Source organism: Osmerus eperlanus, chromosome 1 (genome assembly GCF_963692335.1).
Source record: "Osmerus eperlanus chromosome 1, fOsmEpe2.1, whole genome shotgun sequence".
NCBI lineage: Eukaryota > Metazoa > Chordata > Actinopteri > Osmeriformes > Osmeridae > Osmerus > Osmerus eperlanus.
This window is the reverse complement of record NC_085018.1, coordinates 16146984-16219072: the sequence shown is the minus strand read 5'-3', so window position 1 is coordinate 16219072 and position 72089 is coordinate 16146984. Positions and strand designations below refer to the sequence as shown.

The following is a 72089-nucleotide window of genomic DNA, read 5'->3' as shown; positions in this document are numbered from 1 at the left end:
TATCAACAAAGAGAAAACATCTGTTTGCCATCCTTCATTCTGCCTAAAGTGTGATGGGCCTAGAGGAAAGGCTGTTGTCACAGCAGGTCAGCAAAGGGGACAGATTTAGATAAAGGGTTTGATCTGTTCCAACCTGATTGATGATCATTTTCACCTTCCTGCTTGTAAAAAATGAAACCCTTTGGACATAATGTATCACAGACAATGTTTGAAAAATGATGCTTGACAACCTGGGAGAAATTGAGGAGGAGGAGCAGAATTCCTCAACAAAAAATAATATTGTGATATTGTCTGTCATACATTAATACTTTAAGTTCAATGTTGAATTTTATTTGGTGAGTTAACCACCCAACCATCCATTGTAAATAACACAATAAATTATTAAAGCATATGTAACCTATAGATCTAAAATTGGCTAGAAACTGTACATGTGTACCCCTAGTAAGTGATGTGGATGTGGATTAAAACAAATACCATGATTGACTCGCTTGTGCTCAGTCTGGCATTTTAGAAATGAACAATGTTGTTCAAGAGGTTAAACACGAGTATTGAAGTGTTCTGAATGAAAATTGCTCATGAGATAGCTCATGAGAACTTGTCTCATCCAATAAAAACTATTTGGCTTTGTTGTGTTCGGATTGCTCAAAAGACCTAGCTATTGTTTGTATGATGAAATTATTGCTCAAGTGGGACAATAACCCAGCTGAGACTTTCATCCCATTAGTATTGGTACCTACAAGACAATAATTTACATGTTTTACTCTGCATGTTGTCGCACTCCACTTGAAATAATGTTTGCAAGGTGTGAAGAATGTACAGTACTTTGCATGAGTTAGGACATCTACCTAGTCTCCCCACATGCATTATTTAGAGGGATTATTGCTAAACGATGTCACTTTACACTATATCAGCTACTGCAACGTACAGTATACACAGCATAAACTACTGTACTGCAATGTACAGTATACTTCAATGGATCATGTGTAGTGGGGCAATAATTACTTTAACACTCATGTGTATTTCTACATTAGTCTATAAAAAATCCTGGAGGCCTTCACTTGTAATCCTAAACAATTTCCAACGAACCGACTAGATAATATGATTAGGGAGACATTAACAGCAGGACACTAAGGTGTTGTTGAATGGTGCTCACCCATCACTTTACAAGAGTAAATTAATAACTGCTTACTGTTAATCATTCACTACTTATACACCTAATTTCACAAGACCAGTAGCTAAAGGTACATTACTGTAAACATTTCAGGGAAAAATAAAAAAAATCAAATCTAAAAACTGCCCGTAGAGGGGACTCTAATGAGTAAAAAAATGGAAATAAATTATCCCAGCATCAAATGATTCTTACTGTACAATGAGGAGACTGGTATGAGTAAACCAGACCAAGTTTGGTGCATGTGGGACCCTCCTAGTCAGAGTTATGGGTGAACAAAGGTAGACAAAAAAATTGAAAGAAATTATCCCAGCATCCCATCAAATGATTCTGACTGTACGTTGTGGGGACTTGTGTCTATTGTGACGTTGACGTGACAACTCATGAGAAAAGACTGAGGTGTACGGGGTCAAGTGGTACATCATCAAGGTTCATATTTGTTGCCGGAAGTACACAAAAAAATCAAAGATGGCCTTAAGTAGCTCAAAACGAGACGAAAGACAGACGCTTGTCGGATGTTTTGGATGCATATTTGTGAATGTATATCTATTGGCCCTTTCGTTTTTTGTTTTGCGTTGTGGCAACCTTTTGACTTTTGTTAATACACCCTTCAACACTGCTCACTATCATGAGTCACTCCCACACATGTACACCACTGATTTGCATACTTCACTTTTGGTTACATACTTACATACTTCACTTTTGGTTATCTTAAATTATTATTCTTCATCAAGTATCAGCAACTCCATGTATGCATGGATTTAGCATGTGTCCATCTCCTTCCAACTACTGTATTCCCATGCACTTGTCTCCTCTCCATTTATGACATTATCTTTGAGCTTCTGAATTAGTGTACTCTTCCTCATCAGTGCTTTCTTCTTTGTAGTCTGGATCACATTCAACAAAATCCTCTATTTCAGACACTTCCTCCTCCTTTTCACATTCACATTCACAATGCACCGCCCCTGGGCCCCTGGTCCCCTGCCCCCCTGGCCCCCTGGGCCCCTGGGCCCCCTGGCCCCCTGGGCCCCTGGGCCCCCTGGCCCCCTGGCCCCCTGGGCCCCTGGGGCCCTGGCCAATATGCATCCAAAACATCTGACAAGCGTTTGTCTTTCGTCTCGTTTTGAGCAACTTGAGGCCATCTTTGATTTTTTTGTGTACTTCCGGCAACAAATGTGACCCTTGATGATGTACCACTTGACCCCGTACACCTCAGTATTTTCTCATGAGAAGAGTAGTTTATCTCGTTGAACCCACTTTCAAATGCGTTTTGAAACGTTGAGATGAATCCTAACTTTGTCAATATAGTTTTACTTATGTTTTGTACATTCTTTACACTCCACGCAGTATGTCTATTTAGAAAATGTGATGATACTCATCCTTCCCATCTGAGGTGAAACATTTTCAATTTCTGTACACTGTATGTAGGGGATGCATTGAGAACTCAATTGTGCTGGATCAGTATTTTGTTAGCTCGAAATATCCTGTCCAGGTCTGTTTCAAATCAGTGAGCCTGGTAATTGCTTCTTCTACTACCTGTTGTCAAATATTCTTTTTGAGCACTATACTGTGAGGAGTCTTATTTTGCTGAGATTGATTACCAGTAGCTTAACACTTTGTCATGCGTCCACATTGGTAACAAAATTCCTATTCAGGCTATAACAAAATGTCTTGAGCTTTCAAGAGAAATCCAATGAGATCTATGTTATTCTCTATTGACTTGGTACCAGTGGTGATGACAAAAGTATTATAGTAATGTTCAATTGTCGCCTGATCCCTACATCACACTCTCTGTTGTTACTGACTTGTTTCTCAAAAGATGCCTCAGTTTTTTTTAAACTTTATTTCTAGACCTAACTATAGACCTCTCATTTATATGCATTTGTGCCATTTCTTATGACAATTCAGAACACTGATTGAGTAATTAAAAATGTTTTTACAGTATAACAAATCTAACACCCTGGAAACTGCTATTTTAGTCTTTAACTGTTGATTGCTGCTCGTCTACAGGCCATGGCTCCGAGATGTAACGTCTTTTTGTGAAGCAAGTATTTGCTGGTGTAAATTACTGGTGGTGGATTTTATGGGCAATAACATCAAGTGAAACAAACCAGCCAAGAAGATAGTCATATTGTGTTCTGGTGAAATGTAACCTGTTTTCAAGTTCAGATGAGTGAAACACACCTTCAAGTTTTTCTGATCTGATTACAATAAAACACATTTGTATTTTTATTTCTTTTCTTTTATATTCTTTTTTTAAATTAATATTTTTCTTTTTATTAATATCTCACAGTGCATTGAGAATGTGAAAAGGAGGAGGAAGTGAAATTGAACTGAAATAGAGGATTTTGTTGAATGTGATCCAGACTACAAAGAAGAAAGCACTGATGAGGAAGAGGACACTAATTCAGAAGCTCAAAACTTTTTTTCAGTACTTGTTATTAATTCAAACACTGGTCAAATTTGACCTATGAACACTACGGTTGTAAACTCTTTTCCAACACAATAGGATGGTTAAGATCTTATTCTCTTCAGCTCTGTTTTGTATTGTGTCAGCATTTGATAAATACTTGGAGTTGAATACTGTTAACTACAATTTGAACTTTCATAAAATTATGTTGTATAAGTTCTATGAATGATGCTGAGTCAGTGAAATGTTAAATGTTAAGGGTGCAGCAACATGTGCAATATTATTGTCTATAATCTCCATCGACTGATTACTAATTTCGCTATTGTTAGAATCACTTTATGCATAATAATCCTCATTTAGAAATAACTGTCAAATTGACTCAAATTACATCATTCTGGTTCCAGGTTTACAATTAGTTTTGTGCCGGTCTGACTTCTACATTTTATTAAACAAGTTATTCCGTTGACTTACTGTATAGGCTACAGTTTTGGTATGCTTCTGGAGCCAGATAAAGTGAGTAATCCCCCATGGTGGTTTGATATACTGTACCAACAATAACAGTAAAGAAAAGATAATGGCTCTCACAAAAAGTTCCGAAAATGTTTTAATGAATTAAAGTAGTCATTTAATTCAACTGTATAATTCATTCATAAAGCATTTATTAATCATTTGTAAGTGCCAACCATGTATCACCTCCCATGGCTTCTCCTACCACTGCTATGCTGACGACACGCAGCTGTACCTGTCGTTCCCCTCGACTGATCCGGGGATCTCAGCTAGGATCGAGGCCTGCCTCACAGGCATCTCCGCCTGGATGACCGAGCACAACCTCCAGCTGAACCTCGCCAAAACAGAACTCCTCATCATCCCGGCCGAACCCTCCATCTCCCACGATCTCTCAATCAACCTGGGATCGGCGACGGTGACCCCTTCATCCTCTGCCAGAAACCTCGGGGTGACCATGGATGACGAGCTCTCCCTCACAGCCCACATTGCTGCGGTCTCCCGGTCGTGTAGATTCACCCTCTACAACATCTGGAAGATCAGGAGATACCTGTCTGAGCACTCCACCCAGCTGCTAGTCCAAGCACTTGTCTTCTCAAAGTTGGACTACTGCAACTTGCTGCTCGCCGGTCTCCCAGCATGCGCAACCCGCCCTCTCCAGAGGATTCAGAACGCGGCGGCCCGTCTGGTCTTCAATCTACCCAGACGCTCCCATGTTACCCCGCTCCTCATCTCCCTCCACTGGCTTCCCATCACGGCCCGTATCAGATTCAAGACTCTGGTACTGACCTTCCGAGCGGTGAACGGGACTGCACCCGACTACATCAAGTCTCTCCTCCAGACTTACACCCCCCCCCCCCCCCCGCCACCTACGGTCTTCTTCTGACAACCGTCTGGTGGTCCCACCGCTCAAGAGCGCCCGGTCCCAACACAAGCTCTTCTCCTGTCTGGCCCCCCAATGGTGGAATCAACTCCCCACCTCCATCAGGGACACTGACTGTCTCCCCACCTTCAAGAAAAGGCTCAAGACGCACTTGTTCCGGGAGTACAACGGCACTTAGGAATGCTTGGCTGGACCTGATGTTAGTTTCCTCCAGGATCACAATGACTCGTATTGAGAGACTTGTTGCTCTTGTTGGTTAGTTGTAACGGTTTCAAATTCTTGTACTCGCTGTGAAATATTTTTACTGTTGATTGTTTTTTCTACAGGTACACTCTTGCACTCTTGTGGGGAGTTTCATGTTGTTCAATTGTAACTTGTTTAACTGCATGCTCTTATGGTTCTTCCCTTTGGCACTTATTTGGTTTTCCACAATGTATGCTTCATGTTTTGGCTGCTCGCAATGTATGGGGGTCTCATTGTTATGATCAGTGACCTATGCTCTTTTGTAAAGCTCTCTCTTGGAAGTCGCTTTGGATAAAAGCGTCTGCTAAATGCATAAATGTAAATGTAAATGTATTGATTAACAATACTGCTTCTTTCATCTCTTTGGTCAATTTGTCTTTTTGACTCCCCAGGTAGGACTCTAGTGTAGTACATGATCCAGCAGATGCTGAAAATATGTGAAAACACTAAAGCTTGAATTGCAACTGAACTGTATGCTACTTCATCATGTGAATATGTGAAAAAGAAAACAGCTCTTGGTCTGTGATTGGTCTATGAATGTGTTCTTCTCTGAAATAGAACAAAATTGTTGGAGGAGAGAAACACATTTGACCTTTAGAGACAGATACAGTGGAACCAGAGATACACTATTTGAACTAAGCCAAATTAGATCAGGAAAGGAAATGACTAATTGCAAGAGAGAACTTCAATTCCCGTTTCTCATTATTTATGGCTGCCCTGACAACGAGTGAACTACGCATGTGTAAACAGAAAAATATTGAGTAAAGTGTAATTAGCAGAGTTGCCACAAAACAGTGAGTTATGAGGACACGCGTAAAGAACTGTAAAACGTTTTTTTTTCTATTGTTCATTTAGCATTAAACTATTTATAAAAATATCTGGAGAAAAATGTACAAATCAGAATACCTACGCTACCTTTTCTGCCTTTATGCAGCTTAAAGTGCTGTCAATTCTCAGGGGTTATACTTTTTTAATGAGATCTTTGGGTTACAGACCCACTTTATGCTTTTAAAAGCATAGAGAACAAAGTCTATGAGTGCAAATTGCTTTTGTTTTCCAAAATATGTTTTTATTTTTTGCAGTGTTTGCTGACTACTTAAGACCATTCGTAACAGTGAGAGGGATTCAAGTTTAACCTTTTAAATTCCTTACACAACACAATTGAAATACTTTTGAGAGACTTTTGATGAAATTACTAATTAAACTAAGTAGACGTTTAGCCCAATTTCACCATTATAACTTACTCTGCTTGCTCTACAATAAAGTAAGATGGTGGGGCTACAACGGAGAGACTGGTAGAATTTTAGTAGTTTCTATGGATCAAAAGTATTCAAGTTCATGTGAACATTTCTCTGTCACCCTGTTTTTGATCATGTTCTCCTGACAGAATTTTAGCACACTGTACTGTACACCTTGAGCTATGTGCTCAAGCCTTTCTAAGTTGCTATCCTTTTTAGAATGGACCAGTTGTCTCTGTTTCTCCTCCCACTGTAAGTACAGTATATGAGCATAGATCCAACGCCTGTCTGTCCACAGCCTTACAGACTGAGGCTGCTGTCCAACCCCACTGATCCTTTCCAACCTCACTCAGGGCTGGATGGGGTTTTCAGCATGGAAAGAATAACGAGCAGACCCCTGGCTGGTGCTATGGGCATGCCAGAGGCAAATCTGCTTTCCATGTGGTACTCCAAGCATGACACTGTGGAAGAAGAGGGCCCCAAAACCATACCAACTGCACAGAATGACCAATCTGAGTTAACTTGATTAAACACTAATCTAATGTGCTTTGTAATGTGTTCAAAGAAAGACCTTGCATAGTCTCACGGTACCATACAGAGGATAGCTGGATGCTGTCTAAATCGTTGGAACGAAGAATTAGGACAAGACAGCTCTCATGTTGGGTTCAAAGACAAAATGAATACTTATGAAATTGTTAGCAAACAATCAACCACTGTAGGGTTTATTTTCTTCCCTTAAAATGGTCTAAAATTAAATTGTTTGGTTTATCTATTGGACTTCAATCAGAAAATCATCTGTTCATTGTTAAGATGGTTTCACTTCTGGTCTCTCTAATGAACTTGTAGAATACAATACTGATACATTTAACATACAAGGTGGAAGGTAAGATTAACAAATTGATGCAGCTACTAACATCAACAACATGGACAAACATTACCTTCGAACATTCTAATTATGATCAATTAATCATTAGACACTCCTTGATGTGTTGATATTAAAAGGGATGTGTCCCATCCCCCAAAATTGGAACCCACTGCTAACATGTGGAGATATAATGATGGACCTGTGAACATGTGAATGTGGGAATGCATTTTGAATGCACTGCTGGGGTTGTGTGACGTGCGTGAGGAGTGATTGATTGTGTTGTTATTGCTAAGGACTCTCTTCCGGCAGCCTCCGGGACCCTTTTCGATCCATCCACTGTCTGTTTGTACTGCTGCTCATAAATTTTACAGCACTGGGACCTGCTGGGAGCTTAAACAATTGCTTTATTGATGAATTCCCTCATACAAGGAAGAGCACCACAGCTGGATGGAGAACTTGCTGCCACAAAGCATCTATTATTTGAGTAAAATTGCACTACAATGAGATTTTAGTATTTCTGAAATTCTTCTTAGCAGCGGGTTGAAACTGGTCCTTGAAAGTTAGCTAGGTTACAGGCCACTTTTGAAGTGATGTGTGTACATAAAAGCACTGGACTATATGAACTGTAAGTATACAAGCAAATACATCTGAAATAGGGATCTTGGAATGGAATGTGATGCTATGTATTAAGATGTTCTGTATATGTGAGCTGCTGCAGTACAGTTGGAAAAATGGTAAAGAAGTGAACGTGTTAAATTTTGAATTGCTAACTTGAGCCGAGAGAGAGAAAACGAAAGCAAAAGCGAGAGCAAAAGAGTGTATAAGAGAAAAGAGAGGGGATACCCTCTGTCATTGCATCCATCTCAGCGTTCAGGATGGACAGTATCAAGCACAGTCGCCTCTTGAAAGCAACAATCCTTCAAGGCACTTACTGTTTTATAGAATCAATATTGCAAGGAAAACAAGTTTAATTCTTGCAAGGATCAGCTTGAGGCGCATTTCAAGTCATATGGGGGCTGCTGAAATGGAATGCTGAAATATTTATCACAGCATTGCATATTCAACTGAGGGTCCTTTGTGAGTGCTTGTGTGATCTTCTGCAACACGTTGACAAATTAAATATTTATCACATTTAAATAAATAGGCAAGTGCGGGGTCCCGGGCGGCTAGAGGAGATGCATAGGTGAATAAAGAGGGCTACAAGTGGTGTACTATGAGGGATGATTGGGGTGGTGTCCCTGGAGGAAGGACTGTGTTGAACCTGGCTGTCACTGTACAGACATGAGACCCCCTGCAACATGTTTTCATTACAATGTGGTATCAGATTGGCTCAACTAACATACTGGTATCAGAGGATCTGAGCCATTGTCCTCTGCCTAGAAAAGAAATTCAGTGTCAAAAATGGGTTTGATCTGGATAGAAGTGATACACAACATATTCTGAGCTCACTTGAGAGACAGTGCAATGTATAGACTGTCAGTAAAAAAAAAAAAAAACCTTACCTTAACATTTCTACCATATTTAATGTTTTATTCACTCTTGAAAGTGATGTTTTGTCTTTATTCAATAGAGAATTTAACAGAAATAATTTGATCTTGATCCGATTCTACTTTTGGAATCAAATCTGCCTAATATTTATGAGAAGCATTTTGTGGTTCAGTGTTCAAATCAATAGTCTGTTATGCCGGAGGCAAAAGTTTCAAAATATTGCTTTCTACAAATACACAGTAAAGGTCAATGTGTAGATAAACTTGTGAACATAATCTACAGCAACATCACTGCAAGGTTAGATTCGAACACATCCCAGAGACACACAAATATCCGACGAGGCAAAATCCCAGAAAATTTGGAATCCCTGCCGGACGCATTTTTTAGGTCTCGAAAAAAGGACATGTCCGGGTAAAAGAGGACGTATGGTCACCCTAGCCAACCCACTGAGAGGAGGACATCTAAAACGAGTCAAACATAATCAGCAATTAAAATAGTCAGCATGTGGGAGTGTTTCACGTGAGAGAAGACCCAATACTGTGACTAACTCCACTTTCAAAATAGGCAGCTACCTATGTGACATGATGCCATGATGAGCAGATTGCACCATTTAAGGAGTCACTGGGATTTTAAGAGGAGATTACAGTAAATAACTCATTTTAATATACCTTAATTTTCAAAACCTATTGGACATCCATAGACAGAATGAGACCATCATGGGCACTGCATCACGGGCACAGTGCCCTATCCATTATTCCAGGAATCTGTGTGTGTATCACCTACTTCATCAAGGGCACTGTGGACTATCAATCTATAGTTCCAGGAATATGTGTGTCTCACCGACATCACCAACTACATCCTGAGCACTGTGCGCTAGTATCTTGAAAACAGTTTTGAGTTCAAGTCAAATCTGAGAATAATATATGAAAGAAATACACACTGACTTACATTTACATTTAGCAGACGCACTTATCCAGAGCGACTTACAGTAAGTACAGGGACATTCCCCCCGAGGCAAGCAGGGTGAAGTGCCTTGCCCAAGGACACAACGTCATTTGGCAGAGCCGGGGATCAAACCAGCAACCTTCTGATTACTAGCCCGCTTCCCTAACCGCTCAGCCACCTGACTCTCACTTACAGAAGGGTTGAAGTATGTACTGGAGACACTCAAAACAGTTACCCTTCACCAACCACATTATTTCTGTAACATTGTACTGCCTCCAAAAACCTCAGAGAGGGCATCTAGTTGTGCAATTAATTGGAGAGGAAGTGTGTGGCAGGTCAGGGATGTGTCTCTTTTTAATTAATACCAGTGGGCCTCCGAACCCTCTGAATGAGAAGTCATGAAAGACAAATGCTCAGTCAACCATATCCTTCCAACTATATCCATATATCTTCCAACTTCCAACTCCACATAGAAAAGCCCAGGAGATGCCTTTCTAAACAGTGTCCCATGTGGGAATTAACACAAACATTTATCAAACATTTAGTAACACTGCAATTATAGTACAATTACAATGTATGTACCAATCATAAATGTATGACATAGATAACTAAAATGTGCCTTTAGGCTGTGTGACTCCAAAATCACTCTTCAAAACATTTACATTGGGTCTTAAAGCTGTGGGGAATGATTGAGGACCTGGTAAATGTTGTGTGTAATGCATTTCAGTTTCAGCACTAAATCTGTTCCCTAGTCTCACTGACAGTATGTTCATGCCAGGAGGCCTTCAAGAACAATAGATGCTTTCCTGCCTTCTCTTTCCTTGAACCAGATTGACTGGGGCTTGACACTGTTTCCCTGGCACTGGGTTGTAGGGTGGCATGTTGCCAGGGAATTGAGTCTCTGGCTTGAATATACCATGTGATTTAACACCAAGGATATCTTCATCACCTGGCATTTCTTTCAAAGTTGTAAAGGGGTATGCAACAAAAAGAGACAAAACAAATCAAAGTTTGAGTACTTCACAACTGTGTGAAAACAAAGCAGAGAGGGGTGGTCAGAACCAAAGTGAGTTTGATTGCTTCATGTTTACATTTTGTAAATACAGTGGATGTGCACAGTTGTTTTGTGTTGGTGTGTGATAATGATAACCTAATTATTTATTAATTATTTTATTTTTATTTTCCAACTCAACAAAGGGTTTGATCAATGAAAATGTTTTTGATTGATATGAGAGTTTATATTTTCAATCCTGAATTATATTTAATTATGAGAGGATGTTATTGGTAGTCTCAATCAAGCCGTCATCTACAAAGCTGGAAACTAGAATCTCAGAGTTAAGAGTTTTCTGCCTGCAGGGAATTAGTTTGTTTACCAATTCTGGAGTTGCTGAAGGGTTAGCATTTACAAGACACTGTGCTGTTTTTTTTCTGTTTTCTTTTCATGCATCCTCTTTGTAAGAAGAGACATCTGTTCAGCATTTTGATTGCTGTACGTCATGATTAATCATAATGAAATAAACAGTATACAATATGCCTGAGTTCAAGAGTACTGTAGGAATAGGTTGATTAGAATTAGTTTTACTGTTAAGTTCACAAAATACGTAATCAGATTTAACTAATGGAGCAAAATAATTCATGCACCACACTATCTTTCAAGTAAAAGTCTCCTTTCCATATGAAAGTTCCAGCGTGTATTCTGTGTAAACATGCCTGCAAGCAGGGTGAGAACTCAGAGTTCCTCGAGGCAGAAGTTAAGAAGTTACAGAATGCATGTTAAAATTGCATGACTACCTTTTAACACTTACGTTATATCAAATACAGTTGAGTGGAGACTCAATAATGTTGCCTGACAAATACTGTGGAAGTGGGCCACAGTATAAAATACTTTCTTAGACTTCAATAATGGCCTGTATCCAATCTTTTTTTTTTTTTGCAGAATCAAAAAGTAGGAGGCAACAAATAATGTGGTCATACAGATACTTGCAGGGAGGATATCAAACTTATAATGTAGATTGCTTAACACAATAATAATAGGATGCATGTTCAGTGTTAAACAAAGCTGATGGTTTATCTGTCTATAATGGTAAAACATGTGGTTCTTCTACACCTGCCTGCCTTTGAAGTGATAAATCCCTGTGGGTAATCCAGCAAATGAGAGATCATATTCTGTTTGATGTTATCTCCTTCTGCATGCAAAGTTAAAACAATGGACTTTAAGGTTTCTGCGGTGGGCCATTCGGTAGCAGACTTCCCTGCCAAAATAGTTATCTCCATCTCGTTTACCTTTTCCATTTTTACCATTACACTTGAATTAACACATCAGGTAGGCTTATTCAGTTTTATATCGGTAAAAGGAGGTATATACTAATATTAAAGGGGGTTAATTTGTGATATTTCTTTTTAGCAGTTGTATAAAATTGTTTCTATGGATTTTACGATTTAGAGATATTTTTTTGTTGTTGACCTAAAATGTAATGGATGTTACAACAGCATATACAGTTTAGAAGACAGCCAAATATACCATCTTCTTGTCACTCTGGTTTGTTACAACCCAAGGCTCTCTTTTGTGCATCAGTCATGTAGACCCTGATGTTAAGATAAAGACAAGGCGTCTGCAATTTATTGTGGCTTTGATCTGATAAATACACGATGGTGTCCCTAAACCACATTTTGCTAAATGTGGTCTATGGATTCCCTCCTAAAAACAATACAAAAAGGTATAACATCTACAATACATAGTTTATGTATCAAACCATGTGACAACGATATTAATCTGTAAACTTTAGGCTATACTTTGAAGTACAAGTACGTATAGAACTTGATCATGCTACCATGCATTGGCATTTCTTGAACTAACAATCAAATTCAATAAGAATGGCACTTTCATGTGCCTGTGTTTTTTCATGCAACACACTCAGTCACACCCGACGATAGGGAGTGCTGTTTTGTCAGTCCGGTGGCCCGCATTTCAACTTGTTAATGATATTCTATCCAATAGCTGAGAAAATATTGGCCAGAAAGTGTGTACAGACTAGTATATGATATTATTGGTACAGGCCTACATGTTTATTGATACCGTATAGGTTCTTATTTAAATTGACAGCTTTGAAATAAAATCAATCATGACAGTCCGAAAGCGCATTCTTCAGCAAAACTGTAGACTCCTCGTCTATTTCCTTTGCTGAAAGGAATCAGTGGTCTATAATAAATTAGGCCTACTTTCAATTTGACTGGAAACCACACATTTCATGAGCAATGCACAGAAATGAACGGAACACAAAAATACAGATTAAAAAACGATTAATTCTGATTGGTCTACTGTACACGCCTGATTTGTGTAGCTTGAGAACCGTGGCGCAATTCATGCGCTTGGTTGTTTCCACGTGCCACTACTTGGTTCTTCCACAACGGTTGTAACCCGGGGATGCGCAGAACAAGCTCAGTTCAGAAGTCACTCTGTGTTCTTTTGGCTGCGTTTCTGGAGTGTCTTTCAATGGTCTGGTACTTGGGAGACACTTCGCTTTAGGTATCCGGGGCGAACTTTATCGCCTGAGCAAATTCACTGATCGGCTGGTTCGAAAATCCAGCCGAGAGCATCTCCTAGTTTTAAACGTAGTTGCGGGGCTCGTCCCAGAACTGGGGTACGTACCGACTGAGAACATTTGGATTTGCGATTTTAACATCTCCGTCTGACTGAGGACTACAGATGACAGCCTACATGAAAATGGTTTATTTTCAGTAAACAATTTGCTTCAGATGATTGATAAAATTGGTTCTGTCAGTACTTCTCATATGGATTCTATTGAAAAGAAACGTACGCTTTCTGCCAATCACACTGAGGAAAAATACAAAAACTGGTATGTATTGAAATTTACTCGGCATAGGCAATTGCATTTGAATCAGTCACATGACTACTGTTGTTTTTTTAACCGTTTTTCCATCCTTTCAACATTGGCATATTTTTTCTATGGATTAACTAAACATTTTATTGGAGCTTATCTTGCAGTTTTCGCATAGGTTATTTTAGACTAAACTGTGCGTTCAAGCTCTGCGCTTCTGAATCGTTTTGATTTCATATCAGTCATTGGTCTCATGAACAGGCATTTTATTAATTCAATCAGATTGCGTCTTAACTGATGTTTTAGCAGTAACTGCGAGGAAAATCGGTTGTCTGAGCCCACTGGGATTTCTCGCGTACAGGCTCATTTCTCTCATCTAGGGCACAGGACCAAATGGAGCTGCTTTGTGCCGAGCGGTCCGAGAATCATCCCTGACTACACCAGATTTTGCTGAGGCTACAGAGAGGCAGTGAAATGTTGGCAATTGGCGGTGCTGCACGGAGTTTCTGCCGTGACCTAATAGTCATCCAAAGTACTATTCAGTAATACATTTTTGCAAGTGTGCACCATTTTTTAATCATTGTTTTATAAACTAACTGCTGACCAACCGATCGGCTGCATCCTAGACACTTCCAGGCAGATGTCTCCAATATTCTTTTTTAGGCTAAACACTATTGACATAAATGCCCATCCCTGGTTCCTGTATAACTTTGTGGTTTAGCAGTTTGGACTTCAACATGTTCTGGATCTCAAAATAATTTTGTAAAACAATATATACTGTAGATAGGAAAATAAACAAAGAAATACACATGTTCAGCCTAAACACATTATCTGTGCTTTTATCAAGGGACTGTAATTGTCTCTCTGTTCCTGTTTATATATTATTTTTATGCTTTTTTCCTCATGTCGTTGCTAACAAGTGCAACCAAATGAGAGGTGAACATATTACATTTACATTTAGCAGACGTTCTTATCTAGAGTGACTTACAGTAAGTACAGACATTCCCCCGAGGCAAGTAGGGTGAAGTGCCTTGCCCAAGGACACAACGCCAGTTGGCATGACCGGGAATCGAACTGGCAACCTTCGGATTACTAGCCCGATTCCCTCACCGCTCAGCCACCTGACTCCTGAACGGATCAGTGCCCCCTGTCTCGCTGTCTTTTAAGTGCACTTACTCTCTTGGCCCTATGCTTGGCAGCAGCTGAGGGATTCACCCATGCATTGGCCCCATGGTTAATATGCTAAGGAAGCACTGGAGCATCTTTGTCTTCCAGGAATCCCATTCTATTGTTCATGTCATATGGCATTGGTTGGTTGAATGTATAAAATAATGCACATGGTATACTAAACAGTAAACACATGGCCTGTAAGAGCAAGGTATTGCTATAGATTCATGAAAATGTGATATGGACATAATGTGTCAGATTATGGGCTGCATATGTACCAGCCTAGCTGCAAGATGACATTTCAAAATTTCAGTTCATCTTGGTTTGGTCACATTTTTGTATTTGAAAATGTAATGTCTGATAACCGTCATTATTAAAATTAGTTTTTTTAAATCCCACATAAGTCATTTATTTCAGTGGCAGGACTGATGGACTTTGAGCGCTGACGATGCAGCATGATTTTATTCTATTCTTCATGTCCTCATGTGCTATGTTATGTATGGATGTGGCTAAAGTATACTGTAGTAACATGTAATGTAGTTACAGCAGTTAATGTTTCTTATCCACAGAGGCTGTTCTTTAAACAGGGAGAGTGACATCTTATGATGAAAGCACACAGTATAAAGGAAAAGATTTGAAAACAATTCCTTAAATTAAATTGCTTAAGGATGTGGCTAAGCTATATGATTTGGTTAAATGAAGGTTTATGTATTTCGTTAAAAATGATCCTAATGTGTGTTGACAAGCCTCAGTCAGTTACAACTGTGCAATCAATAGCATAGGATTCTCCCTTTGACCTTGTCATTTAATGCATACCTTAAAGACAAGCTAGATATATGTAAAATGTAAAATAGAAAAATACATTTAGTTGAGCTACAGTAAAAATGGTTAGGCACAAACAGACTATTGAATCCTTCAATAGTGGATCCTACCCCTGAAGACTGTCCAACTGAGAGCCATCATAATGATTGTTCAGCAGCAGACAATCATATCCAAAGACAATGCTCCACAGAATGTTCCACATTGTGAAATGCCCATGGTGTGTCCTGTCTTTAATAAAATTGCATGTCCACCTTGGGTTCCTTAGCTGAGTTATTCAAGTGATCTGAGCAGTGCACACCCCCATGTTGTGATGGAACCTCTCTCCTTTACTCCCCTCCTTATTAGATCATTTGCAATATACTGTCCCTCAGGGGCAAATGGATGCCTTTAACCACCTCTCCTATCAATTATGCACCAAACAACAGCCCCTCAAACCAAGAAGTCATCTCATTTACCCAGGAATACGTTTAGCCAATGACTTTCATTAGGCTTAGCTATTCTGGAGGTGAAACTATGATGGCTCATTACATTTGGGAGAGCAATCTTGTGTTCATCATTTCACTCGACCAAGTCCATGGATAATGATACCGTACCCACACCATCACATGGCCAACTAGGAGACAGCTTGTTATTATCATGCACATTTTGTGCATGTGTGAATTTGTGTGCCTCATTGTTGTTAAATTTGAAGGAGAAATTCTGGCTGTCATATTTCCTGGCAAGCTTGAGGGGATGTATTTTAGGGTAGAATTCTCTCAGGAATAGGAGTAGTGTGGGATGTACAGGATAGGATGACAAGGATGGAACCAACTGACAAGAGGATGGCTGCACAGATGTCTGCTCACAAAATGAGGAAAGTGGTGCATATTTCTCCAGTCAAATCTCAAGGCATGTAATCCAATGTGACGAGATTTAGAGTGACAAAATGCCTCCTAAAACTTGAAAGACACCAGGAAATCTGTCTTAGACACAGTGTGCCTGCAATTACAACAGATGAGGAACAATTACTAGCATCATGACTATGGTGGTAAGCTAGGACTAACCTGCTGATTATGTTATCTATAAGCAAATGAGGTCCCCCCTTGCAAAGAGACTACTCCATGGGAGCATAAGGCAGCTTCAGAAGACTGTGGCTTTAGGATTAGTACATCACATCAGCCATGGACTGACAGCTTTGGCTGTCCTCTAAGTGTCATAAAAATTACATACTATAAATGGCAATGGTACTGTAAATTTGTTACTGTGAAACAATTTACTTGTATATCTAAAGATCTATGTGGTTAATCCAGAACAGGGTCATGGTCTATAAAGTTTCAAAAGGCTTAGATTTCTAAATCCTTTGAGTCATATCACTTACAGTAACTGTGATCTAGGTCAAAGCTTTAACAGAGCTCCTGCAGTTCCACAGAATGATGCAACGCCATCCCCAAGCTTTAAATCATTAGACCATCTTTTAGAATCAAACTACTTTGTGATGCATCTTCTGTTGTGAATTCTTCGATATTTCTCAATCAAGATGCAATAACAGTACCATAAAACGAACTATTCCAGCATCACAATAGTAGATTATTCAAACGTTAAAATGTTTAATGTGACCAAGAAACTATGTTTAGTCTACCTAAAGAGGAGTCTATCTCCCTCCACTTGGGACACATTACCTTCTTGGTTGACCACTCTCATGGTGCCTATGATGTATCAATATTGAATGTTTTTTTAATGTTTTTAATAATAGGCAAAAAGTAGCATTTGAGGCCAATCAATTCCAAACTCCACTTCTCACTGATGTTGCAGAAGTCTGTGTGCTGCACAGGTTGGGAGAAGAGAAAACTATTTACCATCAATCATAATTTCCGAGTTTCATCGCAGTCATGAAAGTGAATCATTGTTCCAAGGGGCTAATCATGTAATGCATTGCATTTTTATGCTGGCAAGTTTTTCAGTGATGGACATGCAGTTGTCATCATTGTAAAATAAATGCTACTGAGAATCACTTTTAATCTACTATGCATAAAAATTGTTCAGGGCTTTGTGTCTTGAATAGGAAATGTGTCTGGTCACAACATTTGAATGAAGAACAAGATAACTATTGCCATTGCTATTATTATAATATATTGTATTAATGATGTTTCTTGATTTTCAATGCATGTCATAGTTTTCTTAAAATGCCTTATTTGGATAATTTTCATAATTACTTTCTCTTCAGATTCTCATATAAGAGGGGGAGCATTCCATTCACAAGCAATTTGATGAGAGACTTGTTTGCCCTTGGCAACTAAAGATGATGTTACTATGGAAACGACTTGTGCTGCTATCAATCATCGGTTGCCTTGCAGGTAGGATATTTAAGCACACATTTTATTCTAGAAAAACATAATATGTCATTACACAGCACAAGGTTTTATTTCATTTCCCATGCAATGCAGTACTATCAAAAACAATACAATCTAGATTTATAACACAAACATCTAGTTAACTACATTTTGCATAGTGTGACATACTCTACCAATAATGACTTGCCTTAAACACATACATATATGCCTGTTTAGAAAAATAGATCTTTAAATGTGTAGATTTGGTTTATAATCACGGTTAGAAGGAGCTTATAATGCCTCAAATTAGACAAAAATGTCACTGTATTTTGTGGTCTTTGAAGAAATCCAAACCCTAGCCAATTCTATTTCATACTGACAAGGTTAAATTGATTAAGATGCCGTTTTACAATATTCTTTCCCTGGTGTCCTTCAGCCACCCCCTGAGCAGCCTGCTGCATTTGCACTGCCTGGGACATATGGGATTCTATTCCTATGTGTGATATGTCAGAGATCATTATCAGGATCCTTGGAATGGAACTGGCCCAGCATTTTAGCACAAACCACTTTCCACAGTACCTCATCTGCCCTTGTGGTCACCTGGGATTGGGCTAGAGTCACAGACTCTCCTCAGTGAGAGACAACCACTGTGCAGGGGAGGTGAAATGTCAATCACATGTGCAAATTACATTTCAAATACAAAATAATGTTTTTCAGATTGCTTATGCATAGTGATCGGTTATTCACATGAATTTCTCAAAAGATGGAGCGTTAGGCTAAATCAGAATAGATAATACAGTACACAAAACGTAAAGGACCACTAAAATGTCTTCAACATTTGGCTTGCTTTGTCAATTGTCTAGAGTCTAGAGCTCCAATACTTGATCCAAACCCCCCCAAAAAAATCTACCAACATTTCAGGTTTAAAATTCCGAAATATAAATGCATAGTAAACACAGTTGTAAAACAATTATATTGAGATATGTAGATGCAAAAACATATCACCCTATTGGGATTTTGGGGGATTTTTAATACGTTTAAATTGAGAGGTATTTGATCCCCATCAATTCCACCACCGAAGTATGACTAAAAGTGCTTACAAGCTGCAATATCTGAAAAAAAATGGTTTGAGCAATCTCTTGGATGATTCAGATAATTGGTCCAGATGAGTAAATGCCAAATGTATATCCTGGAGTTCATTAAGGCAGGTCTACTGGCATCCGTCCTGTATTTAAAATAGCTTAATACCGTAGATTACTTCAATTTCTTTCTCACTGTTATGTGTTCGATTAGTGAAAAGTATTACACACTGTAAAGAAGGTATAATATAGAAAAGCACTATTTGTCAACTTAGCACCAATTTTTATAGGGCTTTTTAGCTGATTGAATACATTTCAGGCGTGACGTAATTGTTTCATGCTTTACTATCATGTTTGATAGGGTTAGGGCTACCCCTAACCATAATGGAAAAACACAGTACCATTATACTATTTAAAGGTTATCACGTTTGCACTTTTTTTCTTTTTACATTGGGAGAACTTGTATTGTTAATCAGCATCAAATATTAAAGTGTTTTATGTGTTTTTGTTTCCAGAAGAAGAGCTCATATTTCGAGGACCAAGATGGAGAACAGAGCCTAGTGACCTCATTTTACCCATCAACTCTCCAGACCAGGAGGCTACTATCAGATGTGACGCAGATGGGAGCCCCACCCCACAGTACAGGTATTCTGCCACAGCTACCCAATTACAACAAAGCTGCAAACATCCCAGTGAATTCCTCTGGGAATCATGCAGGGAACCACGCAGGATAACGATTACATTGATTAACATTGCTTTGAGGGAGGACCCCATTTTACCCATAATGCTGAGGATATATTATACTGAAGATGTAGGCACAGAAACTACATGCATGTCAACATTAAAAAGCGGAAAATAAAGGTACAATTTAGAGGATGACTGAAAGCAAAAGGTTGTTCTATGATTGAAGTGGCATGTCATGTTTTATAATGTCTGTCACAGTAGAGTTCTGTGACTAATTTGTACTCTAGATCCTCATCAATGTCCCTGTACTCGTTCTGAAACAAAGCGTCTGCCTGAAAATGCCAGGCTGCGCTGCTTTTGTGGTGGATAGTGTTTCCTGGCTTGGTCAGCATCATGTAAATGCACAGCAAGCAGTTGAGAGAGGCAATAACCTTGTGAGTGACATTCTGTTAAATGCTAACATTTCCTCTAATGCTTTAGTGCTGAAAACATGGTCTTAGAGTAGCAGCAGGGGGTATCCTTATACTTGTTGTGCAGGCTGAGATTTCCAAGGATGAGCTTAACCATTACACTTGCATACTTGTGTAAGAAGTAGAGTAGATGTGTTCCCACCAGCAAACTAAACCATCTTGACATTTACAGTTGTGCTTTGCTTCAAGAGTGTATTTTCACAGACATTCATAGATTGATTAAAATGACATGATGTTAACTTAATGCTTCTCAGTCCTTAAGTTATGCGGTGTAAAAAATATCAACCATATTTAGAAATAGAATTGATGTTTGAAATTCCTGCAATGTAAAGATGCTATGTCTTACAAGATCAAATGCTGTTTTAAAAACGTTATTAAAACTGTTAATGTTGGTTAGTCAGACTAGCTAACTCATATCTGATGAACAATTTCAAATTGTTTGTTAAAATCCAGATAAATGATCATGCATTAATAACTGTAAACTTTAAACTGACTTACGCCTATCGTATACTAATAGATGAGTAAATTCCAAAGTTTACTTAGCATTGCTTTATAAAAATTGAAGCAAATTATTTTAACGATCAAACTTTCATGACAGGGGACTGACATTTGCAGCAATGTTGTTAAATACGGGTTTAGTCCTCAAATTTAGTCTCAGCGAGGGAGCCAATGGTGGCTTTATTTGGTTGCATCAGAGTCGAGGTTTGACACTGAGTGAAGTTGACTTGTTTTCCCCTGGGCAAGGATAGGACATTTGTTCCAATGATGTAAAGTGAAACATAAATGTTGAGCAATAGATTTCCCTAACTCAAGATTCAGGTCCTCAACTGCTCTGAATGAACTGCCCTGCCTGTCTTTCAGAACTACAAATGAATATTGGCTGACATCCTAGCGTTTATGCGTTTCTCAGTGAAACATACAGTACTATGCTTAGTAACTAAGGAATAGTTGCTTGATCATTGACCAAAGTTTAATAGTATGGAATGTGTTAGTTTACTCTAATCCAAAGTCACTGTCCTTCAATGTTATTTATCAGTTTAAATCATTGTCATTTGTATTGACCTTACCACAGACTGAAGGGCGCTATGGCCATGGGACAGCTGAGGATCTTGTGGATGTTCCCTATAATTAAATATGACCTCAGGGAGAAAATGTCTCTGTGTCTTTGTTTAGGGGTTGTACTGAGGTAAATCGCACTCCAAGGATACATTAAGCAATGTTAGTTTCTCATTTACTTTAAGAAGACAGCAATCATGCAGTCAGAGAACATAAATAGCATGAAAACCCATGCTATGATTATCTTTATAACCTTAGTTAAAAGGAAAAATACTTAGCTGAGTTTTTGGATGAAAACAAAATAGCCACTGTCTGTCTCCTAGTCAGCAGGAGGTTGATAAATTAGCCACAATAGTGTGTATGTTTGTGTGTGCGCGTGTGTGTGGGCGGGGGGGTTGGTCTCAGGGGACACTAGCTAAGGCTAGTGTGTGGAGACATGCTGCAGCGCCATTTCTTGCCTCTATTTGATGAACAGACCTCATGAAAAATGTATGTGAACTTCAAGGTTGGCCAGAGTTCATACAGACCCTAGCCGGAACAATGTCGTTATATAGGAACTGTTATGTAGTTACACTTCCACACGGTTACATTTCAATACTGTTTATCTTAATCTTTTTTAAGATATTACAAAAGTGAAACTTGGTATGGGGAAGGCTGTGCCTGGGCTTTTTGCCCAACTACATTGTTGTTACTATTGCCATGTGCTTACATAGTATTCAATGTACCTTTAATGTAAAGTTTAATACATAGCCATTCTGCAATTTTGAGTTTAGTTGGGAGTAGTAAATGAGGAAATAGCCTTCTGTTTAGATGGCTGAACATGTGCTATAGTCAACTGTCTTTATTTTGGTTTTATAAGAACTTCACAGATGGTTATAAATATTAGTGCTTCTTAGTAATGAAAAGAAATGGACAACTGCATAATACTATTGTACAACAATGTTTCTGGAATACCATAAAAGGTATCCCCTTTGAACATTTTGACTGCGTAGATGTTCAACATAGCCCATGCCCTAAGAAGTAGGAGTAATTACACCATTACTTAAGGCATAATCATACAAGGCTTTCCCTCTGTTGATCTTTCCCTCCCACCTCAAACAGGTCATCATTTTCAATTCCCTGGTTTGCGCCAGTGTTATTCCTATTTAACGATGGGCAGGCAGAAGGTGTTTCTGTCAGGTTGTCTCGTGTTCTAACAGAGCAGTGGCTTGTTGTTTGAGGTGTAGCTAGCTACGTCTGTGGAGGATAGACACCCTGATACTAGGTCGAGCCAGGCCATCTGCTGCAAGGGTGTCTGATCTACCCAGGCTGCCTACCGTCTTCTCCAATTAACTTCAGCCATGCTGGGGTGGTTGCAAACATAGCTAGTGATCAGCCAGCCCAACCCCCACCTCTTTGCCACAACCTTCACCTCTCAATGTTTATAACATGGAAGTTGGGGCAAGTCTTGCGAGGCATGTTATCTTTCATGTGAGATAGTGAGTGATCTGGATAGGGTTGCAAAATTCCGGGAATATTCAATGTTGGAAACTTTCCACAGGAATTAACGGGAATATACGGGAATTAACGGGAATTAACGGGAATTAACAGGAATAAACTGGAAATTTTGGGGTAATTTAACTGTATTTACCTTGGAATAAGCAGACATGCATGCAAACATTTATAATACAACTTTTGTGTGGACATACATACATCCTACTCTCACTTCTGTAAAAAGTTAGTCTACTGTATACAAACTTGGTATTAAAATGAACATGGCTTCAATATGCTAGGTAATGATAAACAGTGGTGGGAAAGTTCACTTTCTACATGAACTAGTTCAGTTCATAGTTCATAATTCAAAATTTTTAACTAAGTTCACAGCTCCAAAAATGTTGCGAGCAATAATTTAAATCTCGATCTGTCTGCAATACCGCTATTGGCCTCTACGCAATTCGGCGCTCTCACACTTGCCAGGTATAGGGCTGAAACGTTCAGACACAACACTGATGACAAAGACGTTCAAAAACAACAGAACGTTTTACGTTTAGGTTTGTTTCTGGCAGACAATGTTCCCAACCAGCTGCATTCAGGGTCCACCTGAGCTAGGCGTGCATAGACTTGTTGTCAACTACATTGAAATTCCCTGTTATATGCTTTTGCAAAAAAACCTTGGCACATTTTTTTTTTCAAAATTCCCCAAATTCCCGACCCCAAATTCCCGTGGAAACTTTCCGGAAATTTACCGGAAACTGTCCGCCCCTATGCAACCCTAGATCTGGATGTCCTTTACTTAAGAAGCATCTCATGTTTTCCAATGAAAATTTTCTGTTTTTCATTCCTGAAATCAGTCTCATCATTCAGAAGTAAGAAAATGCCCTGTAATAGATAAATAATGAAAGCAACAACATGAAAGAGAACCCTGTCTTTTGTAGTCAGTTAGATGTGAGCCTGGGGGGGGGGGGGGGGTTATGACATGTTTTAAGACACTGTGGGGTCCCTTTCTTTCAGCTCGTTAGTTTGCAGAAAAGGAAAAATAATATAGATTTTTGGGATTGTCATTAAACGATGTTTTAGTGGCAGTGCTCAAGGAGACTTAGAATTGCATTCTAATTGTGCATTCATCATGCATTAGTTTCCGTTCTAAAGAGGAGGGTAATCTACATGAAAATCTTCAGACATGGACTTTTTCTATCTTTTTCAACTTTAGCAAAACAAATAAATGTCCTTTGTAGCCAACGCTTAAAGCTGAAAGAATTGTCACACAATGTAATTGTTACCGCAAAACAAATAGTGGTATTTAAAGAGTTTTAAAACATTTAAAAGTTTTTCTTCATGATCATAATGTAAGTGTTTGAGCTACATAGCAGTTCTTTTTAGAGAACCAATAACTGAAATATCTCTTTGATATCTTAATATTTACTCCTTGTCCATGACAAGTACCTTGTAGGATGTTACTTTCATTTGGTTCAATATTACCTTCCATCAGGATGTTTTCAGTCTAACGTAGGTGGACCACTCACATCGATCCCTGTGATAAATGTTTGCCAGTGTACGTCTCCCGAGGCCAGGCTGCTGATTGTGTTTGCGTCTTTCCAGATGGTCGCTAAACGGAACGCTCATTGATCTGGGGAGTGACTACCGGCGTCACATGTCTGGGGGCAGCCTGATCATTAGCAGTCTGGACAAGGACCAAGACACAGGGATATACCAGTGCACTGCCTTCAACACAGTGGGGACCATCCTCAGTCGCAGAGCCAGCCTGCAATTTGCATGTAAGTGATCACACTAACCCTAGCATTTGATATGTCCCACCTAACCCATCATGCTGTGTGTGTATTGTGACTAGTCTGTGTGTGTGGCATTTTTTTTGTTAGCACTAAATCTGCTAGTAATGGCAGGAATAGATTTTGGAAAGGGAAATGTTAATCAAGTGAAATGTCAAAAGCAGCAACCACAGTGGGTGTGGCAGATTGTGACTGCCCCTGAACTCCATTGATTCTCGTGTGTTGTGTGTGGTTCCAGCTTTCAAGTCAAGTCAGTTTATTTATAGAGCACATTTAAAAACAGCCAATGCCGACCAAGGTGCTGTACAAAATCATCAGATAAGGCAAAACAACAATAAGTTGTAGAATAAGAAAAAAACACAAAAACAACACAATTAAAATAAGCACGAGTGACCCTAAACTGACTTGAAAGCCAAAGAATAAAAATGTTTTAAGACGAGACAAATGTCTCAGTGATGGGGGATGACCTGATAAAGCAGTTTAAACCTGAGCAGTTTATTCCACAGACTAGGGGCCACAACTGAAAAGGCACAATCACCTTTTGTTTTCATCCGAGTCTGTGGAATGGCTAAAAGGAACTGGGTTGATGATCTAAGGGGCCTGGAAGTGTGATACAACATAAGGAGATCTGAAATATACAATGGAGCCAATCCATGTATAGCTTTAAAAACAAGTAACAACACCTTAAAATCAATTCTATATATGACTGGCAACCAGTGAAGAGAGGCCAATATCGGGGAGATATGGTCCCTCTGCCAGTGTCTGTGCAAAGTTCTGAACCAAACTCTAGATTTAGTCCTGAAAGCACACCAATGCTGATAAAGCATTATACTGTCACGATGTGAGGTGGGGTAGGCCCCAAACGTGGGAATGTAGGCAGACATGGCGTCAAAAAAGGGTTTATTCATGAAATAGGAACAGACAGGGTACTCACGGTGACAAGGATAAGGACAAGACAAAGACTGGACACAAAACAGGAACCTAAATACACAGAACCAAACAAGACAGAGGTGGACACAATGAGACTAAAGAGAACTGAAACCACTGAATGAGACACAGGTGAAGACAATGACAGACAGGGAAACACTAGGGCAAGGCAAAACCAAAAACAGGGGGGCACGGCTGTGGCCGTGACATATACGTTTGAAACTTTGTTAAATAGGCTCAGATATGTTATGTTTGAATGTGAATCCCTTTACTGTAGACAGACAAGACAATGATACTTTGCCTATCTGCTATTAGAGAGAGAACTATGGCAAGGGGATTGTACCTTAGTGGGCCGTTAGTGCAGAGACACCTCTCTACTCTCCTGACCGGGCTGCCTAGCTATTGATCATGTCCCCGGGATGGAGAGCCTTTCACTTCCTCTTAGGATATGGACTGCCATTATCTTTATAGGCTGATAATGAATCTCACTTGTGTGGGCTGGCTGAAGAGCAGTGCTGCTTGACATTTATAGTGTAGCTGGATTCAGAGGGGAGGTATTGGAGACAGGGATGGCTGCATACTCTGCATGTTTTCTCCTTTAATGAGACCCTGGCACAAGACAAGGATGTCAAGCATCTTTTCTCTCCTGGCACCACAATTCAATCTCAGTTGGGTCACCTCATGCTGGTACAGTACACTATGTTTTTGGGGAGCAATCCTTCTTGGTATCAACTAATAAAACACAAACTGTAAGGATCATACAATAATACAAGCACCACCACTTAATTCATGACAAGAGAAACTAAACAAATAATAATAATGAGCATTCATATTCCTTTGTGCTGTTGTTTAACATTTGTTGAATTCCATTAATATTGCTGCTTGTGTTTTGTATTTTATATTTTTCTGTTCCCACTCACAATGAACTGTCTCTCAGAGCTTTAGTGTGTTGTGAGCAGGCATTGTGACAGCTCTCATTCTGCACAGGATGCAGCCAGCAGTAGAATGCCGCAGTATTAGCCCTAACCCCTGCAGAGGCTCTTCCCTAAACTGAGATTCTCTGTGTTATGGCTGTCCACTGTTTCCCAAATGACTTATCAGAATAAGAGCCCAACAGATTTAATGGTTGAAGATATTATTGGCAGTCTTACTCACTGGTGTCAGCTGTTTTTCGTCTCCCCTAAATTAGCATACTTAATTTGTTGATTTTTAATTTGACATTTGTTTATTCTCGTGTCTTCTTAATGATTTGAGCTAAAATCTCTTAAGTTGTATAAATAATGTAAAGATACAATTGTATTTTTCACATGCGTTTCATTTCTCTTATGGACAACAGAAAAAATGTTCAGTAGCAGCAGCATGATTAAGTATTGCTTTTCCAAAGATGTCTCCAACGCAGTTGGCTCTACTATCAGAATCGGATAAAAAAAAAACATGTTGGTCCGACATAATCAGTTTGCTAATGTCTTCTTGCTTTAAACCCAGGGCCTGTTCCTCTTCCCTATAATGCACTCAAGACTCCAGGAGGGAGGTGCATCAGAATTGTGTCTGGCAGTGTTCTATGACTCCATATTGAGCACATGACTCCTCCTGTGTCCTGCCATGACTTGGCTATGTTGAATTTCCTTGCGGTCATCTGAGAATTGCTCATTAATCTTCCCCTCAGTAATCCTACCCCTCTTCTAATTTCTCTTATCGGTCACACTGACTTCCTTTTGTTTGTGTTTGGAGCCTGACTCCCAGCTTTTAGCTGGGGGCTGCAGACAGACTGAGCGCAGGGCTAGTGCTGTCTTCCGATCAGTCACAAAGCCACTGAGTGGTTATCAACCCCAGGTACAAGCTCTCTGTCTGCCTGCGCTCCCCCTTTCATCTGTGGGATGAATTACACTGAGAGTATTGATGGGGATGCTGATGCTTTTAAATGTGAGATTATGTAGCATCTAATAATGATGCTGGTTATTGCTCCAGGCACTAAAAACTGTTATTTGTCATGCACTCTATGTTTGCGCAGTCTTTCAAATTTGTTTTTCTTCCCCTCATTTTATCGTATTGTAGGTAATCTCCTGCTATCACAGCAATTTGGGTTTCAAGGGATCCATCATGTAGTGAAGACCTTCAATTACATGCAATGCTCCAGGTGCCTTTGAAACCACTGGAGAGTTGTGTGGATATTACCTAAGGCAATCAGTGACATACTGGCGCAGTTATAGGGCTAAACAAGCATTCTAATTTGCCTTGCTGCAGAACGGTTTTGGTTGTACACTCTACAACTACATACTAGTTGTATAGTAGTATGCAATTGCAAAGAAAAAACTGTGCCCTGTATCTGAATTGGTAAGTTACAGTAACATTACCCCTTTGTTTTCTGTTTTCTCAGACCTAGATAACTTCAAGGCCCAAACAAGGAATGCTGTCAACGTTCGTGAGGGCCAGGGAGTGGTTCTGTTATGTGGACCGCCAATGCATTCTGGAGGTACGTTCGAATGTGTGTGTTTCCTTAGATGATAATTTGTGGGCTGATAGCCGGAATTTTGGTTGAATCCGAGTTAATAATAATATACACCAAACTTGAAAGTTCTTCAGAGTTATCACAATATTTGCCAGAGATGAGCACTTTCTCAATTAGATCTTATATTTTTTTTTACATTGGAAACTTCCTAATCTGCCTTCTTCTGGACTTCTTAGAACCTGATTAGTTTTGAAAATTTCTAAGTCTTTGTAAATATTGATCTCAGCAATCCTTCTCTAACTCAGATCATACAGATGGCAACAACCAAAGCTTTACCTGGTGTACCCCCATTAGTTTTTCTTCATAACAATTAGAACTTATTTTGATGGAAAATGGAAACATGTTCTTTAAATTGAAGTATTAACGGGATCTTTAGGCAATACATTTCTAATTAAGCACTTTTAAAACGTAGATTAGGGAATCAATATCAATTTATCCAGACAATTAGAAGGCAGAATTGTGAGGAATTTGGAACTCATTTAATTTCTGCCTCAGAGTTTAAGACCAAGTGATAAAACTTTTCAGTGCTACTTGTTTATTTTCCTGCAATGACTGCAGGTGACATGAACCAGCCCACATGCCACATTTTTCAGATACTGTCCAGATACTGGAAACTTGGATGCTGTTGCAAAGCCAATCACTAAGGAAACCTATGTATTGGAAAAACCCTGTTTTAATCAGGGGAGGTTTATGGCCTTCATTTGAATTTCCTTACTTTTAAGGCTTTTCCCAAGCACCATACATAATAATATCTAGTAGGCCTATTTTAATATGCAGTATTTGACCCATTGGATAGCTTACTTTTTGTAGTGTATATAGTTCAACTTCAAAATGTGCTTGTGTTCCAGAATACCCAGTGTAAAGCACAAGCATATTATAGCTGTCATTCTGAGTTTATTGTTACAGCAATTACAGTTTTTATCTTTTTTTCATCTCCTGTTTTAACAAGTTTAACAAGATTAATTTGTATTGCATTCAGAGGCATACATGTCATTTGTCATACACTGTATAGAGGAACCTTGAAAATGAGTAGCTTGTCATTATGTACTGCCTATAAGGCTTTCCTGCATGCTTCTATTGTGCCTCAAGGGTCCTTAACAAATGCCGGAAGATGTGGTCTCCAGTGGCATACTGTATATCCTGCAATAGACAGGGCCACAAATGAAATATAGTTGTTGACTGAAGTGATTGCATTTCTGTATCCCATCATAAATATTTGTTTATTCTCAAGTGCGCAATTATGAGATACTTTCTTTTCTGTGTCAACGCCAAGGTCTGTAACTATGTGCAGTTGCGTAAAACCTATTGTGTTCAATAATAGAAGACGCTGCATTGTATTGCCATTCTCCATTTGACTTGTATTTACTTGACAAATGCTATCACTGCTCATTACGGCCACATAGCTCAGAGTCAGGAATCCCTGATCCTGCTCTCGTAATCAGAATGAATCGGTTTCAGCATCAGCGAGCACACTGCCAGCCAAGGTTGTCAGGCGTGCTGCCTTGGGTGACAGAAGATGAGGGACTGTCGTTGCATACACCTTGTAGCTCTGCACCCTTACCTCCCTGTAGTGCTTGTGCGGTCTCTTGGTTTTGTGAATTGATTCAGTCTTCTGGGGATGACACAGTGATGCTTGGTGGCAGGCCTCTGTGTTCAAAAGTGAGTCTTGTTGGCTGGAGAAGAGTGTGGCATGCATGAGTCAAATCTGGCAGGAACCCCACATGGCCCCCGTCGCTCAGGGGGTGGACAGGGCATGTGTCACGAGAAGGCCAGTGAGGCACTGTAATCCATTTTGTTTCGCTCCCTTTCCTTTGGTCGCCCTTTTTTTGGCCACCAATAGCTCTTGCATTGACCATTTCTCGGTATCCTGCTAAAATGAACCTAAAAATAAGAGTAAAATTGAGTGACATGCTGTCTATCTCCTCGCAGAGACCATGTAACTTGCCCACAATGTGTGACATTGTGCTTACTAGACATGCAATGTTAATCCTTGATGTTTATTTCTTTCTACTGCAGAGCTGACTTTTGCATGGATCTTCAATGGATATCCATACTTTGTCCAGCAAGACAGTCGTCGATTTGTCTCCCAGGAGACAGGAAGTCTTTATATAGCGAAAGTGGAGCCTTCTGATGTGGGCAACTACACATGTGTGGTCAACAACAGCATTACTAGATTGAAGATCCTCAGCTCTCCTACACCGCTGGTCCTTAGAAACGATGGTTTGTCATTCTATAGTATTCAATCATGAACAACAACAAAAATTGCCTGACTACTCTCCAAAGCTCCTAGTGACTTTAATGTTAAAGTCATGGTGATACTGTAAATTCCTCCCCCTCCATTTAATTACCCAAGTCGTGTGGGGTTTTTTTTCTTTAAAAAAACAACATTTCAACACTTTAGTCTTTCAAATCTTACTTTTTTCCATCTACACAAAGACTTTTGTCTTTCTGCCTCCCTGTTATTGTTTGGTCTTTCATGCAGGGTGCAAAGCACACGTCCCATTAATCATTGATGCAACAATGTCGTGTATTGTATCCTTTTCATAGGAGCAATGGGTGAATACGAACCCAAAATAGAAGTACATTTTGCTGACACGGTTCCAGCAGCAAAGGGATCAGTGGTGAAACTGGAATGCTTTGCTCTAGGAAAGTAAGTGAGCGTGCACATGTTTATGTCTATGTTGGGAATTATCTTGTGATTAGGGAGGATGTCACACCTGGTATTTTGGAATTCTGGCAACACCATCCAAAACAGATTGTTCATGTTGAGTGAAAGCCAATCACATGGGACAGACAGCAGTCTCAAGAAGCATGGCATAGGAAGTAACAATATATTTCACAGAAATACAGAGCTGTTGAGATTAGAAAATTATCTTCTTTCACTCAAAAATGGATGATATCCAGATTGTGATGAAACTGCCTTTGTAAAGGTTTTGCCAAGAAATTGATGAAGGCCACATACTGTACAGTCTATCATATTTTTCTCATCTCAGACAGTCATCACCGTAGGGCTATTTTTCTGCTCATGTCACAGCCCTGTCCCAGAAATAAGCTGGAGGAGAACCAGTGGAGTTCCCTTTCCCAGTAAAGTCAAGATGAAGAACTCCAACGCTGTACTGGAAATCCCCAATTTCCAGCAAGAAGACACAGGGACGTACGAATGTGTAGTAGAGAACAGCCGAGGGAAGAATGCTGCTCGTGGTCGCATCTCATTCCATGGTAAGTGATCCTTCTGAAACGACACAGAAGAGAATCCAGTGAGATTTATAAACTAATGTGCTTCGGTTACAGATATCCACATATATAAACTGAGGTTCACAGTCAGAATAATGTCTGTTCTTCTTGGCCTGCTTAATATCTTGGCTATTTCAAATGTACAGATACATTAGCTTAATGATGTGGAATGATGGAATATTCATTCACTTTTTAAAATAACGGACACCTATGATAACCATTTATTGTTAATATATTTTTTGTCTGTACTGTTCATCATGCTGACATGGAAAGCCTAATCTACATTCGTTAGCAATCATGCTGCTTAATTTTTTTCCTCACAGTTTGACAGTGCTTTAATCTCATTCTAATATGCTATTATATGGAGTCCTAATTTAGATATACCCTTTCTATAAAAAGTAGAAAGTTATTGTCAACTTCATTGTTCCTCTTTCCTTAGCAAAACCCCATTGGCTTCAAACAGCGACTGACACATCTCTTTCCATCGAGGAGAACCTGTTTTGGGAATGTAAGGCCAATGGAAAGCCCAAGCCTTCCTTCAGCTGGCTAAAGAATGGCGAAAATGTCATGGCAGAGGTAAGGAGACCTGCTATACCAGCAACCTAGACCAGTCAGCACGGGTCTACCTCGTTCAGGACCTAGTGATGAATGTAAGCTGAGAGACCGGTCATACTGACATATCAAATCAGCATCCCTGTGCCATAGTGGGCTGTATATAGGCCCTCTGAACTGCTGATGGGGCTGACTAAGACAACAGCAGAAAGAATAAACCTGTCTTAATGTTTTTTCCAACTGGATGTCCCCGATAAATAAATAGCTTATTAGTGCATTGCTGGTATTGTCACCATTGCTTTTTTCTTTCGATTGAAGCTGAAGGTCAGCATTTCTGCCCCCTGCCCCCTCATCCGATCCCACTCACAATCTAAGCAAACATATTGCATTCCAACTCTTTCTGTCATGGTATATTGTAAGTAATTGCCTTTGCGCCAGTACACAAAATAGACTAGTCTAGCATTCCTATGCCGATCTTCCTGTTTCTCCTCCACAGGGTCGGGTACAAATGGAAAATGGAGCACTCTCCATAGCAGCTTTAAACCTGTCAGACAACGGGATGTATCAGTGTGTGGCTGAAAACAAACATGGCATTATTTATTCCAGTGCTGAGCTAATGGTGTTAGGTAAGATTGCTTTCCTCTCCGCTTTCATAGACGTCTATCTGTCTCTTCCCTTGATCATCCTTTAAAAGATAGAGCTCCCAACCTGCCATTGCCCTTTTCAGCAATCACTCTGCAGTCTCATGCCACTCCGGCTTCAGTGGAGAAAATATGAATCTGATGGAGTGTCTCATTTTACTTTCAATCGTTTCATCATATTGATTTTGAAACTACAAACGCATTGCATTGTGGCATCAGAGGGCTTTCTCATGTACATGGTATATTGATTTATCCATAGAGCTTTGATGACTGATCTGACTGACTCGATGAGAAATTCAATTCTGTCTTGATATTTGATGACACTGAGGGCTCAAATGATGGCTAACAAAATGTGATGATGACCGAGAGAAAGAGTCCAGTTTAAAGACATGTATGTCTGGCTTTCTGAGTTGCGTTTCTCTCTCTCAGCTTCACCTCCCAGTTTCTCTAAGAACCCACTGAGAGCCCTGCTGAAAGCTCGCTCAGGCAGTGAAGTCACCCTCGAGTGCAAGCCCCAAGCCTCGCCCCCAGCAATTAGCCTGTGGAAGAAAGGAAATGATATACTGCAGAAAACTGAGAGGTACTGTAGGATTAAAATAAAATACATACAAAAAGGTGGTGAGGGTGGTGAACATATTCATTCCTATTCATTCTTGTGCAGTTGTTTGAATAACACATTTGGCAGCTGTGTGGATGCTTAGAATGAAAGGCTGATGGAAACAATTTCATGAAAACATCTACTAGAAAATATACATTAATTAGTACAGTACATAATATGCAGTCATTCACAAAAGGCCTGGATAGGTCACAAAGACTTCATTGGTTGTACAAAGATAAGATTGTCTTGTTGTGGTGGGTCTCCTGGATGCATGTGAAATTACAAATTGCTGTTGGCTTCCAAGGGAATTAATGTATACCAAGTGCATTGTCAGTTTTGGGATACCAAGGAATAGACATACACTTTAATTGAATGTAACAATAAAAACACAAGTTAGTTAGGGAACTGAGTAGTGTGATCGATATACTGGATACAGTAAACTAACAATATCCAAACATTGTCAAGATTTCATTTTATTCATGTCAAATGCTCTATGGTCAAGGTTAAATTAACTTAGAATCTGAAGATTCTAAGTTTTATTTTATTTTTGATATACTGGATACAGATTTATTTTACTAAACAAAAGTTTATCCTCACTTACGGACTAGTCCCACAGAGCTCTGACAAAAATATTTCTAACTACACTGAAAGCTCTCAATAGATCTTCCTGATCCCCCAGGATTACTTTACTTCCCAACGGCACTCTGAAGATTGCTAACGTATCCAGAAAAGACGCAGGCAGTTACACGTGCATCGCCAAGAACCAGTTTGGAACTGCCAGCACCACTGGAAGGCTGCTTATCACAGGTGAGGTGTCAAACCTGTAAATGCTGACGGTTTCTTGTTTCTTGTTTCTCTTTCTTTTTTTGCTGAATGTGTGTTTGAGTGCTGGGTGTTCTTGTGTGTGTATAATCCCAGGATTAACGGAGATCGGTTATTGTGACAATTTGTCCAGACTTTGTAATGTTTTTATTTTCTTCTAGCAAAATAAAATGTGGGATTGATTTTGTCGATAGTTAAATAAGTATTACTGTAACTTGATAATGTAATGAGATAAAGGTCGTTACAATGAATGCTAACATGTCATGAGTGCACATACAGGATGTCTGGGTTCATATTTTGTAGCACAGACACACTGTCTTCAGCCTCCTTCCTTGTTTTTCTCATTAGCTTTTTTCACCAATTGCTGAACCCTTTAATGTAATGAAATTTAATTATCATGACCTTTCTCACACAAGGCTCCTATACTCCACTGCATCCAATTCGACACAGTCACCATTGGGAATGCATTTTGTTAGCATAATCCTATTTCAGAAATGTTCCCCCATACCAACCATGAAAATAGCAAGTGTCATCCAGATATGTTGTTGAATAGTAGCAAGGAAGAAATTGCTTGATATAGTTCATCAAGATCTACCATGATGGTGTTGCAATGAAAATAGCATGATGTAGCCTTGATTGTGGGAGCTGATTCTGGAAGTGTTAGGGTGCTAATTGTTCTCATGCAGAGATATTAAAATGCATCCGTTGTCTGGGCAGAGCCTACCAGAATCACCCTGAGGCCCGTTAACATGGAGATCATTGTTGGCGAGAGCATTGTGCTTCCCTGCCAGATTGCCTGCGATCCCTCCCTGGATGTGTCTTTCTCTTGGGCATTCAACGGGCAGCTCATCGACTTCCAGAGGGACGGGGATCATTTTGAGAGAGTGGGAGGGGTGAGTCATCAAGAACCGCTCTGGGGCTATTCTAGGATTAATTTGGACATGATGCGTTTCAGTTGGAGATAAAAAAAATTATAGCTTTTTTATTTATTTGAATGTGTGTTGTCTTTGTGAGCAGTGTTTCATTTGTTGTTGTTATATCAGCAGCAAAATATCTGAATACTAGCCCTTAGTAGACTTGGAATTATATAGGGCAGATTTTATTTCAGTCGCACACGCTGACATCTACAGTATCATTTGTCTCCCTGCATTAGACAGACTACATGAATGGTGATGTGCTATTATAAAGGTGAGAAGTCATCATGTTCCTCAGGAGATCATTCTACTCCAGAAAAAGGGTCTTATTAATTAATTCTCCGGTCCAACTTTCTATTCTTCCTCCTCAAAAAGAACATTGTGTTGTTATCTTTCACTACTGTAACTGAATTTGCATACCTATTTATGAATCTTCCCACCCCAAAAAAATCAGTAATGAGATTGCTGGCATTAACCAAAGGCAAAGTGGGACAGTTCAAGTAAAATGTATCAGTCCTTGTGCCATAGTGATAAGAGATTTGATGAGCTGTGTTCCTTTGATGGAGAGCAATGTTAAACAGAATGGTAAACTTGTATGTTGTATCAAAATTATCTTATACAATTATCTGACTTTATTATTGTTTCTTTCAGTTCCCATTGTCTATTCTATCGATCCAGTTAATATGTGTTAGTATGTATGTCAGTATGTGTCCACAGCAGACCAGCCATACCCAACCATGTCCTGGTCAGGCTGAGTTCACTCCTGCATGGATACAAATGGCAATTACAAGTGACATTAACATGTGGACACGCATATAATGAGATACAGTTTTCATAGATTCTGTTTCCCCAGCCCAGAGAGATTACCATTCCCTCGCTCAACAGCTTCTGATGAATTAATTAACATAATTAGAGTAGATCTGCCTCATCACTTCCTGCCTGCCAAGGCCGTGGTTTAACCCTTCGCTGTCCAGTTGGTCGGGCAGCTGGTGTCTGACATGGAAGAGTCTGAAGTTGATTTCTGAGCCTATAGGCTGTCAGCGGAAAGGCAGAGATAGAGGCCTTCAGTCCCAACGTCCCAGATCTGTTTGCTCATTGCCTCTGAGAAGTCTGCATCCCAAGGCGTTCATGCCCAATTGCAGCAGAGCTGAGCCAGAGTCTCTGCCTATTAAGTTGATGGAATCTGTAGTGACTTGAGTGTGTCTAACCTCACTAGCCCACAGGTGAATCAGTTCCAGACATGGCTACTCAATATTTTATCCTAGAGTCTTAAAGGTCCTCAGAAGTATTATTTATATTCTTATGTCGGATCAACAGTCACTTGTGGGTATAAACATAGTTATTTCTCCATGACCTCACCAGTTCAGCAAAGTTTAAATAAATACAGTAATATATTCTGTTTAAAGAATCTTCAGTAAATGACCTGTATGGCAAAGCCCTCATGATGGTCAATAAGCGAATTAGCAGTATTGTATGTCTTCAATCACATCTTACCCCTATTTGGGTTTTCCCTTCATCATCTGTGATTTTCCCTGGGGCATTGAAGTGCCACTGTATTATTAAATACAATATTTACTGTTATTACTTTGAGCTGTTCTCATCTCTCATTCAGGCTTATTTAATTAAGAAATAATTAGGATTATCTTGCCAATTAGCCAGACTGTATTTGTTTAGTTGGTCCTGTGTTGGGCTGAAGATGAGGGAAGTGTTGTGCCTGAAGTATAACCAATAGGATTGTTTGTTTTTAAGAACATCTGACATCCTGGTTGTTCCGTCTGACTAAAAACCATGTGACCTGAAAAATACAAGACAATTACCTACAGTACATTTCTCCAGTTAAGCACTAATTCCTTCACCTTGTTGTCGTTTTGCCCTTATAGAGCATATCAGGCGACCTGATGATTCGTAACATTCAGTTAAATCATGGAGGAAAGTACATCTGTGTCGTTGACACTGATGTGGAGAGCTTGTCTGTTTCAGCCATCTTGGTTGTGAAAGGTAAGAAAACTAGCAGTCAAGGGTACACATTGCAAGTATACACTGGATCATTAATGCCTGATACCCAAATAGTCTAGTCTATTATCTAGACAAGTGTATGGTGTACAACACCCCATCATTATTCCACTTTTATGGTGATTTATATTGGTATTCATCCACAAAACAAACTGTCGTAGCTGTCTCAGGTTCTTTAGAGATGCAATGTTTATCACAGAAAATTGCTTTAATTGGCTCATTTACACATTGGTAAAATACCATATAAACTCTTGAATAATGGAAGAGTGGAGGCAACAGCATCATCAACATGGCAGTACAACATGTACTGTAGCGTTCATACAGAACATCAATCTGCCAAGCTGTTTCTCTTTCACTTTTTCTCCTTCCCTCCCTCCCTCTGTTTCTCTCTCTCACACACACACACACTTGCACATGTATGCAAATGTGTGAATGATCCGTCTGCCCAGTGTTAGTGATCCCACACCCTTAATCACTTCACACATCATACATACAGGATGGAATGTCCCTTTGCAACCAGACCAAGGACACAGGCCTTAATTAGATGCCATGGCATGGCCTTGATATGTACTGTAGCAGGGCCATCAGTACATAAGTTCAGCACATGGGGATGACAGTGGAGGAAAGGCGATAGGGGGATTTGAAGGCTAACATTGCTAATGATCTGATTGGCAAAGGTCCCCCCGGCCCCCCGGATACAGTAGCGGTGGAGGAGATCACAGACAGCACGGCCCAGCTCTCTTGGAGCCCAGGCCGGGACAATGGCAGCCCCATTACTGGCTACATCATACAGGCCAGGACTGCCTTCACTGTGGGCTGGCAGGCTGTCGGCACAGGTAAAACATGAAACAGGCAGTTGTCATTTCCGTGGGTTCTTGTCCCTCTCATTTCAATGTCTGAGCTATTTCAGTTAACAACTGTCCAATATTAATTCCCAGTGCCTGAGGTTGTCAACGGCAACACATTAACTGCCACAGTGGTTGGCCTGAATGCTTGGGTGGAGTATGAGTTCAGGGTGGTGGGCAGGAACAGTGTTGGTATGGGGGAGCCCAGCCCAGCCTCTGCCAGAACCAGGACAGAGGATGCTAGTGAGTATCTCTGCTCTTCTCCACTCTCTCTACATAACACACAAACACGTACCCCTGACATCTGAGCCGACAGTTGAAGCATTTGCTTCTTTGATTGACTAAATGTGATGGATTGTTAACTTCGGGCTGGCATATACACATAAGGACACACATGAATGTTAAAAAAGTTATAGTCAAGTACTATACTGAATTTGACTGTAGACATGGCAGTCAACTTTTGTTTTGTTCATGCATTGTGACATATATATATGTGACTCATAGCAATCATAGGAAGATACTGTTCTTCAAAATGTAATTGTGTACAGTAATACCTTCTAAGGGAATGTTTTGTCGACTGTGAAATAGAATTCACAGTGTGCATTAAAAAGCTGTGTCGTAAGGGTTAGAAATATACTTTAGGCCTGCAGTTCAGCTCTGTTAACTGTTTTGTAATTGCTCTCCTCTGGGCTTTGCCTCCTAGTGCCTGATACAGCTCCCACTGATGTTGGAGGAGGAGGTGGCACAAAATCTGAATTAGTGATAACATGGGAGGTAAGTCATCTGTCAGACTTTTACAGTTTTCTCCATAGCCGGGTAATGGTTTTGCTTAATTGTGCAGAATTGAATAGAGCAATTTTATGATCTGCACCAGAACCAGCACCTCCCCTCTGGGCTGGTCTCAGAGGGCCATAAAGGAGAGTCTGCAGAGGGACACAAAGCACTGCTCTTGGGGATAGCTTCTGTGTGCCCACTCAAATAAAATAAAGAACATACTGTAGGAAGTGTTTTTGTACATTGGTGTGCTGTGATGCAGTGAGAATGGTTGTGTCCAATCATTGTAGTCACCAGAATAAAGAGAAAAAAAAGTAAAACAAAAACTATCAGGCCACTTTTTTCCTGGAAGACAGAGGCAGAAAAGGGTTGTCTGTGTCTTTGTCTGTATGCGTTTTAATATCACTATAGTTCTCTGTTTCGCTCCCAGCCCGTGCCTGAGGAATTGCAGAACGGAGAAGGATTTGGTTACATCATTGCTTTTCGGCCGCTGGGTGCTGTTACCTGGACTAGAGCGGTGATCTCCACACCCGGGGTGGCCCGCTACATCTTCCGGAACGACACCATCCCGCCCTTCTCCCCATTCGATGTGAAGGTCGGAGCCTACAACAACCGTGGGCAGGGTCCTTTCAGTTCCATTGCCACAGTCTTCTCAGCAGAGGAAGGTAAAGGCAGCCTCGGCACAAGGAGCCAGGCTTCAACATGCCACAGTCCTTTCTCTCAGAGATGTGACCTTGAATAGTAATGATGAATTATGTTAGTTCAGACCCATGCCCCCCCCCCCCCCCCCCCCTCAAGTTGGAAATGTCAACTTGATATTAGTTATTGCGGCAGTAGATTACAGGAAATCCTAGTAGACACTTACTACCCAGTGCTGTCAAATAGGTACTGTCTTAATTGAATTTGCCATGCAGGGAAGTCTTCCCTTATGTCAGTCATAGATCCAATTAAAAACAGAGACAATGACTCTGCAGGTGTGTTCTGCCTCCATCCTATATTTATTAGTGTCATTGATGCAGTTAGATGAGTCTGTGGAAATATCACGTTGGTCTTTCTTTCTGCAGTTCCCAGCGTGGCCCCTAAGAAGGTCTGGGCCAGAAGTGTGTCTGCCACACAAATAGAGTTTAACTGGGAAGCTTTGCCTGCTACCCCTGAAAGAGTGCTTGGATATGAGGTACGTGTGATTTACTTAATTGACAAAATAGCAGATATGGTACAATGTCAAATAATAGTTTTGCTATGTAGCCTTGTTATACATTTCAATACATTTATAACAATATATTATGTAGTTACAAAATGATAATAATGGTAACTGACATCTGTATTTCAATGTAAACTGAACATTAGTATTCATAAATGCATAATGGCCTCAAAACTGTTGCAGCTACCGAAGAACAAGGAGGAAAGCTACCATCCTCTTGGGAATGCAAGGAGCATTGCAATTCTCTCCAAGCGCTCTTTCAGTCTCTGTCACCCCGGCCATTTGCACTAAACAGCCTGGTTGCCATGGAGCTGGCTATATTGTTCAACAGAATAGCTCTATTATGTTACTGAACAGGATCCCAGAGCACATTTAACAGGGGAAAGCTCCTTGGGAGTCCAGTTGGTATGCATCTGTGGTCTTATATGCTGGGTCTCTACAAAGTGTATCTTAAAGGCACATTAGTTAGTTCTTTTAAGAACTCAACATACATTTTAATATATACTGCACCAGACAGTTAACTTGGTTGAGGACAAATATCAGATAATTGAATGTAGATGCTGCTAATTCCATGGAAGTATATCCCAAGGGCAGACTTCACTCTTCACATTCTCTCTAATTATTTATTGACTTAACTTTTATGTCACTTAATACTAGACATGAATATTGAATATGACCCAAAGCTCGTATCGGATTATTTCATTTGCTTCATCAAATATTTCTTAACCTGCCCTTTTAATTAGAAGTTAATACCCTTGTGATAAGCCATTAAGTAGTGAAGAGAAAAAAAATGTCTACTGTGCTGCAGTTAGCTGATTTTTTGCAGTAGAGTTCTAGTAACCACAGTTGAATAATTGGTTAAAAGTGTGTGATGTTTTGTTTGTGTTAACCAGGTTGTTTTCTGGGAAGATGACACCAAACCTGACACGGTGGGAAAAGTGAGAATATCTGGAAACTCCACCGTGGTTAACGTCACAGGCCTGAAAGCTAACACACAGTACTACCTGGCTGTCACAGCTTTTAACACGGCCGGGACAGGACCACAGTCTCCCCCTATCAACACCACCACCAAGAAACCACGTAAGTCAGTCACAAAGAGTTTCAGAGTAGCATAGAAGTAACATGGAAACATAGAAGAACATAGAGGAACTTTTTGTAGAAAGAAAAAATATGTATTATACAATAATTGGAAAATAGAAGAGCATTAATTTAGAAACTGAAAATATGTATCACAATAATTGGGACTCACTCTCTCCTTTTCTCTCCCTCTTGGTATCTCTCTATCAGCACCAGGACAGCCTCCTGTTAACATAGAATGGACGATGATTGGCTCTCTTCTCACTCTGCAGTGGGACCCAGTAATAGCTATGGAGATAGAGTCAGAGGTCACCGGATACTTGGTATGTCTTACTGCACTCTGAAACTTTGGTAAAATTATACCCATATTACAGAATAATGTTAATGCACGTTTCGCTTTGTTGTTTGTAGGTGTTGCTGAGACGACAACGATATAATGACGTAAACACAATCCTAACAAACAAAACCACCATAGAGTTTACCCTCTCTGCCAATGACAACTATCTCATCCAGATCAAGACCCTGAGTGATGGTGGGGAGGGTGTGGGCAGTGAACCCATCCACATCTACAAATTAAGTAAGTTTGCCATTTCCTCTCTTCCAATTTCCTCTTCCTGTGTCCATTAATAAAGCCTAAGTAATGATTAAATCACCCGAATAGCACATTTTATGTCCTTGTTGCATCCCTTTCCAACTTAATAGACTTGTTTTGGGTGCAATAAATGCAACCTTTTTAGAAATGCATGTTTAGGACCATCCATCTCTGTCACTAGGTTATTATTCCTTGTTGACTGGCTGCACAGTGCTACGGCATATAAAATAGTTTAATGCCCTCCCCCACTGCTTTGCAAAATTTAAAAGCGGTTCAGTTTTTTCTCTAAAGAGAACGCCTTTCTGATGTGATACAAGCCTTATCTTCTCTGTACACTTTAATGGCCTCTCCTGTTGAAAGACATTAATAATGTAGATATAAAAAGCACATTGTAATTCACAGTTGCCCTTTGATTTATGATGACTTGTCAGAAAATTGAGCGGATAGCTACACAAATGCCGCTTTTCCACATTTCTCGAAAGGGGATTTTCTGTTGCTGAAGAGTTGCTCTGCTGATTTTCTTTTTTAGGTATGGGAGCGCGGGGCTCAGGGGCTTCTCCTCTCAGCCCTCTGTACTTCACTGCAGTCCTCATCAGCGCTCTCCTCGGCTGCTCCTGGTAGTTTGGAACCAGAGAGCTCCTACTGGACCCCCCGCCTCTCCTCTTCCATCAGTCAACCTGCTCTTACTGCTGCTGTTTACCCTCCACCTGACTGGCACCGGGCCCAACCCTCAGGACTGGACTGCACTTGACAGAACCAGACAGAAGTATCACGGTGAAATGCATTGATTGAAGTTGCAGTCTGATAGGGACATGGATTTGTATGCATGATATTTGACATTTTCTTGTTTTGACATATGGGCTGTCATGCTTTAGAAACTATTGACTTTTTTTAAACAAAGAGACTTCCATTTGGAAGAACCGATGTCTACATGATATACTGTATGTTTGTGAAAACGCTGATCTTTGAAAAATACTAATGCCTTAAGTCCATAATACATACCAAAGTAGTTGATACTAAATTTGAGTCACATTTATTTAATTCATACAGTTTGAACCCTTATGAAAAATAAAATTAGTCAACGATCCCATGAACGTGAATTTTCCACCTGACATATATTCAAATGTAAGTAATTGATTAACAAACAGTTCTTGACGGTCAACTGGCTTATAGAGAGGCGGCCTTGTTTTTTTTTAGTCAGTGACACTCCATTTGCCAAATAGCAGAACTTTAAAAGTTTAGTAGAGATGCACCATACTTTTATCTCTGTGGTATCAGATTACATTTGACCACAACAAACCTTTTTGAATCACACTTTTTCTAATTACAGCAAAAAACTCCCACAGCATGCTTTGTGTGTTAACTAGTTGCCTCAAAGGGAGCAGGGCTGGAAAGCAGATGGATCACCTGTGCCTCTCACCCTTTTCTGCATAGTGAAATACTGTAGGAACAAGGCTTGTCACTGAGCTGCTGGCCCTAGAGCGTTAGACCATCTCTATAGCACGCTAATGGGATTTGGCATTTTGTTCTCTATCTTACGCTCCTCTAAATAATTAATGCATATCACATTCAGCGTTCTGAACCCAGGCAAATGGTAAGTTTCCTGAGAATAGTATAAGGTGGTGTTACTTTGTCAAGTAAATCCCACGTTATCTTTCTTTACATCTCGATGACCTTTGTTCTAGTTGTGCTTATCATGTATGACTGTACTAGTATCTAGAATTGAGAGTTCCAGTCAGTGCAATGCTAAAACAGCCAACTGTAAATGCAGTGCTTACTAGTGACCACAGGAACCAACGCGTGCAGTCTTCCAAATGGCCTGCAAATTTGGTCTGACTGTTTTAAATCAGCTTTAAATGTCAAAATGGTGAATGGAAAGGGTTTGTTGAATTAACATTCATAGAAATACTGGCTCGCGTTACACAAAAAGGGTTGAAAGCTTTACAAAAGCAAAACAGATTGAATAGAAAGTTCTGCAGATGTTGAGTCTTCACAGTAACTGTGAGATTCTTTGTTAATGTACAGTATGCTTTATCCGCATCTTAATTTCAGAGCTATTAATGCATCAAATTAAATATGTCATGCTGGAATGACACATAATAGTAAGCTGTCATTATGTCCCCTGCATCTAGTACATCTTTCTGTATATTATTAAAAAGCTGCTACTCTGTCTAGGTTCAGACTCCAGTTAGATGCAGAACACAATAGTGGGCAACACTTTAAATTAAGGTGACATTAACTACCATGTAACTACATGGCTATACCTAGTAACCACATTGTCATTACAGGATGTTAGCATTGATCTTGCTTTCTTTGCTTTACAACACCCACTTACCTCTAATAACCCTCCCTCATACTGTGCCTTCTTGTAAAATAAGAAGACACATATATTTTGATTGATTGATTGATTCAGTTATTTTGATGTCATGCACACACAGTTCCCAACCCTCTTAGGTTTCTAAAACACCAAAAGTACAGTTGGAAAGGTCAAACATGTCATTACTTTAAAGTAATTTTACAGCTCAAGCTTAAACAAAATATTCTGCCTTCTCCCCCCAGCTTGGCCAACAAAATCTGCTACGAAAAGTTCCCTTCCTGAAGCATAACTCAAGTTTTAAGTGCTTGAAGTTTTACTGTATATATTGTGTAGTTACACTGTAGTTTATGAAACTTTTATACAAAGTGTTGTCCAAAAGTGTTTTTATCTCATATTGTTGGATGGGCTTCTTGTCATAAGCCATTTTTGTGCAGTATAGGTGTTGAGTTGAGAATTGACTGATCTCTGAAGAGTTTTGTCGCAAACGGTAAACTGCACTGCTACTGTTGAAAGAACTGTGCCTTCTCTGAGCCAGAGGCTGTTTAGGCTAGCTGAGCATTGGTGATTATGTTATGGGCAGTCATCCTCCTTTGCATCCGAACTTGTTTCCCAAAGTCAAATGAAAGCACAAGGAAGTGGTCCAAGGTGACCGGGTGTCCCTGCTCAGTCACCGGAACAGGTGTGTAGGCTCCAGAGGCCCGTAAAACCCAAACAGCAGACACAATCAGGCTGTCCTATCCACTCCTCCCCTGCTTTCATAAAAGCCTGTGCTCGTTGATTAGACTGCTGCAGACCAGTCAATTGGATATTGATTTTTCTTTCCCATTATTGCAGCTGTCACAATTCAGCCATTTGATTGACTGATGGCTGCTTTTCTGTTGCACATGTTTAGGTGTGATACAGTTGGGGATGTTTGAGATACCCAGTCTCTGCTAACCAAGCTCTCATGATCCTGTAGTGCAAGACATTTCCTTTCAGATAGTAAACTACCATTTGTGTGATTGGAATTTTAAGAGTCTGTATTTGCTCCCTCGCTATTTTTTAACATGTTGAAGTAAAATCAACAATTGCTTATATGGTTTGCTGATACAGTTCATGGTTCACAATTGTGACATTTTTCAGCATCCATACAGACAATTTACTGTACAATTCATTGTCAAAGGTCAAGAGCTAAAAATACATTCTTTTTGTGATATTCAGATGTTTTTGATGTTCCTTTTGTCTACAAAAAACACTTAATATAGCATAATTAGGCTTTGAACATTGTGTTTGTTTTCTTGTATGTTTATTTGTCCGAGAGATCAGCAAAGTATTTTAAAGGCAAACTAAATCCAGTGTAATAACTAATAAGTGTTATAGTGCTGTCCAAAAAAGGTGAATAACTCTATTGCCATTTATTGCATTATTTACTTAAAAGAAAACTTCACTGACCCAGTGCTGAAAAGTTTGCTACAGTTTAAGTGAGTATACTTTGTTACTACTGATGATATCTCAGTAATGGTGATCGTATTTTTAGAGTTTGTGGACCATCACTAAATGATATTGATAATAAAACTGATTTTAATTATCAAACGCAACATGGCAAATTACAGTAAAATAGAATACTTTGTGTTACCTATATTGTGCATTATCAATCTAACTGAAAACATATATATACTTGGTCCAATAGCTTGCATATCTTTTTTAAGATGGTCAACAAACACAACCATGTTACTTTTTATACTGAGCACTGTGTCCCTTGATTTTAATACTGGTGTATTAAACCAATGATCTCCATGAGATACTGACCGGTAGACTGGCATTTTCACATTGAAAAGTAACTGTTTTGTCTTGTATACTAAACTTGTGCATGTGAATAATGTTTTTGTGCATTTGTGTTGAATTTTATAAACTGTATCTTAATAAAAATGTTTATTGAAGCCAATGCTTTTCCTTTGACACACAAATGGTTAATATTCTATGGCTACTGCTTTTTGCTCTCAAAGAGGTACATAGGTAGGTGTCAATGGCTTTAAGTCACAATTATATGGCATCACTAGATATTACAGTAGTTTGTGTAATGAGTCTTCAGACAAACAATGAGTTAAGGATAACCTCTTGTAGCTCTGATTACATTTGGCAGTACAGGTGAAAAGGTTGTTAAAGTAACACAACCAAATCAAATTGACAACTTTCAGAGAGGGTAATCGATTTGTGCTGCATTATGCAGTGCTACTTTCTATATGTATGAATTAAACATATGAGGCCTAATTGGGTCAAAGGCATTTTCCTCGTGTTATCTAATTCAGGGATTGCAGAGTTCAATAAATCTTTGGGAAGCTCTGCTCAAGAGATTCTTACATCAGTGATAAGCAAGGCTTTTTACTCGGTCGGATCTAAATAGGATTACTTTTTGCCAGAGAAGTTTGTAGAACAAAGTAGTGTTTTAGCATATAATCACCATTTTTGCTAGAGAGCAAGTTCCACATGCGAGAGTTTTTTCACTTGTTTATGTCACCTACCAGATGCTCAGGAGGTTTAACAGGTTTACGAGAGATCCTATTTAACCTGATTTATAAATCACAGCAAACATTGACACTATATGGCCAAATGTATGTGGACACCTGACCATCACACCTATGAGCGTGTTGGACATCCCCTTCCATACCCCCTTGCGGCAATAACAACTGCCACTATTCTAGGAAGGCTGTCCACATGATTTTTGGGTGTGTCTGCAATTTGTTCCCATTCAGCCACAGTAGCATTAGGGAGGTTGGGAACTGTTGGGTCAGACATGGCTTGCATATGGCTTTAGAATTCATCCCAAATGTTTTGATGGTGTTTCGGACTATGCTGCATGATGTTCTTCTTTTAACCCTTCAATGGGTGCCAATTTATTAGCCAGATACGTTCCTTAACCTTACTACACGATGTTGCAGATTCGGCACCGTGCAAGAACATGACAAAACATAAGACAGTTTAATCACTTGTGCATAAAGTAAACTGGAAGGAACAAGGAGTAGAAGTGGAGTCTTCTCCTCCAGAACCTTAGTTTTGTCTAACTCCATGTTAACAAAAACTGTTTCCCTGAGGTATAAGACATCCGTAAGGAGTTTCTACATACCTACTGGGAAAATAAACCCTGGTCTTCCTCTGGATGTAAAATAGAAAGAGGAAATACTCAAAATACAGGCATTCCCTTTGACATTTAGCCGGCTTTGGACATTTTCAAACTATTTTGAACTGGGGCTGGGATCAGGTTGTTATTATTGGCAGTCTGTGCTTGTTCTAAATTCTGTGTAATTAGGGGTTGAGCAGTGCTGACCATTTTCCTAATTAAGTAGAAATGCCAATCTCATCAGGGAGTGGCTAGCACAGGCCCTGAATGCCAACCCAGAGCTTGTAAACACCTTGTCAAATCAAAGTGGGCCAGTCCTTTCCTACTTAAACGTGCACAGGTTTTTCTTAGGGTTAAATTGGTTTCAACTAGTATTTTTTCATATCATAACATAATAGAGACAGACATTTGTCTCTCAAAAGTAATAGTTAAACGGAACAATTGAGCAACTTGAATTATAAAATTAGCTAAATAATTTGTCTCTAAACTCATTTAGAGACATTTGTGCATCTGTCCACAAGTCAGATTTTGAAACTGTAAAATAAATATGACCTCTATAAAACTGTCTTAGCTACAGCAATGGCAACAGCTTTCCAGTACAAAAAGAAGAAGAAAAACAGAGAATAAATCCATGATTTTGACCCTGAGACTATGGATGCCCTGGCAGTGTTAACTAATTAGCAGGCCACATTTTCAATGCATGACAAGGGAGGGTAGACAGGATGGAGGTTTGGCAATTAATCACTGAGGTTTATTAATAGGGTATCTGACCTGTATCACCTGAGAAAAGATGAAAGAAGTATCTGAGGCTAGCACCATCAATCACTTGCTAACCTGCAGACATAAACTGGGCAAGCTATGAAAAAACATCTATTTTTGTGGAAACATGAACCATTATATACGTTTATATATGTATATATATTTATTATATACCATTATATACGTTTTAAATATCGTAGATTACATTCATACATAGGGAGTTGTGAAAAGAACGCATTGCAAAACATATTTAAGGTAACGGCTAATGTCAATTAGTTTAATGAGAAAATCAATATGTAGCTCAGGTGATATCTAGACCCCAGAGCATCTTGCTCCTTATGCTATATTAAGAATTAAAAGCAATATGCAGCTTTAACTATATGTATATTCTGAACTAGGTTTTGAATCTTTAAATACGATGAAACATACAGCATGTGCCATGTTTAAACAAAGGACAGTGGGATATTACAATAATCTAAAGAAAGGAACATGGTCCACTGTTTAAATCTCGTTCACTTGCTGTTTGGAGGCAACATTTTCAGCATATATATTAGCACACTGCCCAGAATCTTCCAGAAGTTCTTAGCACAGATGCATGGACAGTAAATTTGAATGAATGTCTAAGGATATTTCAGAACTGAGTATGTGGGCAGTGTTGTCTTCCTCGTAGCACCTCAGAGGTCTTCACATGTGATTAACTCACATTCTCCCACACATGCCAACCATTTACCAACGTGTAAAGTACCCAAGTAGAGATTCAAGCTGATCAGAGTGTTTGTTATTCTGTAATATATTACAGTCTGGGTTCTAGTGTGTTAAGGGTAAAATGTGGCAATATTTTACATTTCTGTGAGCAAAGGCAATGTATTCACACATTAGATCAATAGCAAGAGTATAGCGCAAGAAACAAAACGTGTAATCTGATGAGCCACAAATTGGATCAGCCTCATATATGCAGGCTCTCAGCATATCACTGGCCATATATGTCAATGTTGTCCATTAAATTACTCAAATTGTATATTCTCTCTCGGTGCTGAAGCATGCTTTGCTATCCGAAGGTTAGATGAGTCAATGAGTCACTAATTGCTAAAGAACCACTTTTGAAACATAATGGCTAGATACTGATTTCTTACCACATAAGAAATATAACTTATTGTTTGTTTAATTATGTTTGCCTCAGCTTGAACAGATGATCAAGCTTTGCAGTTGGATCACATGGCAACTGTGCAAATGCAGTATACCAATGTGATTAGTTTTTAATAAAGCAGGTGCTACATACTTGAATACAGATACAATATTTCACCATGTTCTTCTAATTGTTTATGTTAAAAGGCCGACTCTTTGTTTCAGTCCCTGCAGAGGCAGTCACAGCTCTCCTGGGTTTGATTTCTGAGTGAGCTACACCAGCTGTTCCCTCTAATAAAAAGTGCAGGTAAGAAACAGCTGCTATTGCTAAAAACATACTTGCAACTTTCGCAACCAAGGTAAAAACTGAATGCTCCATGGCATTTCAACACATTTTGGAACATATAACTAACAGCAATAATGGGTAAATAAAGCAATCTAGATTGTTGGGTTCATAAGACAAAGTAAAGATAAAGTACCACAAGTGAAATTCGATTTAATGTAGCACATTAAAGTGTTTTAATTGTTAAATTGTTTAAAAAACGTATGAACACCAGTAGACCTAATGATGTGTTCCAAACTGTATATGCCATTTTGCTATCAACACTACATTTAAACAATTTTGAAATATATGGTTTAAAAGTGACAAGGAGGGGGGTGCTTGAACTGGCATTTAAATGAATAATATACAACCAGAGCCTTAGGGATGACATATGTTAATATGTTCTTTGGCTACACTCTAATGTGTGGCTCTGCTCATAAGCCTCCAGCTAATTAAACTTGCACTTGAATTATGCATATGTATTAGCAGAGACATAAAGCCATGAATTGAGAGGTGATTAACATGGGTGTCCCTATACCAGTTGCAATCAACCTTAACAATTTAAAAGACAAATGCCATGCCATGCAAGTGGTATTTTGTTGGTCTGTTCTTGAGAGGTCCCTTATGACAACAAAATATCACATGACCACAAACATCTGAATAGGTGGTGATTATTACTCATGTCCGAATCATTCTATACAGCTTTCTCATACTGAATGAGTATCATACCACACCTGTACCCTGCTGTTGGATGGCAAATTACATGTCTCTTGTCTGATTCAGAAGATGCCAATTGCTGACAAACCTGAAGCTGCCGGAGGTCTAAGGTGCCAATCATGTGGAGGAGCCAAGCGGAGTAAATGAAGTCTGACTCTGGGTGCATCTGTTCCCTGAGCTGGATGCAGCATCCTCCTTCATTATGGCTTCATTAAGTCACTCATAGGAGATGTGAATGTTGAATGCTAATCGCAAGCATATTCAAAATTAAATACGCTCCCAGGACTTCTTTGCTGTACGAGGGGCTTCAATGGTTTCATAACATCCGCCAATACTGTACATTTCTATCAGTGCACATGTCAGACTGATGCTGGAGATAATTGTTCTGAGATTCAGCTACAACGTGTCACATGACCTTCCGCCTCTCTATGCTCTCATGGCATGTGTCCGCTCCACATCACTTTGTGAATGTAACTTTGAATGGTTTGTCTGATATCAAGCAGAAGAGCAAGAAATCAAGTGTCACAGACATATTATAAATTACATTGGGACCAAAAATAAATGTCGTATTTAAAACGTGTGTATAAAAAAGGTATGAAAAGATAGAACAGATATAATACACAGATACTGAAAAACTGAAAACATGGAAGCGTGAGCGTGAAGAACACCCATCCATTATCTCCACAGTTAGGTCAATATGTTGGTCTGACATCTGATGCAGGAGCATGAACAGTTGATCGTTCCTAATCTAGTTGTTTTCTACTGCACAGTGGATCTCATCTGGCTCGTTGTGCCGGATTCAGTGATCTAACGCCAGAGCTGGGTGGCGGGGACTTGGATTTAGAGAGCGCTGTCGTCACAGGAGAATGTGAATTATGGCTCAATGTTCCTCGACAGTGCTGAGCCGGTGGCTTCATCTGCAGTGACAGGCTCTTGACTGTGTGTGATGATGAGAGACAGCTCGGGGTTGGCGGTGGGCACCGGCTCTTCAGCTGACAATGTGAATTATGGAGACCTGAAGGAGCGGCGTGTGCATCAGCAGGCCTCCGCTTCGATTAATCCTTCCCTCAAAGGTCCCAAAAGAGAGCGAACAAACTGTAGTTTGCCTCAGCTCCACAAACGCACACTCCACAGAGTACACATACACACACAAGGGGTTTCATTATTACTGTACTTAGACACCATACGGGCGGTGAACTCGGATATCCAGTCAGAATGATGGTTTTGTTATGCAGGTCATGATGTCTGTTGGTTAGGAATTGATAGCCACTTTTCTAAATGTATGCGTATTTACAATTTGGGCTGTATTCTGAACCTTGAAACTGTCAGATGAGGTCAAATGTGAAAATGTAGCCATAGATAAGCAATGTAGCCATAGATAAGCAAATCTATATCTTGCTGCATGTTTGCCACTAATCCTGTTTTTCTATGATTAGAACATGGCAGAGCTTAGAAACACAAGCTGAACCTTCCAACAGAATCTTGGAACTGGTAAAACAATAGTATCAGTATTTTCTTACCTTATGCCTTGCCAAGTTTACAATGTCTGCCCACTCACACCACAGATTTATGCCAGCAGGGCCAACACAATAAACCAGACACACGGGCCTAGATGGAGGACTATAAAGGAGCTCCAAGCATAGCTGGACACAGCTCCAGTACGTACAGCTGAGATAAAGGTCTTGCTTTCAACATGTTTTACGTAAATACATTTTTGCCTTTAAATATGAAGATGAATGCTACCCTACAGTGTTTCCATCTAATAATAGTGTTCTGTGTTGAGTGTTTAATTCCAAATGTGTCAAGTAGGCTAACTGGTCTGAGTGATAAGATATATTTCAAAAAAGGTTTGTTTGAACCTGGATGAATGATTCAATGTATGTGTACTGTTGGTCAATGTGTGTACGTGTGTGTGTGAAAGAGAGAGAGAGAAAGAGAGACAGAGAGAGGGAGAGAGAGAGAGAGAGAGAGAGAGAGAGAGAGAGAGAGAGAGAGAGAGAGAGAGAGAGAGAGAGAGAGAGAGAGAGAGAGAGAGAGAGAGAGAGAGAGAGAGAGAGAGGAGGTTTGTATCTGCATCCAGACTTGTGAGGTAGTGCAGATGGAGAGAGACAAGCCTATTAAAGGTACCAGTATAGGCAATAATCTCATCAGTTACAGCCAGCAGCCTCTACTATTGGCATGTTGTCTAAATCTAACTCCCCCACACAGACTGAATATGTTGCTGAGACATATCCATCTCAAATTCAATACAGTTCATTACATTCATTGTAAAGTGTCTGAGGCTTTTTTGCTGGACATTAATGACGTTTCTAATTGATTTTACATTCTGTCTATCTTCCATCACAGGGTGCTGTGTAGCAGCATTTAAAAGTCACTGAACTACCTTATTATTTGTAATTCATTTTAGTCAAGATTGTTTTTTTACCAGAACACAATATTGCTATTTCAATATGGCTACAATACTGAAAATAATTAGTTTCTTTAATGTGGCGAGTCATTTGTTAAAACCTTTTAAAATATATATATATTTTGAAGTAAGACCACTTCAGCCCTAACTCTCCCAATGGAAATGGCATTTTGTGCTGTCCATAATGTTTGAAGTGCAGTATACCAACATAGCTTCAGTGCTGTAACTGTTATTAACAGCTGCATGTTGGAATAAAACGTGTTGAAGCCTTGGAAGAGCTAGGGGTTGTGGTGGCCATTTGAATGTATTTTCTTCTGAAATTTTCCCCAAAACCATGGCTCATCACATAACATTTTGTTTTGGTTTTCATTTGGTACTGTGTCCATCCTGGATATTCAAAAAGTGACATAACCAACTGTATATGAGGACCTGGAAGTTTGTTTATTGCATGTCCATTCAACTTGACAGTCAGCAGTGATAGCATCTTAGAAGGGGAACGTCGCCTTAAAGCCTACCTGTTCTCTCTTATTATCATAACTTGACCTCTGCTGAATCGAATTACTCTAACTCAGACACAGAGATGTGTCTGAAAAATTGAATTAACAGTTTGATATCAGATTAGGTTCTTAAATGTATTTAAGGGAATACCTTAGTTCCCAAAATGAGATTACTTTATAATCATTTGCATGACTCCAATCAAAATGTTTCATTTGTCACACACCAGTATCAACTTACATTATCCAATGCCACTTTAAGTGTTCTATAATGCACATAAACATGATGAATTATTCACACGCTGTCAATATATCTGCCTACTCTTCAAAACTACCACTACCACTGCGGACTGTGGGATTCAAGAGGAACGCTTCTGAATTTCACAAGCAGATAGACATCTGGTTTAGGGGTACATTCCCAGACTCAACACATGTTTCGGTGGCATGGCCCTCCAGCCCTGGGCTCTACCTGATATTTGTATGTCGGCCTCAGTGGTGCAGGGCTGGAGACAGGAAGCTGTAATGAATTATTAACACTGCAGAGGTAGTCGGAGCACAGAGGACAGTAAACAATGCACACTGGAACGAATCAATGCAATTTGTAGAAAACCTAGAAAAGCAGGACAGTATGAAACTGATTTCTCGTTAACAATAGATTTATTCAAACCAATGCATATATGTAAACCACTACAGGAAACACATGTTTACATTATTCAGTGAGAAAGAGCAAAACATTTCTGTAATACTGTGGCAAATTTGTGAATTTCTTCAAAGTTTTGTGGAGGGATATTAACCTTGAGTAGACACCTGGCAACTCTTCCTAGCTGAAGCATTTGAACATAAAGTGTTCCTCCCTAACACTCACCCACCTCATATTCCATGCAGTCTTGTACTTTGTTAGTGCTAAACATTGAGTCGACAGTATCTCTGAAAATCAGTGTTGTGGTTGTTGCCAGTACCTTTACACAGTCCACTGATATACAGGGCTGAGAGAGCTAGTAGTTATCAAGAGATATTGAGGCTGTAAAAGTGACAGTTGAGATTGTGTGTTTGTAAACAGCACCCAAGGTTATTGAGCCAGTAAAACGTTGTGGTATTAAAGGTCAGAGACCAGGACTAATTTTCAGAAGGTAATGTATGATTTTAGGTAAAACATACTGCTAAGGAAGATGATATCAGTAGCTTTCTTGTCCATTTCTGAGCCCTTCGGCCCCTCAACCCAGCTTGATGAAAAAGTTTTTTTTTAAAGACGTAAAAACTACATATATGTGACCTCTCTTAACCTAGCAACTCATCTCCCAAAGCCAACTTAAAGAGGTGAAATGTAAAAAAAGTTTACATTAGCAGAGAAAACGTTTACTTTGCCTGCTCAGTGTAAACTACAGCACACCAGCACACTTAACCAAGTGTTAAGTGCCACATCAGGCATGCTCTCAAACCTAGCATGACCCCCATTACTGTAATGGTATGCATTCCTTATTGTTAAATATGATTTTGTTTATCTAGCCGGAACACAATGACCATGCATTACAACCCCACACATGTTGTAGCCTGTCTAGTCAATAAGAAAACAGAACATGTACATGGGATATCAATGCTAAGAATTAGTTTTTACAACTATCTGTCTGATTTACTCAGATGTGGAATTCCTAAACTGACACAATGAGGCTATAGTACAGTACTGTCACTCCCAACTGAATAATACACATGAAGGAAGTGTACACAAGGTGCTTGGCATTTATAGTCTCACTCCATCTTCAACTCAGCAAGAGACCTGCTCCAGGACAATAATAATTGTAGAACAGTTTATTTGTGGAAGAAAAGATAGTATTTTGTTGAACACGGTTTATTTTCATACTTTTTGGACACTTCCAGCAGGTGGGTTCAACATGATTTAAAAAATAATAATAAAGCAAAGAGATGTAGTTAGATGTTTTGGTTGAAATGTCCACTGGCCACATGCAGGTCATTCTAGTGGAGTACACTAAAGAGGATAAGGGCTTTTCTGCCCCTTAGCAAAATGTCACTTTTCAACACTGAGATGTGTCCACTTCTAAGGTCAAATACTACTCTAGGAGCTAAATGACATATGACTGTCTGAGAAGGACATGAAAGGGTTCTATACAATTTCCTTCAATTTCATATTTCATGCATGAAAACCAGTGTCAAGAGTACAATTCCAGCATAGGAGAAGTGCTGTATGAACAAAAAGTTCGAATGGAGCAAAAAACTAAAAAGAAAAACACATTTCCCGATATATGGACATTTTTCAGTGAGGTCAATTGACAATGCATTTCATTTAGCCAAACCTGTTTCATCTTTTATCACTTGTCTCAGCCAAGACTCTGTGGTTAATGAAGAGGATGTCTGCCATTGCATGAACAGTTCCCAGGCCTCCACATTGGACTAAAGCACTGTATTTGTTTTGCTGTGGTCTTTTCCATGGGTAAACACTGCTTCTGTCACATGAGGTTTCCAAACGTCCCTAAGGTCTAAGCACAGACAAGGCCTGTCTATCAAAAGGGCTCGGTCAGCACTATTCCTACAGCACACAGGCCCTTTCCCCTCAACCCCCCAGTCTCTAATTACACTTTACTTGATGTGTGAGAAGGCCAGCCATGTGGTAGACCGCAGAGCAGAAGCATTGTTTGCTGATAAAACATTCCCCACCATGGGTATAGACATAGAGCCATCTTTGACTGCAGACCAGACCAAATAAGGAAGCACTAATTCCCTTTTCATTATAATCAAATATAGGAGTCATGTTTTTATCACCAAAAGAATGTGAACTTTATTGAATTCTAATTATGTGGTTTACCATTGTACTGCTTTCCCTATTACAGCACTGTAATCTAAATGTGTGAGTGTCATATAACATAATTGAGAAAGTTATAGTGCATGTCCAAACAAGGCAAGAGGTAAGACAACCAGAAGGAATGAACCCACAAATAAATGCCATATATAAGACAATGCCAGGTATAACTTTATAACCACAGGCTCCGACAGCTTTCAGAGGAAGCTTTTAAATACAGCCATTATCCATCAGGAAGAAATGTGCACTCAAAATAGAGTGGAATGCATGCAAAGCATGTTTCTCCATCTGAGTCGCCAAAGGCAAAATAGTCTGAAGTGGATCTTAAATTATCTTTCAAATGATACATTACATGGGATATCTGTACATAGATGGTGACTGGTGGGCTTCAGAGCTGTCCAGAATGTTCTAGGTTGAAGGTTATTTCTCCCGTGTAAAAAAAAAAGACTGTCTGGAATTGGATATAGCTAACTTTCAATTTGTATATATCCAATTCTAATCACATGATTTAACCAACAGGAAGGCAAATTGCAGTGATAGATTTGTAGATATTAACAGATTCACTTTTAAGATGTGGTGAAAGGGAACAGCAGTATCAGTTCCTTAAACAATTACTGTATGTTAATAATGAGTTGAAATGATCTATTCCTGAAATTTCCTTTTGTATCATAATATTTATAGACATGACTGTATAATAGACTGGAATGACTAGTATGTACACAGGATATGCATTTTTTTAATATTATAATATGTGTATATTTAATATTGCATCTCAAACAAGCCACAATACATCACACACAAAAAACAACAACAAGAGCATTATGTGTATTCCACTGTTGTGAGCTCACACCACAAATAACGCATAATTACAAATCTCCTTCCCTCCAGGTCTGACAGCATCTTGGGTTTGTGGTGTTATAACATGAAGAGCCGGCTAGGGTTGTTGAATCAGTACACACCTCTCTCCAAATCAATACGTGGATTTATGGCTGTGTCTGAAGCATGCTTTTACTCTCACCTCCTGATTGGAGGGCACTTTAATTGCTGAAATCAATTTCACTGATTAGACATAACTCACATAGGGCTGAGTTACATAATTCATTGGTAATTAAAACACTGAGTTAAGAGACAAGGTTTCTTAATTAATTAAGTTTATACTTCCCTGCATAGAGATAAAATCAATGGCATATTATTTTCCATCGTAATTAGGATATTTGCCTAAGAAAACAGTAGCAATATGTGCCAATTCAAACAGATGTCTTAACCGTCACACATGTGAGACTGTGTTGGTAAAATGCACTGTAGTTCTTGGTGGAGTTTGAAGGATTGACATTACTACATAAACCTACAGTATGCTGAATGGGTATCATTTAAATTATGGAGCCTTTTGCTTTCACGGTTAATTGAAGTGGGGAATGGAGAGACAATTTTTGCTAATGAGGCTCTGCAAAAATGAACCTTTTCTTTTGCTAATATCTCTGCAAACATGTTTGAACCAGATCAAGCTATTCTATTTCTGTAACACTGCGAAATAAACATGTATTGAGCAGAAATGTTTAAAAAATCCAGAGAAAAGCAGCAACCAAAGAAAATATATGTAATATCCGTCTTTGAAACCTGAAAGCTTATGGTGTAAAATGTAACATGAAGGGAGAAGGGGTCTATCAGGCCTGTATCTCCTCACAAACACCAGCCAATATCTGCTTCTCTCTCTGAGCTCAGCACACAGGCCCTCCTGACTCTGAATGATTGTCACAGTGGGATGCTCAGCTGGGTTTTTGTCAGTCATGATGATGAAAAAAACGCTAAGTCAATCATCAGATGATTGACTATCGATCATTTTCTGTTGAACCTAACTGAGCACGGTCTCAAACACATTGTGCTCACTTTGTCTTGCCCCTAAATTAATGGATGAGATAGCCAGAATGCAAATGAAAGCAGCAGAGGGTGATTATTGGGGAACCATGGCCAGCTACTAGACGTATGCTTGACATTTCATTGGACAGGTCCCATAGGTAAAGAATTATGTTTTTAATTACACCATTATCAAAGTTATTTATTTAACTTCTGTCAAACATGGTTAAGTGTCATTCACAGACACATTGCATCCATTTGGGGTGTATGGTGCCACAAAGGCTGCAGTGTAATTCAAGAGAATTTCATGCAGAGCGGCACATTTGTCATGCAAGGAGAGTGATAATCCTGATGTTAGACATTTTGCTGCAAGCGGCAGCATACTCTAAGATAGCTGGGTCTTTGTCAATATTAGTCTTGGTACACAGTACATTTTCAAGTTGAATGACTTTAAATTGCTAGGCTCCAAATAGCAGAGACACAGGCTTTGGCTGTCAAAACATTCCTTTGAAAAGATATGTAATGTATCTTTACCCAGTGATCCAAGTTAATATTGATAATATTTATAAAAGAAATAAGATTTGTAGGAGGATTTTTATTTTTTACTTTTGTGAGAAAGATATGTGTTGCTGAAAAAGAGTCCTGTCATTGTTCTTTGTTTCCTGCCTTCCTTCCCCCATCTAAGGAATCACCTTTTGTGTGTTTTGATGGTGTGGTGGGTGATGATTCTGATGGTGAGTCTGTTCCCTTTGAAAGTCTTCAGAAACAGGAATCAAGATGTATTCATTCTCCTGTAGCCATGCCATCCACCGTTCACTAGCTTTACCTTCTTCTTGGGAAATCAGTGAACAGATGTCCAATTGAAATATAAATAAATAAATCCAGGATAGAATGAAGAGCTGAGCAATGTCACACATGCACTGTCAGCTATTTTTAGGGGCTCTGCTCTGGTGAAGGGAATGAAAATGGAGGGAGGGGGTTGGGGCAGCATGAGAAGTGTTGCTGATGTTGCAAAGGATAAAGAGAGGGGCGGTTGCAGCAGCCTCTTATCACAGCACTAGCGATTAATTGTTGTGTGCTGCACTCCAACGCATCACCAGCTCCGGTGTGGCGTCCCGGCCCGCCAGCTCATTTGTGGGCTGAGAGACAGCAGGTGTTCAGGAGAAGGTAAACAGAGGGACAGGGGGGACCAGCAGGCTTGGTCCTGACTGCCATTATATGGCTCCCTACTGGACAGAAAACAAGGATGCATCTCTTTTGGCATGCAAGGCCTGTTCAACCTCACCAATCCTGGCTATGTCCATGTGCTCAGCTGGGGGCAGGGTCACGGCTTTGGAGCAGGCTCCACAAATGCTGTTCTGCCCCAAAGGCACCAACCAGTGGGGAAATTAACAAACAACAGCAATGTGTGATTCTCCTGTAGCCTCATGCAAGATGGCTGACTCCCATACTGATCCTTTGTCATGATCTCCTGTTCTGATCGCTGATCCCTCCTTTGTTAAAAAATAAAAATAAAACACAAAGCAATATTCATCTGCAGTTATATTGCTACATAAAAAAAAATGCTTTTTTGAGATTATTATTAACCACTATTAGCTCCCCATCATGCATTCCTTTCTAGATGTGGTGTTGGTGCTCCAGCAGAAGGAGCAGTATCAGAGCAGAGGCTTGTGAAGTGTAATTAGCATACTGTCAGATGTCATCCTGTTGGCCTCTAGACTCACTGCTATCTGACCTTTACCATTCTTTGAACTTTCTCTCACTGTTGAATATACATATTCCACTTCAACACACGCTCCTATTTTTCAATATAGTTGGCTGACATTTTAATGTGAATCACTGCGATGTGCAGTTGACATTTTTGTCTCCTATTTTACTACAGAATGCTTGCAAGTCACGGTTGGCATTTGGAGTGCAAACCTAGTCTCAGAGGATCTCTGCATGAAGAGGACAGAAGAGATAGCTGTGTGATAACAAGCGTGCTTCCTGATTCTACTTCCTGAAGCAGGCTCTCCTCTGAAAATGAAATGAAATGAATGAATGAAATTACACCTGTATGTTTTTGAATTTCTGTACTGTGTGTGTGTGTGTGTGTGTGTGTGCGCATGCGAGTGTGTGTGTGTGTGTGTGTGTCGGGCTGTGAGTGCCTGCTGTGTAGATGTATGTGCGTACATGTTCATGTACTTGTAAGTAAGTGGGTTTGAGTGTGTGTGATTGGACTGGTGTGTGTGCCAGAGCCTCATATGTTATTTGTGTCCAGAGTTCAAGCTTTGACAAGACATGTCAAATCATATTTCATCTAACAAGATGACAGCAATCTTTCCATACAGTACAAGCAGCTCTCCTCTGCCATTCCACTGTGGCCTCATTGTCATTTCCAGCCATCTATGAAGAGGCAAGTCTCTATATCTGGTGGAATACTGCAAGCAAGGAAAATAACAATGGCTTATCGTGACCAGGGAACAGGGATCTTGAGGGAATGTGGTGGTGGGGTCGAGCGGGGAGCAGGGAGTATAACATGGACAAGAACAAAATAAAAAGTACTTTGGATGCAAAACTATGGCCCAGTTTCCCAGACATGTATTAAACCCAGCACTAGATTAAAAGCTTTTTCAATGGAGATCTTCATTGACATTTTCTCTTACTTTAGGACTAGGTTTAGGCTGAATCCTAATACTCCCCCTTACCCCTTACCCCTAGCCCTTACTTTTGCGCGTTCACGTGAGAGCTAGTGGTGTCCCAATACTCTTTTTGAGCTAGGGGTAGGGCTAAGACTAAGGGGTATACACCCCTTTAAACCAAGTAAGCTCTGGACCTTACTTGAAACCTAGGGCTATGTGAATCCTGCGCAACCGGCAACAATGGCGGCCAGATCATCCAGAGAGTCCGATAAATGTAATATTTTCGGCTTAAATAATTTATTTTAAAATTACGACAGTCTTGTTTTGTGCTATACACAGTCCTGTACACATATATTTGCAACCATGTTCTTAATTGAAACTAGCATGTCTACAGGTTTAACTAAACTCCATTAGCAGCGAATTTCGTTTGATATCAGTGCATATCACTATTTGCTTTGGAGACATCGATACGTGCTAGAAGACGTAACCGTAACCAAGTGTCGTCTAATTTCTTAGGGCCTTAGTTTCGAGGGCCAAGGGCTAGGGGTAAACTAAGGGCTAGGGGTAAGGGCTAGGGGTAAGGGGGAGTATTGGGATTCGGCCTTAATCCATGTCTGGGAAACTGGGCATATGAGGTTTTTGTTAGGAGTGACTCTATGGTTAGTGACCAAATGTAGGTTAAAGGTTAAAGGAAATTCTATTCAGTATCTAAATAAGTTACAGCCCAGTAGCTTACATTGTCTGTGAAATTTTATTTGAGAGGGAGAATAAAATATTGTATTTTTTTACATTGAAAGAGGAATGATCTGTGAACTGTGCAAATTATAGATAGGAGTAGGTGACATCCAACTTGCAGCCTGGAAAAATACAAATAGCATTCTGTGCTTGCCTTTTAGGTCAAGTATATGGTAGTGAAGGGTCTTCTACACAATGCTCTATAGAAGGTCTGTTCCTGTCTGCATCCTCCCCTCACATTTTTATCCTTTTTCTCATTCTTGGTTTTACTCTCGCTCTTTCTTTCTATCGCTTTGGGCTCCCACTTTTCCTTTCTCTCTCTTTCTCTGCCCAACTCCATCTCTCCCTTTCTCTGTCTCTCACACAAACAAATACATATTTTCACATGCATTCAACACATTCTTTCACAGCATCAGTGCAAAGTGCCCCTTGTGAAAAATGTGTGCTAAATGGCATAGCAAACTCTGCTTCCATACTGATGTAGAGAGCCTATTTAGGATATTACAAATCATGTTTAACATTAAAGCATTCTATGAGAATGAGACATGAGAGGACAGCCTTGAAAATCCTTTAATACTACACATTAAATGGCTTGCATACCCATGTGCTATTAAGTATATAATTCTCCAGAGCGAAATCAGCACTTGTTTTACAAAGATTACCTTCCAAAGAGGCATTGTTTCTAGCTTCGAAACCCAGTCTTCCTGTGTTTGTGTGTGGATTGTCTATGTGCTCTTCTGGGACTAGCTGCCCAGTGTGTGATCACCAGCACAGACATTTAGCCTGGAGCTCAACTCGTGTTTGGTTAATTTGCAGACTCAACGACATAGGTTAGGTCAGTGCTATTGTAATACACCCCCACACTCACTAAGAATGCACCTCAATCCTCCCCAGTGCCATGAGCCCAGAAAGCAGAGTCCAAGCGACCGACAGAGAAACAGCACTCTCCTTGCCGCCATCACCCTCTCCGACAAACAATAGCCAGCCGGCATCCAACCGAGTCCTGGCTTTTTTATTCCCACAGAGTTGTATAAAACTCAATGACGGCTATAAACAAATACAGGATGAAAAATGATATGGATATAAATTCTGCCAGTGAGACCAGAGATAGGAAGATGAAAAGGAGAACCATAGATAGAGATGATACAGTGTGCAGAAAGTGCAGGTTTTGGAAATCCTGCTGGATATACAACATCTGAGAGACATTGTGCCAGTGGCTCGACGGAAGCACATAAATGTAAATTGATTTGGGCAGATATCCCCATGGTGCCAGCAATGTGCTATGCTCTTTATAGTCAGGAAGGCATGCCAAGTGAAGTGCCATGGGGTCATACTGAAAAAAGTGATGAGATGCATTACCAGGGTAACATACTATAGTTCACCATGCTTTCGTAGTTTCTCCTTATATGGAACAGTCATGTCATGTCAGGAGTCAGGTGGCTGAGCGGTTAGGGAATCGGGCTAGTAATCCGAAGGTTGCCAGTTCGATTCCTGGTCATGCCAACTGACGTTGTGTCCTTGGGCAAGGCACTTCACCCTACTTGCCTCGGGGGAATGTCCCTGTACTTACTGTAAGTCGCTCTGGATAAGAGCGTCTGCTAAATGACTAAATGTAAATGTAATGTCAGAAGACCAGGAGAAATGGGAGGGGAACTATATTTGCTAGTTTGTTACTGTTGAAAACCAGTTTCACACTTGTACGACTAAATCCATAAGGCTGTCAGACTACAACCGCACAGCCATTATGTGAATTACTGCAGGGGTTAAGTTATGATGTCGCGAGAGGGAAGCCTGATCGAGAATGTTTTTTGCCAACCAAAGACTTTAGAATTGCGAGTCTCTCATACATAATGGTTCCACTGTTAAGCTCTGGGCCTCAATGTAACCCCTGGTGCAAATGATGGATGGTAATTAACCATGATACATGAGTTGCCATATGAATATGCTGACAGGGAATGCTTGTCAATGATCGGTAGGCCTTTTAATATTTTCAACAGCTGGCTGTGTTTTTGTTCCATAATGAATTATACCTGTGGATCTTAAGATTTGGAACATAGTTAATGGTGTTGTTGTGCTTCATTGCTTCCCTTCAATCTAATGGTGAAGGTTTCAAATGTCCCCCTCATGCACTATGAAAGAGTTTCCAATTAGATTTCTAATACCAGAGCAGAACTGCACTTCCCCAGGCGTTATAAGAATAGGTCTCTCCCAGGGCACTGGATATTATATCTCATTACTGACAGTGCTATCCACCTGGGATTACGAGATTCCAGTTAGAATGGCTGATCACTTAAGCAGTTCTCTCTTCCCCCCACCCCTTTCTCTCTTTCTCTCTCAGTTTCTCTCTCTTTCTCTGTATCTCTCTCTCTCACACACACACACACACACACACACACTCCCATTCAGTGATTGATTGGTCTCCCCAAGCACCTCTTTAATGTCAAACACAATGTATTGACCTCACTTCCCAAGGAAAATGCTCAAACAAACCACATAAGGCACTTACTGAAGTGTTCACTCAACACATACAGTATTGTAAATTGAGAATTAGGCTTCCACATTTCAAATGGAATTGGTAGATTGGGAGAGGTCCACAGTGTGCTCTTTTCAATTAATGCCCCCCTTACCCACCCCACCCACCCCCCGCCACCCACCCTACCACACATATACACACACACATTTACCATCCCCACTCCCCATGCAAATAAAACATTGATTTCATCAATTTATTTTATTGCTCTAAGCACACAAACTCTCTGTATGAGTTGAAGAAAAGTATGTTTGTATGGAAGTAAACTTGCATCCTGAACAGAGCTCCTGGTTGACACTGTAGGGCTGTACATCCCTACTAAATGCAACACCTGCTCTAAACCAATAGGGATATTGATAGTACTATAACGCCTGTCTTCTTTAGCCAGCTCTAGCTTCAATAATATTTTTTCAATGAGCCTCTCTGTATAAATGCTATGTGACCAAAAGTATGTGGACACCTGACCATCACACCTTTATTATTTGAGCTTGCTGGACATAACCAAAACCTGTTGGGATATTGGCCACTGATGTTGGGTGATTGGACCTGGCTTGCAGATGGTGTTGGAATTCATCCCAAATGTGTTTGATGGTGTTTAAGTCAGGCATCTGTGCAGGTCATAATTCTGTTCTTCAAACTTTGTACTATCAATTCAGGGAAGGCCCTGTCCCATTACGGCTTGATAATTCCCCCATACACTGAGAAAGGTCCATACATTTTTTGGGGATGTGTAAAAACGTGGCTGGCTTTGACAGATCCCTGACCCCAACACCATCAAACACATTTGGGATAAATTAAGATGCCATATGTAAGCCAAGTCTGATCACCCAACATTGGTGCCTAATCTCCATAATGCCCTTGTTGCTTAATGGAAGAAAATCCTGTATCAGTGTTGCAACATCTATTGGAAAGCCTTCCCAGAAAAGGTAAAAGGAAGTTCTACATACAAAGTGGGAATCAACTAACCAATCAGCCAACCAGGTGTCTGTATATATATTTGGAATTTACAGAAAGCAAATTTTCACCCAAACACTAGCTTTCTCAAATCCTAACCTAAACCACTGCCTGTCTGATATCAACCATATCGCTAGTCTTGGCAAACAAAACTAACAGTAGCAGGCTAAAATCTGCAACATTTTCTAATACATTTACATCCCATTCTTAACTCTGTATTAGTGCAAACAATTAACAGTTACTGTATCTACTGTTGTTTCTGATAATTGTTTTCTTTTGTCAGCACAGCTATTGTTTCATTTATAAGGAGGAAAACAACTAGAATCCCAGATAAATGTATCACAATACTTCCACAGAGTCGCTATTGTGATCCAGTGCTTTGAATAATTTGGTTTTAGATTTGTGTGGCAGCATATGGGGACTGAACTTGTGTTATTAGTCCAGGGTTGACCAAGGGTATTTCAGGGTAAAACGTTTGGAAGAATATTAGTTTTGTCACTTTGAAATAACTTTTTGACAAAATGGCACGTTAGATAATATTCTTTCACTTTCATGCATTATGGATTACTTGTATTTCTGGTGAGATGAATGCTCTGTTTATGCAGTGGTCATGTTTTGAATGCAGCATCAAAGGTCCTTTTATTTCCTCCCAAAATTCCAAGGTTACTGCTCTGGTATGTGACCCACATTCTAAACATTGCACACATTAATGGCTTATGTCAAAGACTGGATCAATTCCTCTGTGCTTTGAGGCATAAAGCCACATTACTGTTATGGTACCGTGGCTTCCATGGACATGTACATTGACATTGTTAATGAATGACTGTATTTTAATGACTTGAAAATCACAGGTGGTGGTACTCTATTTCTCAGTGTTGCTCCATCTCTTTTTGTCTGTCTATCTCTCTCTCTCTCTCTCTCTCTCTCTCTCTCTCTCTCTCTCTCTCTCTCTCTCTCTCTCTCTCTCTCTCTCTCTCTCTCTCTCTCTCTCTCTCTCTCTCTCTCTCTCTCTCTCCTCTCTCTCTCTCTCTCTCTCTCTCTCTGTCTGTCTGTATGTCTCTCTCTCTCTCTCTCTCTCTCTCTCTCCTCCTCCTTCTGTTGATAATTATTGCGACAGGGACAGCACACAGACATCTTTACAGGAGGTATAGGAGAGGATAAGACTACAAACGCATGAATATGTATTTCCCTTTAATTAGTAGCTATCAATTTGCAAGTACAAAATCCCTCTTGTTCTGATTTGACAGTGCACCTGCGTTTAATTGTCCTATGGAGAGGTCCTGACCAGGTTCATGCAAATGTCCTGTCATTGTGTTTCTGAGGGGTCCTCCATTAGGTTGTCTCCCCCACCAGCACAGCAAGGCCCCAGGATAATGCAATATGAGGCTCAGTCACTTCTGCTCACTTCTGCTCCCTCTTTCAACCTCTCCTGCATCCATCTATGGAATTAGCCTCTTCACCTCCCTGGCCACATTCACTCCCATCTTTTCTCCCTCCCTCTTTTTTCCTGGGCCCTTCTTCCTTCTCTTCAGCTTCACAGCCCACACATGAGCAGGGGACTTGCACAGACTGCATCATCTTTAATGTGCTTACGGGAGAAACAAGGTCCACTCGCAGACTGGTGTCAGCGAAGCAGCTCACATCCAAACAAGGGGTGGGTGAAATTGAAATGACTGTTGAAATCTCCATCACAAGAAATTACATCTTGGCAAGAGCTGATTCCCTGTTTCAGACTAATGAAGTTATATGCCCTTGCTCTGCTACCAAGATGTCTTCTAATGTGCCTTCATTTGCAAAGATAATTACAACAAGGCTCCACTTACATAAAAAAAATCCATACACACATCCTGTCTGCACCAACATCGACCAGTGTAGATTGGTAATGCACATCGGTGATTTATCTACCCATATGTACATAAAAGCAAGGCCAACTCAAAGGCTTTAAGATAAAAAAAATTACGCAAGCACAAGATAGTCATTTGTAGTACTACAGTCCGCATGTCCTGACCATTGTACATGCATCCAAATGTTTCTCCTGAAAACCAATTAGGTTTTATCCAGCACCTATTTTTGGCAAAACCACAGTACCATCATGTGCATATGATCCATGGATTTATGGAACAATCTGGATCAAATAAGCCCATCATTACATGATCTGTCTGCTGTTTACCAGTGCAACATGGGGTTAGACAAAGGCCCCAACAGGGAAGCAGACAGCCTATGTGGCGGAACCTCTGGGAACATGGGGATTTTAATGACGTACAGTATTCATTAAAAGCTGGCTTCCAGTCTCTCTGCAGGTGTCGTTGCTGTCAGATTAGTGGTACTGAGATATGGCTGGTGCTGAATTTAAACAGCCCATATGTTCTGTCAGCTTGACAGAACTGTGACCCAAAACTGTTTGTCCTTTCCTACAGTGTTAGATTCAACTTCTCAGGCACAACTGTATTTCCAAGTACTGAAGCAGCTGGAGAGGCAGGATATAATTGATAAGAATTTGATCATTCTGGAAAATATAGATCAGTACTGTTTCACCAACACAAAGCAACTGTGACAGAACCTTGCCTCGATTTCACAAACCAGTTGATATGGAGGGTTATGGGAAGGCACTGAACATCATGTATTCAAGTCCAGAGGGTTTGCCTTCCAAATGAATCTCATTTTGTCACCAGAACAAATTATTGGGACCCTCTGCTAGTGGAATGCATGTCAACGTTGATTTAAGGGATTATTTACTTTCTGCTGGAATTGATATCAAGTATGCTGTTCGCCTGATTAGTTAATGTACAGCTGCAAAGCACACTGGATGGAAAACAATTTGATATGAACGTGCCCAAATTTCAACTATTTGTTTTTCTGAAAAGTGCCATACTGTCCAGTGTGAATTCCATACTATTGTGACAAACAATCTAGCGGCCTGAGACTTTTGATAATAAATTATTTGGCTGATTGATTCATTTTATTGATAGAGAAGAATCAGTTCAGTAAACTCTTCCGAAGTCCCATCAACCCACATGGCATTTCTCAACCACCTAGATTTGACGTCTTGGGAGAGATCTCATCCTGTTAATGTGATAAAACATCCCAGGGGTCCTGGAGCAAACAAGAGAAATAATGGAGAACGTTTGAATATTTCAACACCAACTGATGACTGTCTATTTTTGCTTGTCTAATTCATTTGGATACAAGCATCTATCTCAAGCGGCATCTGTCTGCATGTCACCACAGAGTCTAATCAATTTTAGAGTAACGTCAATGACAATTCTTACTTAAAAAATGCACAAGCATTTATGGCTAGCGGCCAGCAATTACACCGTAGGGGGAAAGGGGGGGAGACTTTGCATAAGTACAGTGTGGGAGCTCCAGTAGTAGGCTAATAAGAGCAAGGTTAGAGGATAATGTCATCAGGATGGAACAGGAGAATATGGATTATTTCCTGGGGATATGTCCCTAGGCTCCATTATACTCCCTGTATGTATTTATGACTGACTGACACAGCAGGACCAGGTGGGAGGTAAACAGGCGTCTTCGGGCCACTGCTAAAGCCGCCTTGCTGTGGATGCTGAACGGAGAGCCAGCGTGCCTTCGTAAGAGACAAAAACTAGGACAGTTAATGGATGACCTACAGGTAGAATAATGGTCCAACTGACTGGGGGGGGGGGTCTATTGGGGTGTTGTATTGCAACCCTGCCAGAGGCAGAGATTTATGATGGCTTGTTAGAGGCGCATAGATAAATGATTGTTGGCCTCTGTATGTGGGACATACTTGTTCAGCTTGTTCAAATGTGACAGGAAAAAAGAAGAAACACACTGCTGCTCTCTGATCGAAGGAGAGATCCATCTTTTCACCTATGATGTCGCTATGCTCCTGTTGCTGCTGCATACAAGCCCGCTGGCATGATAGCACAGATAAGAGCGCTGCACAGGATGTTGTGTTGTGATATTTACTTCTGCACCAAAAACTTCATTCCTACAGTTCCAACTTTTGACAGAACTTGTTACCTAGATTTCAAAACTATTTGATTTGACTAAACCTGTTTTAACAGCTGTAATGACTGCAGGGATATCGGTAAAGCCTTTTGATTTGATAGGGTATTACCTGGTAATTGTGACATGGTTCTATGTGTACAGCTGTTTTCATTTGGAATGTAACACACATTAATAATCATGGAGGTTTGACAGATGTGAGGGGGGCTGTAATTGAAATGACATCTCTGGAATGGAATGCATGCATAAACGTAGGTGTAGCTTTAGGTATTATCCATGTATCATCTCTGAATACTTAAGAGGCGTGACATCTCAGAGGAGAGAGACAAGGAGTTAGTCGAAAGAATGGGGAAAAGGTGGAAATTGAGATGTGAAGTGAGGAGGAGGAAATCTGAGCGAGAGAAAAAGAGTGTTAAACGTTCATAGGATACGGGAACGTTTTATTAAGGACTCTGCATCCTTACAAGTTACACTGTGCAAAAATACATTTGAGTTACTACTGTGTGTTTCAACTAGCTACAGTGATAGGTTCAGCATCAGTCACTTTCTATTGCCTACTATTGGTTGATTCATTTCCATAGAGTTCTATTAGGTAAGGGTCTAAATCTACTAATTAAACTATGATTGGGTTCCACTAATCAAACTTTACGATTCCTCAATGATCGGCAAAGTCAATTACATCCTATCTATAAATTTTACTTTCTCATTAAATTTCCCCCCGTTTTAAATTAAGGCGAGCGTTGAGTGTATTGAGTCTGGCTTGATCAAGTGGAAACCACCAAAGCCCTCTGACTCTGTAGCAGGCAATCTCACTGAGCTTCTCAGCCTATCGCTGTGAGCCCCAGCTTCATCAGGCTTATGCCCACTGTGTCATATCTGCATTACAGCTGATGGAAATAGCAGTGACTCTGAAAATATCTTCTGTGTGACTAATGAAGGAGGTGAGCCAGAATCCAGAAGCCCTTCTGGTGGCAAGAGAGAGCAAGGGAAATATTTCTTGACGTTGTCTGAGAGCTAATATCTTAAATGGTGGCAGGCTGTAGTCTTTATGAATGATTTATAGCTTGTGAAAACTAGCATCTGCGAAGTAACATCAGCTGTCAGCTGTCAGGAGATGAAAGACTAGAATTGGTTTGCAGGGTTTGACAAGACACCACCGCATCTGGAAGTTGTGGGAGAGAGAGAGGCATCAGGACCAGCTGCCATGCTTACTACTGCCACCAACACCTCACTGCATGGTGATGAGGTGACTAGGTCACCACGCTGTGACCTCAGTCAAGAGTTTAGGGATGACAAGGGCTTTCATGGCTCATCTGATGGCCCGGATGTTCTGCGTCCCCTCTCAAAATGTAATACATTTCTTAAAGGCAGCGGGAAGTCACTTTTTTTCCATCTCTTAAAAGTACAGCCAATATAGTGATCTGGAAAAAAAGAAAATTCAATTATTCTACACTAATGTTATTTCAAAAGCTATCTGGTAGAGACTCTCATGAGTACTCAGAAGATCATTCATGTTCAGTTCAGAACAAACCGCACCATCTAGCTGTATCAGAGAGTGCAGTGAGCCATGCCCTGCATTTCTACCCTTGAGTCTCATTGGACTTCAAATGCAGAGCCAGTCGTATTCCATGGTTAAATTGTACACTGTATGCACACACAGACACAAGCGTACTGTGGGATGAACACAAAAGCCTCAGAGAGGCAGGTTTATTGGGAAACCTTGGGGGGAGGGGGGGGGTTCGGGGAAGTCAGGTGTCACGCTGCAGGGAGACGAGGATTTACCAATGGTCCTTGGTGCCTGGGCTGTCTAGTCTGTCAACAGTGGAGTCTGTGGTTTAAAAACAAAACTTTTGTGTGGGTATTTGTCCTCTTGCCAGAGGCCTGTTCCATAAAGGCCGCTCAAAAAAGTTGGACTAAAAGTCCCAAACCTGACTTGAATTAGTTTAATTAGTCAAGCGGTTACTACAGCGGTTCCATAAAGGCCAATTACAGCTCACGCACTCCTACTAATTCAAGTCAGATTTAAGTAGTCAAGCTAATTGCGTGTGCACGCAGCCCGAGAGGTAAAACATGGATCATACAATCCACCACGGCAAAAGCAATGCACACGGCCACGTGACTTCTTCCAGAAAGAACGTTCCCTTTAAGCCGTGTACTATGACAGCTCTCATCCACCGCTTCATCAAAATAAAATGACATGCCATGATTGACGTAAACTATAGGCTACTAAAAGGTCGAGGTCCTTTTTTAGACCCTTATTTCGTTGATTAAATAACAGACACCCTCTAAACACATCTAAATTGACTTTTTTGACATTGTTTAATATAAATAGCCTGCTATTAATCAATACATTATCCAGTAGCCTAACTTTTTAACATGTTTTTTGTGTCGGGAAAATGGAGGATAGATGTACTATGGATTTAGGTTCGTTTTGCAATAGGCTACTGTTAACAATTATATATCTATGATAATTATACTAATTTAGATTGAGATATAGGCCTATGCCTGATGCCTAAACATTTGAAATCACAAACTACCATAGCCATACATTTAACGGCTATGGTGTGTATCAAATCATTGTTCATCATTGTTTAATGCATTAGGCTAAACCAGACGTTACAGGAACGTCTGGTTAATTAAGCAAGAACACGGTCTAAGCCTGACAATTAGCCAGACCCGGACCAGGCTAGTTTCGAAGCATAAGTTACCATAGTAACTGAGTTCAAACTACGTTGAGCTAGCTTTATGGAACCGAGTGAACTAGAAATTTGTCTGACTAATTGACTGGCTTATTTGGTAAACTCGCTTTATGGAACAGGCCTCTCTCCTTGTGGAACCCTGGCAGGCTCCATTATGGGAGGGCTGATCAGGGGTGATTGAGGTCAGGTGTGCCTCATCAGCCTCTGCCCAATGTGTTGTTGAGTTCCTTCTGCTTGATGGGTTAAGTGAGTGGTTGTGCGCTGGTTGCACGCTGGAGTGGCACAGAGACCACCCACGCCACACCTTCTCTCGGAGTTGAGCCTGTGTCTCATCTTCCAGACAGACCTAAAGACTGCACAGATGATTCCTAGGGGAGAGAGGGGTGTGGGGTTCCAGCAGCATGGGATGACCCAGGTGAGGCTCTGTCCTAAGCCTGTTAAACACATTAGAGGGAATGGAGAGAGAGGACAGCAGTGTCCTGAGTGGGCGGTGTTATGGGTTCTATTTGGCTGTATGTGCCTCAGCCTTTCAAAGAGAATTGATAGACGAACACCCTGAGGCCTCAGGTATAGCTGTATGGCCCAGGCCTTTTTAGTGACTTACTGTTGGGCGACAGTATGCCTTTTTTTTCCTCGTTTCCATCTCTCTCTCCGCTCTCTCTCTCCCCCTCTCTCTCTTCGCTCTCTTTCTCTCTGTCTCTCTCTGTCTCTCTCTCTGAGAACTGAAAACGTTTGCAAAATGTTTTCATCAGTGTCTGTGGCACCTGATCTGTACCGTGTGCAGGAGATGTAAGGAGCTGAAGCGAGGCAGTTTGAAGATGTTAGCTGGTTAGAAGATATTCAGCCAGCATTCAATGATCAGTTCATTTCCATGAACTATAAATCCATTTAAACTCATGCAGATTAATCTGCAAACCACACCCAATCACACACAGTGTGCATATTGTACCTATTTATATTTCTTGCAATTCATTCTCATTTTCTAAGCGCTTTCAATTACTGTAGCTTGAAATAGACTGCATGTCTCACGTTTGTTTCAATTTATATTGAAAGTGACATATGTTGGTCCATCTTTGTTTTTTATTTTAAACAAACCAAAAACAAAGATTACTCCTTCAATAACCTCTGAATGGTAATGGGAACAATACAAAGCTGTGGCAAGTGGGACATCCATATAAGAATCTGAAAATGAGTTTTGTGCTCTTATCTGGAGGGATCAGCTGCTCATAGTCTGAATCTGTCTGCAGCAAATTGGTCCTCAGATATCCTCCTGACACCATTGCCAATCCATTGTTGTTGATCTCCTCAAGCTCCATGTGATACACACTACACACCATCGAGGCTCCTCATTGTGAAACGCTGACAGAAAAGAACAGCATCGCCACCATTAACTCACATTCACTTAGGAGCCTGTATTCCCAGAGTTGTCAAGACGAGCCCCTGTTCAACTGAAAGTTAACTTTCACATCTACCATCATCGTAGGCATTGGGTCTAAAAGAAGACTTTGGACCATCCAATGCTAT

At 40.1% G+C, this 72089-nt stretch overlaps 1 protein-coding gene and 1 long non-coding RNA gene across 2 annotated transcripts in view; both read left to right on the top strand.

Annotated features, from left to right (window-relative positions):
• The first annotated feature begins 13167 nt into the window (after window positions 1-13167).
• cntn3b (contactin 3b) lies at window positions 13168-44528 on the top strand. Its single transcript, XM_062463751.1, has 23 exons — window positions 13168-13601; window positions 17776-17905; window positions 19476-19605; window positions 24249-24424; window positions 27741-27836; window positions 29889-30092; window positions 30420-30522; window positions 30907-31091; window positions 31546-31682; window positions 32155-32284; window positions 32729-32879; window positions 33577-33704; window positions 34437-34612; window positions 36514-36631; window positions 37324-37482; window positions 37585-37734; window positions 38195-38265; window positions 38696-38930; window positions 39330-39439; window positions 40360-40546; window positions 40754-40866; window positions 40955-41120; window positions 41665-44528. The coding sequence occupies exons 2-23, from the start codon at window positions 17851-17853 to the stop codon at window positions 41754-41756; spliced, it is 3072 nt and encodes a 1023-aa protein (XP_062319735.1). The 5' UTR covers window positions 13168-13601; window positions 17776-17850; the 3' UTR covers window positions 41757-44528.
• Window positions 44529-70851: 26323 nt separating this feature from the next.
• Window positions 70852-72089, top strand: part of LOC134036231 (uncharacterized) — a 1595-nt gene continuing 357 nt past the window's right edge. The window contains exons 1-2 of the long non-coding RNA XR_009932397.1: window positions 70852-70980; window positions 72049-72089. The exon at window positions 72049-72089 is cut by the window's right edge and continues 113 nt beyond it. This is a non-coding gene — a long non-coding RNA (uncharacterized LOC134036231). The remainder of the gene's footprint in view (window positions 70981-72048) is intronic.

Excerpts from the sequence above, each read along its gene's own strand:
- cntn3b (XM_062463751.1), top strand. The coding sequence starts at position 17,851 with ATGATGTTACTATGGAAACGACTTGTGCTGCTATCAATCATCGGTTGC. Across the intron at positions 27,837-29,888 it reads ACCGCCAATGCATTCTGGAG|AGCTGACTTTTGCATGGATC; the intron begins GTACGTTCGAAT and ends TTTCTACTGCAG. Across the intron at positions 39,440-40,359 it reads AAAGAGTGCTTGGATATGAG|GTTGTTTTCTGGGAAGATGA; the intron begins GTACGTGTGATT and ends TGTGTTAACCAG.